The sequence below is a fragment of the Cebidichthys violaceus genome, unplaced genomic scaffold (assembly GCF_023349555.1).
Source record: "Cebidichthys violaceus isolate CVI_PGR_0920_01 unplaced genomic scaffold, fCebVio1.0.p SCAF_202, whole genome shotgun sequence".
NCBI classification, from domain to species: Eukaryota; Metazoa; Chordata; class Actinopteri; order Perciformes; family Stichaeidae; genus Cebidichthys; species Cebidichthys violaceus.
This window is the reverse complement of record NW_027176376.1, coordinates 31,106-103,194: the sequence shown is the minus strand read 5'-3', so window position 1 is coordinate 103,194 and position 72,089 is coordinate 31,106. Positions and strand designations below refer to the sequence as shown.

At 44.8% G+C, this 72,089-nt stretch overlaps 3 protein-coding genes across 5 annotated transcripts in view; 1 reads left to right on the top strand and 2 right to left on the bottom strand.

Annotated features, from left to right (window-relative positions):
• The window catches only part of wu:fa11c10 (protein FAM110A), a 21,580-nt gene extending 8,404 nt beyond the window's left edge, over positions 1 to 13,176 (bottom strand). The window contains exon 1 of one of the 3 annotated variants that reach the window (XM_068716688.1): positions 13,095 to 13,176. The gene's annotated coding sequence lies outside the window, so the exon portion shown is untranslated. Of the gene's footprint in view, positions 1 to 3,863; positions 4,028 to 6,513; positions 6,573 to 13,094 lie in introns of those variants that run through there. The other 2 variants (XM_068716689.1, XM_068716686.1) reach the window with 2 other exon arrangements.
• A 23,634-nt stretch (positions 13,177 to 36,810) lies between these two features.
• Positions 36,811 to 43,888, top strand: cox4i2 (cytochrome c oxidase subunit 4I2). Its single transcript, XM_068716685.1, has 5 exons — positions 36,811 to 37,005; positions 40,309 to 40,408; positions 41,640 to 41,804; positions 42,882 to 43,013; positions 43,488 to 43,888. The coding sequence occupies exons 2-5, from the start codon at positions 40,309 to 40,311 to the stop codon at positions 43,619 to 43,621; spliced, it is 531 nt and encodes a 176-aa protein (XP_068572786.1). The 5' UTR covers positions 36,811 to 37,005; the 3' UTR covers positions 43,622 to 43,888.
• Positions 43,889 to 49,240: 5,352 nt separating this feature from the next.
• bcl2l1 (BCL2 like 1) lies at positions 49,241 to 71,396 on the bottom strand. The gene is made up of 3 exons (XM_068716684.1): positions 71,045 to 71,396; positions 66,908 to 67,671; positions 49,241 to 49,469 (listed from the first exon to the last, which is right to left on the bottom strand). Exons 2-3 carry the CDS (start codon positions 67,460 to 67,462, stop codon positions 49,326 to 49,328), a joined length of 699 nt encoding a protein of 232 aa, XP_068572785.1. The 5' UTR covers positions 67,463 to 67,671; positions 71,045 to 71,396; the 3' UTR covers positions 49,241 to 49,325.
• Between the last annotated feature and the right edge of the window lie 693 nt (positions 71,397 to 72,089).

Below are 72,089 nucleotides of genomic sequence, written 5' to 3'. Positions count from 1 at the left end.
AGAGAGAGAGAGAGAGAGAGAGAGGAGAGAGAGAGAGAGAGAAAGTGATTTCTCAGGTTCATCGGCCGCCGAGGAAGCAGTGACGCATTTCACAACAGGGAAGACAGAAAGACAAACAAACGCATTCAGCTGGAGTGTTTGCTTCTGACTGAGTGACCGGACCGTAGCCCGTCTATTTCTGGGCTTTTAAACTTGCCTCTTTGCCACACCAATGCTGCAGATGAACACACACTGATGGATGCCGTTACACCAACTGTCCGAATGAACCGCCGCCTAACAAAAAAACAAAGCGCTACCAAAAAACAACAAGCAAACAAGTACAGACTTCACTAAAACCTCTCAACTCCAAATAGGGTGTTATTGCTTTTACCTGCTCAATCAAACTCTTTTTAAAAAGGCGGAGCTCCATGGACATGATAGCAACTGTGAACACACACATGGGTCTTTGTAACAGTAAAGATGACAGCAAACAACAGAAAAGATCGTTTTACAAGACGACAACTCAAGGTCCTCTGACTAGCTTTTCCCAGAGTGTATCATGTTCATATACTAACAAAATATATTTATATAGAATCAATAGATGCAGATATATACAGTATATGCAGAGAGAGAGAGAGGTCGCATGTTGGTGTCAGTTACAGAAGAGCATATCTATTGCCGGGGGATTCAGGGTTTGCTCAAGGACAGTTTGGCTGCTTTGAAATAGTTCCAACAACTCTACAGTCATGCTTGCAGCTAAATGCTAATATATGCATGCTAACATTTGGTAATTAGCACTAATCGCAAAGTTCAGCTGAGGGTATAAACAAAACAAAAAAAGTTGGACCTGAAGGCGCTAGAGTAAAAGTTAGGAGATCGCCAAAGTCGTTAGGATTCATCCTCTGGGTACCATGAATGTAGTTTTGGAGATATTTAAAGTTTTTTACAGTTTTGGACCCTCTGACATCACCACCTTACCAAGCTCCGGCTTATCACCCCACTGGGACACCCCAGCTTCAGTTGGTAAGTCAATAAAAAGCTTAAAAAGAAGAGTTCAAAAGGTTATCAGTCCAGGCTCATTTAGGGAGCTCTAAGACAGCTAATGAAGACAGAGAGGGGAGCGTCGGTCCTCACGGGACGCAGCCGTACTGCCCTCAACTCACCACGCTGAGCCGTGCGACCGGCAGCTCACTTCCTGCTGAAAACAGCACTTGGCTGGGTAGAGACATGCATGACTGAAGTGGACAACAGGGGGTTATGCAACCATCATACGCACCAGGGTCTAGACAACCACTGGACCATAAGCAGGCAGTTATTATAGCATCTGGGTTCATCTTTGCATGGCCTCCCCCACCCCACATCCTCTGGTGTCCCCTTAACCCCCCCCTCCTCCACCTCTGCCCATCAACTGTCTGTGCCTGTGGCCCTCAGGAAACACACACATCCATGCACAATTACACCCAGGGGTGGGGTGAGGAGGATTCCAATGAAATCCTGTCTTGTGTGTGTATATTTGAAGCTGCGCATCCACAATTGTCAACATCCTCATCTCTCTGTGTGTGTGTGTGTGTGTGTGTGTGTGTGTGTGTGTGTGTGTGTGTGTGTGTGTGTGTGTGTGTGTGTGTGTGTGTGTGTGTGTGTGAGAGAGAGAGAGGAAGAGAGTTTTGACTGAGTAGGTAATCAGTGGAGAGCAGGTGGCTAAGTCTTCCCTCGGGAAAACTTAACTCGACAGCTAACGCAAACATATTATAAAATCTGCCATTTGCCCACATTAAATGGAAACAAAAACGTGTTATGTGTTGCAACATGAACAAAAACAACATAACATACTACAAAAAAAAACAACAAAAGTTGGCACAACCCAGTCGATTAAGTTATTCGGTATTCAGTTGTCTCTTCAGAATTAACATTTTGAAGATGGCAACTCTGTGACAGAACTCCTTAGGTCTCCTTAGGTCACTTCTGATTCAGATACATCTAATGATAAGATGTTGGGTGGTTATCTTTCTCCCTGTACTGGGTAACGCGCATGCAGGATTACGACTCTTGAGATTTACAATGTCCGTAGGGATTCTGGCATTGCTGAGCCTCTGGAGAGCTAAATAACTCGGATACAGCGAAGAACAAAAATTCTGCTGATTATGGAAACTGCAATGATACCCCTCAAACTGATCCTCTTTTGGGAGATGTGTAATTTCAAGTGTGTGTGTGTGTGTGTGTGTGTGTGTGTGTGTGTGTGTGTGTGTGTGTGTGTGTGTGTGTGTATCACTGGCTTGAGGCTGGAGCAAAACTGTCAGGTAACACACACATACCTGGAGACAAAAATGCACACTAATGAAATGACATGCCAGCTGCATACAAAAAGATACAGAACAACTGCATACCTGTACAGTCACGTGCGCGCACACACACACACACACACACACATACACACACACACACACAGCTCCATGCTGCAATGGTGGTGATGAACGCATTCCAGAGACGCAGGCCTGGACGCAATCACATACTGATGTCCACAGTCAGCTACAGAGCCACCACACACACACGCACACACACACACACACACACACACACACACACACACACACACACACACACACACACACACACACACACACACACACACTGGTGTGGGAGGAACAGTGGTCACCGTGGAGTCGCCTCAATGGCTAGGCCTCACTGTTGGCTTGAATACAGGGAGTGTTTCACTCGCGTGCACACACATGTACAAACACACTGGACAAACTGTACTCTTTCTCCAACATTTAACCCTTTATAATCCCAGATTACCTCTCCACCGACAGAGAGAGAGAGGTGTGGAAAGTCTAAAGAGCGGTCGTGGTACAGTGAGTTTCTGTCTGCTATAGACAACAGCCTGCTGTAGTATGCCCTCCCCCACACACACACACACACACACACACACACACACACACACACACACACACATACACACACACACACAAGTTTAAAAGAAGAGAAGCACGTCTGAGCATCTTAGAAAGAAAAGAGAGACGGACGAGCTCATCAAGCTGCTCTGACCCTCATCAGCTCAGTGTGCTGCAAAGATAACACTGTGAAACGTCGGGCTGGGCGATGTGGAGACATTCTTTTTAAACAAATCTTGTGCTTTCACAAAAAAGCAGCAACCGTCAGTAATGTGGATATAATGACTGAGTGGGTAAAGTCTAATAATACAACGGCAAGAACAGAAAATCACATCACTGTTCTGTAACGCAGCCTTTAAAACCAGGAAAAGGCAACACTCATGCCTTGTTATGATTTAACGATATGGTTATAATAGTAACATCACCCAGCCCTATTTGGAACGCTGAAAAAAAAGCATCCACGTGAAACTTGTTGGAGGTACAACACATCCACTCAGCCCGCCGCGCCGTTTCTCACACCGTTACAGCTGAGCTGCCAAACGTTAGAATCGAAACCAGAATTTTTAGATTTGGGACATTCCATCTCCAGTACAAGTTAACACAGCCTGGGACACAACAAGACACAATAGCTGCCTGTATCAGAGCATTTGTATTGCTCTGTATGGTTTTCCAAACTACCACAACAAAGACATGTGCAGGTCCTCTTGCTATTGCTGATACAAACAACACATCCTATGTTTAAGATACTATTCGCAATGATTGATTGAATGCATTCACACCAACATGCCATAAACTCATTAAAGACGCAGTGACATCTACATCTTTAAGTCACACCACCACTCTCAAGTGTAAAGTTTACTGTCGATACCTAAACCCCCCCCCCCCCCCCCCCCCCCCCCCCCTCCTTTAAGCACACAGACACAACCCCATCCCCATGTCAACACACTGCAGGCACTCTGATCTGCTCAAACAGGACAGGAGGTAAAGTTTACTTACATGAAGTGTACGAGTCACACGGGGAGATCTTAAACCCAGGAAGAGCAGAAAACAGATTCTTCAAAAAGCACGAGGGGTCGAGGATGACACTGACAGAAAGCGGGTGAGAGCGCTGGGTCTGGTGAGAGCGCGGTGTGTGTTCCTGTGCGTCCGCGAGCCAAACCAACACTAACCTGAGCGTCTCTCTGCTCCTCCTGCTCATATGCTTCCCTCCTCCTACTGCCGAGGAAGACCCCGCCCCCTCTGTGGAGAAGCAGGAAGAGAGTCGGGAGAGCAGGAAGCAAGAGCTTGTTCCTCGTAGTCACATGATCTTCCCGACACCTTCTCATTACCCTGTCACTCTTTTTGAAGTGTCATTTCCACCCCCTAATATGGCAGCGGGAGTGGATGGCTGTGGTACAGGAAGACACCAGCGATCACCATGGAGAACACAATCGATGCACAGAAGACACAAATCAGAGATGGGTGACCTCACAGCCACGGTTGCTATTGCTTCTCGAGAGAACGACGGCCTTTTTCCTGCTTATTCCAAACAACCTGCTGTCGTTTCTGCAGCTGCTGCTTGAAAAAAATAAATCTGAAATGCATCCTTCCTGCTCACAAGGAGACTTTTCCTGGTGAAAACCGGGCAGCAGATGTAAACCAGCCTGAAGTGAGTCCATAGTTTGAGTTCTATGTACATGACTGGACTTATTACTGGAGCTGCAGTGATTTGTCTGTTAATCAATAGGTGGACTGACCTAGAAAGGTTGCAGCCATATATTGTACAGAAATGTCACTTAGTGGTGGGGTTTGTTCACACATGAGAAAATGTCAAATTGCCATCCCATTTACGTTATGAAGTGTGTGTTTCATATCATTTAACCCTCTGAACCCCAAGCCGTTTCGGGTCGTTTTTTTTTGCTCCCGTCACATTTTCCTCTCTATGTCCCTGATCTTCACTGCAGTATATAAGCCCTGCACCTCTAATGAAACAACACAATCATGGCTAGAAGCAGAGAGAACTCAAACAACAACTTTTGTGCAATATAACAAAGCCAGGAAACATAAAAAAGTAGAAGACAAAAACGCAGATAAACACCATTAATTGACTGAGTTTAGGTGAATTTACCTTACTACTACATCCCAGCATCCAAACAAAACAGTGACTTCCTCCAAGTTATTCCAGATAACATTTCCTGTCCAATAGATTCTCCTGAGATACTAAACAATGTATTCTAGTAAGTGAGAAAGTCAGGGGAAGGGAAGTGGGATAACATACGGTGTGGCGAATGGAAGAAAAAGATTATGATTATGAAGGAGGCGGGGCCAAGGATATCCTGTCATTAGGGCCTCCAAAACAGTGGTTCAGCAGAAGCTTTAACTACTGGAATACCTCCAGAGTATTCCTGTGTGTTTGCATGTAAAAGGGCCGGTGTCCAATCAATACAAAATAATAAATGAGTAAATGCACCTGTGGCCATTCCCACGAGAAGTTGATTTCACTTCCTGCACAGCGTGGCTGAGCTGCCCTCGCTCCTGACAGTCCAAACAGACACTCAGCGGTGCTTATTTAAAGGAGTCAGCAGGGCGGGGTGCACCAGACCCACACACACACACACACACACACACACACACACACACACACACACACACAAAAATACATGTATACAAACCGACACACAGGTCCAGGCACTCGCAGCCACAGTCTAAAGACAAACACACACACACACACACACACACACACACACACAGGCAGGAGGCAGCAGCGGACTCCCTCGCTAGAAGGAAACAGCAATCGGCGGCTCTGAAGTCAAAAAGCACACAGCGGGAGTCGATGGGAGTGGACCATAAATATTTCAGCTGGGTCAACAAATTCCAACGCCATCTCCACCTTTCTCTTAACGCCATCAGTCGCACTCTCTCCTCCCTTCCTTTTCCCGCCTCCTTCCGAGGATCGGAGCAGATAATCACACATTCATCATCTTCATACATCCTTTCTGCTCTACCTAGGTCGATCCACTTTCTCCTCCCTCTGTTTTTTTTTTGCTTCACCTCCATTCTGTCTTCATACTTCTTCTACTACCTTCTGTCTCATTCCTTCTTCTCATCCCTCTTTTGTCAGTCCGCCATCGCATCCATTGAAAAGCATCACGATCTCCGTGTCGAGGGGAAACATTTTGGGACATAATACCCTGAGAGCATCCCAGCCGGCCCTCTGTTAGTGGTAAAGCACCTCCATGAGAACACACACACCTTCGCTCGGAGACACGGAGGAGGCCGGCGGATTAAGAGTATTAGTGTGAGTGCGTGGTGCCGTCTCATTTGGCCAAACACTCTGTGATCCACGATGCACACACATGCTTCTCTTACCCACGTAACGACGAGACTTCTATCGAGGCCCGCTGGATGTTTATTAACCTCACACACACACACACACAACGTGAGCTCTAATTCCGCAACTTTGATTCATCAGCTGGAAATGTCTTTTTATAGTGACAGCTGGAGAGGGCGAGGGGTGTAAAGTTACTGCAGCTCTAGCTCCTTTCTCTCATACCAAAATCATATGCTCCGTCTCACACACACACACACACACACACACACACACACACACACACACACACACACACACATTCCACGAATGCAGGGACACTGCAGGGCTACATCTCACGTTACGGCTCTCTTCACACACTGGCGTGCCCGAGCAGGCCCGCTCTCTGTCGCCCTGCATCCTCAGTGGGTGAAGATATCAAACTGGAATCAACCCCCCTGAGAAAAAAACAAAACAATCTTGAGACTCCTGTGTAATGGTGACGGGGCAACGGAAGCATCTGCTCACATTTGCAATTCATGTGTTAAATTTGCCCGCGTAAACGTGATCAGTTCACGATAATAGACGGCAGTTGAAATTCAAAATTTCTTATCGGGCCTGGTTGACACCGACATGCAACGGGTGTTGACTCTCTCATGCTCATACGTGCTGCAAACAGACACAAGCAAATATTTTGGGCTTGTTTAAACATTGAGAGTTCTTTAGGGCGACATGTGACTTGTTTCAAAGCCCTTGACCCCGTCTTTAAATCAAATGCAGCAGATAAACACAGCAGACAGCCCGGCAGCAGAGAAAAGGCTGTTTCCTATGTAAATAAGATGCGTCTCTCCATGAACTAGATAACCTCTTCATTCGAGAGACATCTGACCTTGAACTACCTCCTGGCACACTGAAGGGTACTATGTCTTCACAAATGCAGAGCAAAACTGAATTAGTGTCAGGTGATATGATGTGATATACGAGACAAAACAGAAATCTATCAGCTGGTAGAGATTTCAACGTACACCTTCCACTTCCTTTTATATCTCTGCTTACACTCGGCCACTGCAAGCACATTTACATTAACACAGAGATTAGCGTGAAGCTTTTATTCTTAGCGCCCACGTCTACTCTGCATCAGAGGGGTCCTAAGGTGAGGTAGGATTGCACTTCCAGTTGTGGGTCTCACTAGAGACATGAGAGGTTCAAGGTGCAAGGTTATATTTATTCTCCCACTAGGGGAAATCGGTTTTGAAGGCAGAGGTCATGGATGCAACAAAAGAGACAACATCATCGACACAATAAATCACAGAGCTGAAGCGGGGGAAATTAATTTAAACTACACATGTACAAGAGTGCAAATGTTCAAGGGAAGTGCAACGAATCCAGCCAGAGATATGCTGTTAAACATACTATTATTAATGGCACTTGGGATGAAGGAGACGTGGGATCTCTTGGAGTGGATGGTCCTGGCAGGCCAACATAGAGCTGACTGTTATAAATGACCAAGAGCATCGTCTGAAGCAACAACAACAACAACAACAACAACATACCAGTATCAGGTATTGAATTACTCAAGTCCATTCGGAGAGAGCCCCGCTGACATCATCAAGCTTATTTTTTTGAACTTTAGAAAGCTACCTCAAACGCCACTGAAGACGAACTCAACCAACATTGTTTGCCCAGGCTAAGGACAGGTAAACTGAATCTCATGTGTAAAATTTAAAACGTGGTCCATTGAAACTTTCAACAGATAATATTCTACCACTCTATTAGTCTGCTGTGTTGATGGCAGTATGAACAAAAGAAACCAACTGTTTCTTTCATTAGCGTTCGTTAGCTCTGTGAAGTTTCGGTTATTTCAACAAAAAGAAACTTGTTGTAACGCTGAAATGTATAAACCACATCATGACCCTTTCCTTTCTATTCATGTGGACTGTAACGCCTCACGTGCAACTCTGCAGACAGCTTGCAGCTCCATGAAGACTAGTCTAGTAAAGGTGATCCTGATGTGACACAACAACAGAGGCACGTTAAGAGCCGTGTGTTTGAGCTCTCTGGTTAGTAGGTCATTGGGCCCAGTGTGGAGGGGGCAGGGTGAATAATGGTTAACAAGTAGCGTGTTGCTAAATGGCGACCTGCAAACAGCCAGAGGGGCTGACGACAGGCAAAGGGCAGAGTCTCTGTACGTGCGCTGAGGAAGCACAGACTTCTGGGAATGACACCAAGGAAAGGGGAGGGCATGATGAAAGAAAGGTTGGCATGCAGACTGCTGTCGTTTGTCTCATAGGGGGGGGGGGGGGGGGGGGGAATACCTCCAAAAATACACAAGCAAACACATGCACTTTTAAACTCACACGTTCTGGGTGTGTGTAGGGAGTCACGAAGACAAACCGATGAGCGAACACTGTGTGACGCATCACTGGCACACAAAAAGCCATCAAACCTGATATTGTACGTATGCGGTCATCGCTGATTCAGTCCGACCTGCCTCACAACCAGTGATGATTAATGACTCAATCTGTGTGTGGGCTGTTGGCTTAGAAGATGGCAGCAAACAGAAACACCACGTGTGCTCCTACACTTAGAAAACACAGACAACAAAGTGAGCAGATCAGCGTAAGACTGCTGTACTTCAAAGTCAGCCGCTAAAACATTTGCTTTGAGTGGAGAGCTGTTGAGCCGACAACTGCGTTAAAAAGAAGACGACGAAGGGCTTCTGCGGGACACTTACGACACGCGTGGTCTTCCTCTCCATGGTACCGCTCACTGAGCGAAGCGCTGTCAGTTCCACAGTCACAGACCGCCAGGGACAAGGAGTCACACTGACCTCATTCCTCAGGGCGAGACCGGCCCAAACTGAGAGCACCCAGGGGCCAATGACAGGAGGGAACTCCAGCCACATGACTCCTACTGTCTAGGATATTTAGGCCAGACAGAGCTTAACCTGACTGTGAAGCTATAGCAAGAGGGCAACGTGCACCCTTTAAAAGTGAGGCGTCATCAAGCGGAAACACTCAAGTCAAGTTACACACGCATGCAATGATCGGGCCTTCGTGCACATCGGAGGTACTGGAAGACGGTCAGACAGACAGTGTGAGGAAAATAATGTTGTTTTAATTATGTCCCATGTAGGACGATGTTCTGAATGTTTCTAGTACATGCATGCTTCATTTCCTGTGAATCCCTCGTGCGTGTGCACGCCATCTGAGTCCAGTGCTGCGCCACTGACCGTGTAAACTACTATATAGAAGTAATTAATCAGTGTAAAATACATTTGATGGCTATAGCAGAGTAAATGTCAGCCATAAATACAATCCAAAATCAGTTTGACATGATGACATTCTTGAGGATTATATTACTTTAGGTACATTTTGCTAATTAATACTTATGTACTTCTGCTTGACTCAAATTATGAAAGACTTTTACCTGCAATTTAGTGTTTTCATAGTGCGGTACTGCTACTTTTAGATCTGAATGCTTCTTTCGGCACCGTTCATCAGTGTACTTACATGGGATTCTTATTTAGTGCCCACAATATGCGAGTCGACACATGCGGTACCTACATGCATAAACACAAAGAATCTCTTTCAATAAGTACTTTGAACAGCTTTGCCTAATGTCAGATTGTATCTGTGGCGCTGTGTGTGTGTGTGTGTGTGTGTGTGTGTGTGTGTGTGTGTGTGTGTGTGTGTGTGTGTGTGTGTGTGTGTGTAGTTAATGTTGTATACTCTGGTTACGTGGAGCAGATTACTTGGCCCGGTGCTAAAAATGATGGGACCAAAAGATGACCTCATCATCTCACGGCGGCGCAGAAGTCAACGAGCACACAAAGCTACGTCAGTGCAGCATTAACGGACGAACACAGGTCGCCCCACAGGACAGACAGACTTCCTGTCAGGTTCAAGTTGGCACACTCAGCAAAACAACGCAACACTTTGACAGCAGTCAGACAGTAAGTGTGAGAACTGAAGCCACGCACTGAAACAGGGGTTGACTGTGACACCTGCAAAAAAAAAAAAAATAGCGCTCATCGTGTTCTCTTCATGCATATGTGTGTAAAATCTAAGAAGTGCCGGTCTGCGCTCTGCAAAGAAAAACAAACCACATTTTCCTATCTTGGTGTGCAACAATGATGTTGGCTACAATGGTATAGGCCACAGCTAGTGGAGCATAATCTAGCCTAGGCCACACTATCATTTGCTGGCTTTTCATTGTGATGGACGGTATGTAGGTTTGGGAAGGAAAAATATGATATTTTCCAGCTAGTCGCAGGCTTGGTGTCATATAGAGCCTTCTGGATGAGCCCAGAGAAAACAGAGAACATCACCGCCGGCGTTAGTGACAGCGGTTTGTCTGTTATACGCAGGCCATCGCTGCAGGCTGATGCAACAGTCAAAATGAAATGTTCCAGCGTGTCTGTCTGGGTGGCATCTATGTTAAGCACAAAGCGGCTGATATCTGATATCACTGAGTCCTTGACAGCTACATTCACACCGCTAGGACCAAAATACTGGAGTAGTTAACAACAGGATGGACAGACAGAGTGGAAAAAAGAGACAGAAAAGGTCATGAACCAAATGGTGACATAATGGAGAAGAACTTGAAAATCGACATGCACACGTCTTGTAATTTCTAAATATGCGTTTGTCGCAAAATGATTAATCTCTTGACTTTTTAACCCAAACATTTAAGACGTATTGGAGCCTCAGCAGTTAGTAAGAAGTCCAACACCAGAGATATTCCACAAGGTGACGTCAAAAACACAGTGTAGGCCTGCAAATTACTATATCATAGATTCATCTGCATATTACTTTCTTCATCAATTAGTTGTTTTGACTAAAAAAAGTCTGGAGAAATCACTATTTCCAAGAGCCAAAGGTTACGTCTTTAAATGTCTTGATTTATCAGCACAAAACCCAAAGATAGTCAATTCACAAGATATAAAACCGAGAACAGCGGCGTATCTTCACATTGGAGTAGCTTGAGCCAGCAAATGTGTCATTTTTGATTGGAAAAATGACTCAAACGAGATTATCAAAACAGTTGTTGGTTAATTTGAATCATTTTCTGTTTTCAGCTCTAGTTCAGTGTGCAGTAAATTACCTGAAAGAGTCAACATGTCTTAGAGTAGGAGGCCACTTGACAAAATCTTTGATGAACTTATCTTAAAAAACAATCAACCAAATCAATTTCAAGTAATTCAAAATAAAAGGATGACTTTTTTTTATATATTCATCCCATTAAAATTCCAGTTCCACTGTAAAGTTATTCAGAAGTACTGAAGCATGAGTTTTTAAAATCATTTTGCCCACCAGCGTTGCAAAGCTGCTGATCTAAGCTCCTGAATTAGACAAACGGCTGTGTTACCAGTGGAGTTTAATAGGCCAACATCTTCCAAGTGCATTACATAAGCAGAAGCCCATCTCCTGCTTTGATACCACTGATGTTAAAGCACAACCCCCCAGACAGGACACTAGTGAGCTGTGGTGGGCCTCTGTCTTCAGTTAAAACCCACCATAAGCTTCTTTCCAGACATCACCAACCGATACTCATTTGATGACTTCCCTTGTCTAAATGAAGGAAACAAAGTCTCTGTGGATTCTTCAAAAAAAAGGCAGATGTGAAAAACAGTAGGCCGCTCTGCACCACGGCTACATGCACTCTGTCACGCACTGCTCTCAACGTTTCAAAAGCGTTATGCTTTTTCCATTAAGATATAAGAACTCGAGTCAGCCGACTGGTTTTCTTGTTTTCCCCAAGATGAACGCTCGCTCTGGAGGGGCCCATAAAAATAAAAAAAAGGCCCCACGCTGACAAACAAACTGACTTCTCTAGACTGCGGGCTGCACATTCCTGGCCTGGGAATGATCAAGACGGGAAATTACAAGGTGGTGTGTTTGTTACCGTTGCCCAAGGTGAACAGCTTTCGCATGTCTATTGTGAGTATGAGCCAGTTATTAAGCTGCTAACCACAGTCTGCTTTTCTCACTTGTTATATATTTTACATCTGATGTGACAGGATGGCGCAGTAGCTTTTCCAGTCAAAGTAAAGGGAGACCTGGCAAATGGCAATTCAATCAGATTATCAGGTCTGCAGCTGATCTTTGACCTCCCAGCAAAGAGGAGAAGAGAACATAACTTCACTCGTGGTAGTCAGCTGCTTAAAAATCCTGACTTTTTAAAATGACTCCGGACCGTACCTGCTGACTCAAGGAGAACACAACCAGACTAATACAGGGAGGGACCTCTGATTCAACCGCAGCAGGTCCATCAGGCCTCAACTCACCTCTGATGACGAGATCATCACTGCTCTCCTAACACTAGTGTAAATACAACAGCCAAACTGTGTGAAGCCTCTTGTGTAACCTTTACACCAGACTAGACTCATATCCTCCAGACTTCCTCTTTTTATGCAACAGGCATCATGTTACCGCACATATTTTTTCTTTTTTTTTTTTTTACATTCTTCTGGGAATAACAGCCTGATTTCCCAACATCACCTCCCCAGTGGAGCCATCTCTGCAGGAGGAACTGAGGTGGTCTCAGATAGATTAGAGGCCTTCTGCAGGCTAAATGGGGCATTAACATCACAGAGAATGTGTGAGTCACTAAGCTCACCCAACAGAAAACAGTAAGGTAGTCATGTAAATGACCATGTTGATAATCTTGGAACAATGAAGCACAGCTAGTAGGCGACTCTATGCTAATGAGTTGAAAGAATATTGTAGTTAAAAACCACTCTTTTGGCCTCCTCGACTGTAAACTCAGAAAATACTCAACCAACTGTGAGGAGCAGCAAACTTGCTTCAAACGCTTTCTTTCTTTGTTTTGTTCTTCTTATTTAGCGTTAGCTTAAAAAACGTTCATTATGCTAAGGTTACAACAAAAGCCACATATTATATTCCACACGACCACTTTCATTAAAATGACCCACTCACCCGTGTCCACAGCTCTTTTGGGAGGACGGTGTATTTATGAATGTGTGTCGAGACGGTTATTTGTAGACACGTGTAGACCTCGTATTGACTTTATCAACAGTTCACTTTCACAGAAACTTTCAATGTTGGCGCGGCTGATACCATGAATGACCTCCGACCGACCACACTGTCACATATACCTGGGCTGTGTACGCCTGTGAAACAAGCTTCAAAATAATGTGTAGATTATTGAGAAGACATGTTTGACTGACCGTCGATTTTCAATGACTCTGAAAAGCTTTATTCTTTTTGCATTATAGTTTATTTAAAAAGAGACACCCCCCTAAAATGAACCGCACTTTGGTACGGTCGGGTTTTCTTCTCATTGGTCAGTCTGGGCCATTTACAGTTTTTGGAAGACGCTGCGTGTCCGTTACCTTGGTAACCACGTACTCTCGCGAGACTAAACCAACTTGAACGTTGGACGTTGAACAGGCTTTTCTTTTGTCAGACGTTCCTTCACGCCCCAGAGGTGCAGCCCTCAGTATTATCACTGTTACAGGACTCTTTAAGTTCAAATAGGAACTGTGCAGCTTTACCAACTCAGCCGCCTCCAATATTACTTTGTGGAATAATAAAGTTAGTTAGCTGAAAAGAAAATCCATATAGCAGAATGACAGGGAAATGTATATAGTTTTTTGTTCATTTATTAGACAATAACAGAAATAAATTAAAGTAGGAATGACCCCAATCTAAATTATTCATCAACAGAATTTCCCAGAGCACTAAATTAGAGGTGCCCTTATTAGTATAGTAATAGTCATTACAGCACCTGAATAAAGGAGTATTGTTTTTTATTTATAAAAAAATGTAATGATAATCTTCTAAGAAATAATTCAATAAAGTACTGCTCCTAGGCCCAACACGAACAAACCTTAATTTAATGGACTTTACACAATACTGTCTCATTGCAATAAGAATCAAATATCAGGATCAGCTTTTTATTGAATTTGACTCCGGTTTCCACTTCGCTCTCAATGTACATACATTATTTTACAATAAACAAGAAAAAATAAACAAGAAAAAAAGGCAGCAAAAAAGTAGAACAGATGTAGGTATAAATATACAATATAAGTATAAATATATATCCAAAAAAAGTGTATGTATATATATATATATATATATATATATATATATATATATATATATATATATATATATATAAATACACACATGTGAACATAGACCTATAAACAATAATGGCAATGGAATTGAGGCGATAGTGCAAGTGGTAGTAATATTGCAAACAGAGGTAGTGGTGCAGTATGACTTATTTATTGTTCATCAGAGTGACGGCCAGCGAAAAGAAGCTGCTCCTGTGTCTGGTGTCCAGAGGGGAGGAGTTGGAACAGCTTGTGTCCAAGGTGTGACGGGTCTGCAGTGATCTTTCCAGCCCATTTCCTGACTCTGGAGGTGTACAAGTACAGGCTGGAGGGCAGGCTAGAACCAATGATTCTCTCTGCAGACCTGACAATCCGTTGTAGTCTGTTTCTGTCCTGTTTGGTGGCCGATCCAAACCACACAGTGATAAAGGAGCAGAGAACAGACTGGGTGATGGCTGAGTAAAACAGGATCAGCAGCTCCTGAGGCAGGTTGTACTTCCTGAGCTAGTGCAGGAAGTATAACCTCTGCTGGGCCTTTTTCCTGATGGTGTTGATGTTTGGGGCCCACTTCAGGTCCTGGGAGATTGTGGATCCCAGAAACTTGAAGGTCTCCACAGCGGACACAGTGTTGTTGAGTATGGTGAGGGGAGGCAGTGTTGGGGGGCTCCTCCTGAAGTCCACTGTCATCTCCACAGTTTTGAGTTTATTCAGCTCCAGGTTGTTCTGTCAGGGCGACGGGCCTGTAGTCATTTAATCCTGTGATGGAGGATTTCTTGGGAACTGGGATGATCGTGGAGCGTTTGAAGCATGAGGGGCCTTCACGTAGCTCCAGTGATCGGTTGAAGATCTGCGTGAAGATGGGGGCCAGCTGGTCAGCACAGACTTTCAGGCACGAGGGTGACATACCGTCTGGGCCTGGTGCCTTCTTGATCTTCTGTCTGTGGAAGAGCCGACTCACATCCTCTTCGCAGATCCTCAGTGCCGGTGGGGGAGTCGGTTGGGAGAGGTGAGAAGGAGGCAGGGGGTGTAGGTGGTTGTATGATGATAGGGCAGTTGGGGGTTGTGAAAGTGGGCTTATCAAACCTGCAGTAGAACATTCAGGTTGTCGGCCAGTTGGTGATTGTCCTCAGTGGGGGGGTGGTCTCCTGTAGTTCGTGAGTACTTCCAGGCCTCTCCAAACTGACGAGGGGTCATTGGCTGAAAACTTTTGTTCCAGCTTTTCAGTGTAGCTACTCTTAGCTACCTTGATCTCCCTCGTCAGTGTGTTTCTGGCCTGGTTGTACAGGACCCTGTCCCCACCTCTGTAGGCCTCCTCCTTAGCCTGACAAAGCTGCCTGAGTCTTGCAGTATGTATGCCTGAATGCCATTGAATACACATCACAATCTTATTAAATATATTCCTCCAATTATGGACATGTTAGACTCACATTTAACCTAGATTGAAAAAACTGCAAATCTGATCAAAACAGTTAATTAATGAGATACATGTGGAGCATTTTACATTTAAAAATATTCAATATGGGATATTGGTGAGCCACAAAAACACTTGTTAACAATATATTATTTTGGTGAGGTAGTTCATACATGAATGCAAATTTACCAAATCAACCCCAGTGATAAATAGAGTCATGAATGACTTGTTGTCATTTGGTTTATTTTCTTAAAACATGGCATTTTAAGAAGCACCCCACAACAGGGATTTTGTGGGGTACTGTGTGGAATCACACGTGTACTTTATTTAACCGCTGTGTCATCTCATCACAGCACAGACGTATTCTAAAATAGTCAATGAACTGAACTTAGTGAATGTTAAGTCTATGGATTCTCTGTCCTTTGTAATCCTCTACATTACCACGATAATACACACATCCCAACATAATATTCTGTATGGATAACATGCATAATCATACTATGACAATAAGGGACCAAAGGGAGTTAATACAAGATTAATATAGGCCCTCTAATGAGTGAAAACAGACCAGCATAAAACGTAACTTTTTAGAGCTGAACGGGCAGGAAAGTTAGTAAGGTTGCAGCTCCACCGCAGTTAGTCCAAAGTGCATGCGTGATCTGCATCCTTCATGTTCTCCATCTCAGAGCGAGGGGGCCAGCGGAGGGGCTTTGGGTTCAGCTAATGACAAAACAAGCTGGGAGATGATCTAATGTTTTGGCAACAACCTGCTTTAATTAACTAATTTAGGATGACCTCAGCTCTAAGGAGGTTCTTTCTCCACGTGCGTGCAGGGGAGGACACTTACCGCACAGTTCCCATGAGGATAATCATTGTTTTCTTCTCCACGGAAAGACACGAGTGTTGTCCCTCTGCCGAGTCCTCCTTTGAATTAAAGAGGAGAAGCCAAATGTCTGGATGGGTGTCGATAAGAGCGAGAGTGATGCAATGAGTCCTCTTTCCACACATCAAAGAGCAGCCCGAGAGCTGCGTGTGAGGCGATCGCATTCTAACTGCAGGCGTTTGGTGGTGGATGTTGCAGTTTCTACAGATTTAACAGACACTTGTGCAAGAGACAGGATTTTGTTGACTTGATGCAAAAAGAACGACAAAACGCCTGACCTGTCGATCTGTAGCCCTTCGGTTTGTGGTGCTATGCCCACATCTCACCACTTATCTTGAGAAAACAATCACGTATGGGGGCTGGAGAGAGGGAGACCATCACAGCTGATGGGCCGCATCAGCAGTGTGGTGTCACCTTTCCTTTTTCTAGAGCCATGGAAGAATGGAAAGAACATTACATCAAGCTCACATCGTTGTCGGCCATAAGACCTGGACCTGTCTCAATGCAATGCAGCGTCATCCGTTAAAAGATCATCATGCAGTGTTTTGGTGTCTAAAACAGCATTCAAACTATAGCCAATAGATCTACAACTCAAACCGTAACTCAAACTGATGAAAATGATTAGGGTAATATCAGGGTAAACCAATCAAAGGCAGAGTAGGGAGGGTCATGCCTTTGCCATAAGGAAAACATTATGGCATATTGGGTAGTTGGGTTAAACAAACAGGACTTTTCGCACATGAGACTGCAGTTTGTGTCCCGCAGGAAAGAAAAAGTCAACGTTGACTTATTTCCCCTTACGTTTGTGATGCGCCCTCACATGGAGGGTCTGAGGTAGTTGACCTACGCCAGGGGTATTCAATTAAAATTCCAAAAGGTCTAGATTGAGAAAATCTCCACGTGCAAAGGTCTGGAAAATTACAATAATATCTAACATTTCATCTTAAGAGGAAATGGTGCAAAGTTACAACATAATTTCACTTCAGGTTAATAGTAAACCACCTCAAGGTTTCACTCAGAGAGAACCAGGACATTCTGATGTAGCATTTCAAAATTAAAGCCCTTCAAAATCTCATGCATTATCTAACTTCAAATCACATTCATGTTGATCCGCTATCAACCTGAGGTGAAATGTTTTCGTAATTATGCACCATTTCCTCTAAAATCCCATCTGAAATTAGACACATTTTCTCATGAATGTGATTTGAAGTTAGATAATGCACGACATTTTGAAGGGCTTTAATTTTGAAATGCTACATCAGAAAGTCCTGGGTCTCTCTAAGTGACACCTTGAGGTGGTCTGCTATTAATCTGAAGTGAAATGATTTCGTAACTATGCACCATTTCCTCTTAATAATCGTCACAGTCTCGGAACATATGAGACACACTGGTTTTAAACTGTCCGTGGGAAGAATTAACCTACAAGAGTCTGTTCATTGTTGGTTAAAGACTCTGGTCTCTCTGGTCTGTCTGACCACTTTTGTCTCTTTGGAGAACGTCATGTGAAACAACTGACTCACGTATTTATTCACCTTCCCTTCATTCTCTTTCCTCGTCTCAGCCCCGTGTGTGTAAATTACTCACTTGAGTCAGGAAACTTGTCAGAATACCCATATTTGATTGACTGAGCTGCAGGTCGGTTTGTTTCCTGGCCCACTGACCGAGTGCCGTAAAGGCTAGAAAAGCTGCGCCGCTTAAAATATAGGCGCTCCGTCAAAATGTAATAATTCTCAATTATCTATCGGTTTTAGGTCCAGGGTCTGGATACAACGGCATCTGGGTTCCGGATCCGGACCGCGGTCCGCCTATTAGTGACCCCTGACCTACGCCATCGATTTGTGTAGCTCTGTAGTTTAAAAATGTTGGGTTTGTGTCCCTGAAGTAACAATTCTAGGGAGGATTCTCAGACGAGAGACTATAGAAAGTTCCAGGTACACTCTAAAACTTCGGCTAATGGAAAACCAAAAAAAGAACAAGATCACTCATCACTCTCACAAATTACACACACTCGTACACACAGACAACGTGAAGATTGAGACTGCTTTTTTATTTAGTTTCTTGCACAAAGCTGGCTGTTGGTAAAAGAACCGTTTAAAGTTTATTATGAGATGTCTGTAAACACAAAACATGTATTCAATCCAAACATCAGTCAATAAAAAAAAAGGTCTGTGGTGCTAAAACTGAAGCCTCGGAGATGAAATCCTATCTAAAGCAGCAACAGCGGGAGGAGTGTTGAAAGAGAGCTTGAAATCAGACATGACACCTCGTGTTCTGAGCACTTGTCACAAAGCAAAACGCTTTGGTGTCTGACTGTGTCTTTATTTAGTAAGTCTGGAGCAGGGGTGTGCACTTCTTTCTCACTTGAGCACTGCGAGGGCTGGCAGGTCCTAATTTCTCTGGTTACATAACACGTCTTATCTCCTTCATGTGATACAGTACTTGAGGCCTGAGCATCTCAATAAACACCCCTAACTTAAAAAACACAAACTCTCAAAAGTGCAAGCATTCCTGAGCTGAAACCACTCAAAGCACTTTGCTTATCAATTCATTTTCAGCTTCTTGAGTGTTTGCCAGAACGCTCCTAATTGCGTTCATAAACACTGCTGCTTCCCTTCTTATGTAACAGAGCAAATATCCCCCACCCCCACCACCACCACCGCTGTAACATGTTTTCCACGGCCTCACATTCGATAAAGACACAATTAAACAGCAGGCCGACTGTTGTTTACAGCCCCCATCTGCGCTGGCTGATTGCCCTCTCAACAACTTCCAGTTAAGGAGGAGGAAATCACGAGGGCTCAGACTCTGACCCTCGGTCGAACCGCCGGACTACAGAGGGGAGGAAATCATTTAGGGGCCCCTCTAAGACGCGACGTCATCGGTTGCTGTGGTTGTTTTGGGCCTTAACATGCAGTCAGGCAGGGGGTAAATGTGAAGGCTCTTACGGTTAATGCTGCATCATTAATGCACACGAGGTGTGAATTACACTTTACAAGTGGCCTCTAGCATTTCCTTTAAAAGAGGTCTCTCAGTCATGATGTTTTTCGTAGATTAGGATAGTGTAACCAAGCGATAAACGCTGACATATTGTCACTTTCTAAAGTTGTTATGCTGAAGCAGACACGGAGCAACATTAGACTTCATTTAAAGTGGGGTTTTTTCAGTCCACAGGATGAATGCATGTCCAATATTCTCTGCTTTTTGCTCCACTATGTTCACCCGCTATACATACTTTCTTGTCGATCCATCCAGTGGTTGTTTAGATATCGAACGAGTGACACGCCACAGCCAGATGCCACCAGCACGGCTGAAAACGTCTCAGAGCTAACAGGAACCGATTATTCTCTGCAGCACCTTTCACACACAAAAGTAGAATCATGAAGAGGCAGAGAGAGTATTCACATATTTATTCACATTGATTCCTGACTTCTTATCACATCTTCATCCCAGTTTCCAAGTTAAAAAAAATGATCTTGAATGATTCCAAATAAATACAAAAAGACAAAACAATTGAACAAAGGGAAGTCAATAGAGTAAACATGCTTCTCCCCTTGAGCGTTCTTCCTTTTTTCTCAGAACTGTGACGGAGGAGGACACCGTTATACATACAACATACACCTTGTCCTTGGAAGCTCACAGCCAATGAACGCATCCGACAAACAGGAACAGCACGACTTTGTGTGTTAGTCAGGTGAAAGACGATATTTCACTGTGAACTCTTATCTTCCTCCGCAGTCAAAATAAGTCCACTCAGATGCTGCTTTATTTCTTTAAGCTTTAACATTTAAAAAAGGGACTGAGTGTTGTTTAAAAATGAAGATGTCCGTACCCTTAAAGTGATAGAACCAATTGAATCCTTAATTCGATACCAATCATATCAATAGAAGCTGAGTGTGTGTCCCGCTGGCTAGCTAATCACTGCAGCACTGCACAGTAATCATGCAGCGATTAGGTTACCGCCGATAACATCGTCCTCCGGTTCTGCCGAGTGAAGCCGATGCCGAAGTGTCTTAAAACGTATTCTCTCTACTGACCAGCAGGGGGCAACTCCTCCAGTTGCAAAAAGGAGTCAGGTTGTATAGAAGTCTAGTCTAAAATGACTCTACTTCTCTCTTGATTTATTACCTCAGTAAACATTGTAAACATGAGTTTATGGTCTCAATCTCTAGTTTCAAGTCTTCTTCAGTACAGCATGATGTTCATTTAGTAAATTATGGTCCATTTAGAGTCAAATAGATCATAAAGCAGAGTATGCTTTAGGGCGGGCTTACTGTGATTGACAGGTCGCTGCCGCTACCAGAGCCGTAAACGGCGTCTCTACGTCACTCCTCCGCATTCCAAATATGCTAACTGCTATGCTAACCGTGATCGGCTGCAAAAACAACAACATGGCGATGGTCGTATTTAAAGATGACGACAGCGAAATTGCTTCATGACGGCAGTCCACAAACCAATGGTGACGTCACAGTGACCTCGTCCACTTCTTATATACGGCCTAAGGTCAAAACTGTTAGCTCTGTGAGCACTGTTGACGATTTTAGCTTTTTAGCTTGCTTCAAGCGGCTAACTCCGATATCTCCGTGTTCAGAGCCATGTCCCGGCAGGCTATCCCGGCTGTTTGGGATTTTAGCACCTTTAACTTCCCATGTCATGTTTACAGTCGCCACCCACCGCTCCTTGTTTTTTTGATAAACTATTACATGCAATCACAAAAGGTGATCCAGAAAATGGACAGGGACTTTCAGAGGAATAGTGAATTATAATCAGCATGGTGAACGATTGTCCAGTCAGCTTCTCCTCTGACTTTCTCCTCGTGTACTTCTCGCCTTGACCATATATGTTGATTTGTGTGGTTATTTGTAATCAGCCCTCTCCATCAGGCATGACACCATAGAGCTATTTTTACGGCTGGTTTCCTGCTATTCAGGAGGCCGTGAGGCTGCTGTTGGAGAAAGGCCTGGCCTGGATTCAGGTAGTCCATTACATCTGACAGCTCCACTCTCTAAAGTCTTCCACTTGACTAATCCAACGTGATCTCTCACTCCTCATCAACGCAGCGGCGGCTTCCTTCGCACAACTATTCATGGAACTTCTGAGGAAGTTGGAGTTCAAAAATAACACTGCTTTGATTTTGTTGACTTCTTATTGGAAGTCACATAATCCCATTATTTCGACTCCTGGATACCATTTTCCTGGATACTATTCTGTTGTTGTTTATTTGACACATCATAAATCAAACACAGACAAGGGTGATTATCAAGATGTATCTCTATTGTTATAGGAAGGCAACTTCATTTCCAGTAAAGTGTTGGGGAATAACAGCGAGGGAATAAACTACACTCAAAACAGAGATGAAACGGCACAAACAAGAACAGCCAAACAACTGTAAGATCGCTGGTTTGGGCAAAACCCAAACCAGAAAATGGAAAAAATGGCCCCAAAAGAAATGACAGCAAAAGAAACGCGATGGGGGTGAAGTATCGAGCAACAGGAGAAGTCTGGTTTGACTTGGCGCTCCAGCTGAAAACGTGAGTTGCGGACAGAGCAATTTGCCCGACAAGCAGACGAGACTCGCAGCGGAGCCGACCGCAGCGTTCCTCCGGGTTTTATAATGGTAGTGTACAGCTGTGTTACCTCCACTCACTGGAATGTGAGAAAAAACGGAAAAACTGACACGGGCATATAAAGAGGCCGTTGCTAAATAGCTACATTCAGCTCCTCCATGAGCTCATAATAAAGTCAACAAATCTCTACTCACATGTGGCAACAAACCACTAAGACGAGGACATGCTCACGTGGGTTTCTGGGTACAAAACTTATGTTGTTCACAACTTAACACAACTTAATAGACTAACTGCAAACCCTTCACATCTCTGCCCTCTTTCCTTCAATGCGTTTCTTCCAGACAAGCTCTTTACAAGGTCAGTCCACGCACCTGACAACCAACAGATTCTTTTTTTACTCCGTGTCATATCTAACATTGCAGACAGTTTTTATTGGTTTTTATTTTAGTCTGAAATACCACTTCTGAATCATCTGTTTCTACCCCAGCAGCATGGAGGCAAACAGAATGTTGTTTGTGCAAGCTCAAAACATAAAAAAATGACATTCCACTGGTGGTGATGGAGGGGGGGACATGTCTATAAAACCTCTCTAAACTGTGTCCTCTTACAGTCCAGCTGTCAGTTATTACAGTACTGCCTCTGCAATAAGCTTTACCAGCAGCAGCAGTCAATGTTTTGCCATGTTATTAATTCAATAATTGGTGGAAATGTATTCACAGGCCTAGTTTTTCCTTCTGGTAGTACTAAGTAGCTTGTGTGTTGCGTTGTAGCCTACAACTCCGGGTATTCAGACGCCGACATCATCGTCTCCTCCAATCTTCTTCCGCCTCCCTCTATTTCTGCGATGCCCGCCCTCTTCTTTTTGAGTGGCAAAAAGAATTGTAGGCACTACTCAAGGCAGAAATAGCATCAACTTCATGTTCATGTTTTCTGGGTTTGAAAAATACTAATATATTCTCCCAAAAGCACAAGAATGGAACATAAATCTATTATTAAGTAAAGATGGAAATATACAACATTATTAAGTATCAAGTCTCCTTTTCAGGAATCTAAACACGATTGAAATACACAAAATGATCACAACCTTTTAACGGCGTATTACGTGGCGGTGGTGTAAAATGATGTGCCGCCATGGCATATATTTAACGTTAGGTTTAGTCAACTTAACCACTTAGTTAGGTCGAGGAGAAAAAATACCTCATGGTTGGGCTTAAAAGTAATAAACTAAGTAAAATACAAAAACATGTCCCGAGCAGAACTTCACAATAACTCAACACTCTGGGACGATCACCGGTGTCGTGGTTGAAAGTCCTGTGTTTGCTCTCAAACAGGCTTCAAACTGTTCAAACAATTAGTCTTCGTGTGTGTGTGTGTGTGTGTGTGTGTGTGTGTGTGTGTGTAGGGTAACGGGTCAGCAGGCATGTGTGGGGGTGGAGGAGCAAAAGGTCAAGGTCGACAAGTTCAGGTCAGGTGATCACAGAGTTGGGACAGATGGTGATTTACCACCGTTTGGCAGCAGGTTCCCTCTGGGACATAGCAGACATCACTGGGGTCCCACATGCAAGTCAATAGACATAAAGACGAGAGGGGAAAAGGGCAAAATGTTGGAAATGTGGAGGGGATTGGAGATTTTTAGATAATAGGTTGCAAACAAGAGGAGGAGGAGGAAGCCTTTTCTCTTTTTCTCTCTCTGTTAAATGATTCATTTGAGTTGACAGCATTATTGGCAGGCTCTGACCCTATCTCTCATTACTGTTGGCTGCTAGTATCAGTGGTAATAACAGCGTTTTGTTGTGTCACGATTAGGAAAGAATGTGTAAGTTATAGGGTACAGCGCTTATTCGCTTTCCAAAAGTTAGATAATTAGATTGATACCTCTCTCATATCTCAGACAAATATGGAGCTGGCGTCACATATATTTAGGCAACAAAAGCACTTGGTTAGGTTCAGGAAAAGAAGGTTTGGGTTAAAATGGTTTTGTTGCGTAACTTGAGTTAAGTGCCTTAGGTAACTTAACTTTGACTTTGACGCTTAAAAAACACAAGAATATAAAATACTCGCCGGCCAATATTTAGCATCAAAACTATTCATACCGACAGCGATGCAAATTTGCGACAGTTGCAACACATCTTCAAGTAAAAGTTTGAATAGATTCATGCAGGCAGAGGACAAACTGCCAGGATCCTATCAACCCAGAGCAAACTACTGTAGTCTGTTTTATCGAGTTCCTTTTTAGTAAAGCTCTGATAAACTCAGTGTACATGTCTAGAGCTTTTATTGTGAAAGGTAAGAACGGAAGGAGGGGATGTGGTCTTTTTTATCGCTGTGTAATATTCGCCTTGAGTGATAAAGTATTCATGGTAAAAAAAAATGCTCAAAAAAATCATATTTATTGACATGCAAATTAATTGCATGAAAAAACGCCCCTGGTGTGTGCAGGCCTTTAACTGCAAGAAAGCAAACAAACTTATTTCCCATATTGAAATATTCCTATTAGTAAAAGACAACAAATCACTTATGTAATGCGTATTTTTTACTCAGATATCAAAACACACACAGAACGTTCAGATGTGAAGTGCACTGCATTGTAATAAATCTGTAACTAAACTAGCCAAATAGACTGGTGAAGTCAAAGACGCGCAGCAACAGTGCAAATCTGTGCCAAAGGTTACAGAAAACTCATAAATAAGATCAATTTTCCTCTTTTCTACGCTTCCCTCCCTTTTCCCTTCACCCACCTCCACTTCCCTTCTTTGCAGACAACCAGCTGCTGCCCCACACCTCTCCGTCTGAGCGAGGGATGATCCCCAGAGAGGAAAAGAGGGGATGGAGGTAGACAAGAGGTGGAGGAAAGAGGGGCTGGCAGGATGGAGGGAGGGAGCGGAAGGGTGCGACTAGACGCAGGTCAGGCCTGCATGTGACGGGCTCTTTTGTGTTGAAGCCCCCTCTGTCACCACTGCCACACGCACACACACACACACACACACACACACACACACACACACACACACACACACTTCTGCTGCCTTTGGGGGTCCCGGTCCATAAGACCCCCACCCACACACTCATTATGGGGTTTAACCACGAGCGTATGATATAGGGTTTGGGTTTAACAGCAGAGTCGGGGTCAGAGCCCAGGGGAGAGAAAACCTCCACACACACACACACACACACACACACACACACACACACACACACACACACACACGGGCCCATGGGAGGAGATAAGCCATAATCACTCCATTCTGTCATCCTTCCTTTCTCCAACCAGCCTCCACCTGAAACATCCTCTCTTTTCCTCTATGCCTACAGTTTGAGTGTGTTTTTTGTTTTTTTTTAGAAAAATTGCTGCTTCAAACACATTTTATGCAATTAAAAAAAAGCAGGTCACACAACTTCACTTTGCCTCTAAATCGCAGCGAAAGCAGCACTTCTCTCAGATACCGTTTGGTGCATTTAAAAGAAATGGCCTTTTATAACGGAGCTGTTTTGGTACAAGTGAAAGAGGATTTAATAGAAGTGCAGTACAGACAATGCACCCTAACTCAAGGGCACTTTGACAGGAGGACAAATGGCTCTTTGGTGGACTTGGTGAAGGGCTCAAAGTTAAGATTTTCTTAAAGGAATGCTTTGACATTTAGTTAGATGAGACTATTTATAGCACGCTCATGTCTACAGTAAATACGAAGCCAGAGTCAGAGGTTAGCTTAGGTTAGCATGGAGACTGGAACACTACACAGAAATAGCCTCCGTGCGCATCCACATAAGGGCACTAGAGTCCTTCTCAGATCAAGACTTCCTCTGGCTGAGCCCGCTGACTTCCTGTTGACTCTTTTTTTTTTTTAGTAATAACCAAATGACTCTCTAATGTTATTGAACCAAATAGATGCAATAACCGAGAGTCATTTCAGGGGTTTGAGAAAAATGATTTCACCGTTTATAGCCGTGCCTTTAACAATGGTTGTGTCTGGCAACAATGCTTTTTGGGCCAGTGTGTGTGTGTCATGTGACATACGTGAAAGTTGCAATATCCCCATGAAGCCATTAAGCTAAAATCGCTTCGCAGCCCAGCTCCGTTGCTGGGGGCTCGGACTGGACTCCATGACTGAACTCGGCCATATTATCCAAAAATAATGTGTACATCAGCCCTGTGATTGGGATCCACGGCAAAATGTAACGGGTTCTTCTTTGACCCATGCTACACCCTTCCACCAAGTTCCATGACAACCGGGTTTTTCTGAAATCTTGCTGACAAACAAACAAACAAACAAACCAAACTGAAAATATAGACATAAGATGTTCATTAGTGAGCTGTAGAGGGTCTAGTAGGCAGATATTGTTACCTTTTGACACATGGGCCAGGCTGGCTGTTTCCAGTCTCTGTGCTAACCTAAACTAACCATCTTCTGGCTGTCTAACAGACCCCGATCGTCTCATCTAACTCTAAGAACTTTTCCTTTAATCTTGTTTTCTCAGTCTCTTTTTCCGCTATAGCCTCCTCTTTATGCATCCCCCCCAACTGTGCAAAAATCTCCCCCTCCCACCACTAAATCAGCACACTCATCGGCCACTCCACACCAACACCTCCATCGCTCTTCTGGCTCCTCATCCTTGATAATCTGGGGCAGATGATGCAGAGTGTGTGGCACGAGCCCGCAGCATGCCCCCCCCCTTCCCCCATGGAATGGACGACTCTCAGATGTACGCACACAGAGGCACTTCACCAAAACATGAATTATGGATCATGTGAAAATGAATAATGAAAGCAAGATAATATACATAGCTTGTGCTGGAAGTTACAGGGAGAGATGAATCAGTCCAGAGCGATAACGGTGAAGATTTCGACACAATCACTCAGTGATGTCAACGCGTTTGCCAACAAACTCACTTATCACATTCAGTGATCATTTATAACACATTTGATAATCTTATCTTGCTGTGAGGCCCTGTCTACTGGGCCTACGGCTGAGCATGAATCAGATGCTGTTATGCTATCATTGTCAAATCAAAAGCATCTCTTCATTCCTCAATATCAATTTAAAAACTCACGCAAGCTTATGCTTTGCACAGAGGAAAAACTAAAGTGTTGCTTTAGCATAGAAAGAACTGCGCCAATGTTCTGTACTCTGTGAACACATTGGAAAAATGGCAAACAATCCACCATAAGAAACTCTGGGCATGAGTAGATAAAAGAAAGTAGGACACAAAAGGAAAAAGTGACACAACAAAAACTAAATATTTGCAAAATGGACAAAGTTGATAATATGAGAGAAAGACACCAGGGGTCAAAGTGAATGGCCATGAGACATACGAATATTTACCAAGTTAACAGTGAGAAAGTACAACAGATTCTCTTCTAAGTGTTCAATACTAAATAAGTCCAAATACAATCACATGAATAGATTGTTTGACATATATCAATAAACCAAGACGTTGTGAAATAGTGGATTAGGTGAACGCAACTTTATAATAAATGTTATTTCATCACTTTATTTCATAATAGCAACATTTTGTTCTAATTTTGATATGTCCCTTTTCTAAAGTGTGGTTTTATAATGGCATTTTTCATGAAATTAAAAAAAATCATTATTCATTTCAGCATAATTTATTATCTATATATTGCAATTAGATCACAGAAAAATCTGTTTGTTTTGGATTCATAATGCTTTCGTAAACCAGTAGACGGGTGGCTATAGATGCAGTGAATACACCTCTGAATGATGTTATGAACCCAGACACAACAGCGTTTGGTTTCCCGGCGTATCTGGAACTTCCTCAACACGTACGAAGCAGCAATAGTGGTCATTTCGGCCATGGTTGATGAACAGCTGTTGAAGTCTACATGGAGGTAAGCCCCTCCCTCCCCTGATATTGAGCTCCTCCGGACGCCATACTTCCAACCACAGAAATCACCCACACAATCAATTCATCGTCTATTTAAGTGGAATCATTTCTAACAGTTTGACATTTATTTATCTTTCTTAACCTCGTTGGTACTACTCAAACAAACTCAGGCAGCTCCATCCATCACTTTTGGCTGTCTCCGGGTCACCTGATTGGAAACTAGGATATGCAGGCATTCCTTCAGAGTATCCCTGGTTCTCTTCCCAGGCTGGGTTTTTGGTAGAGTCTGTGTGCCGAGTGCCAACACGTGTCTGGCTGTGTTGAGGACCGTGGATTAGGAGCTTTTTTCCTAACTCCGTCTCACGACAGAGCGATGTGAACATGGGGAATCATCAAATGTGAAGTCTTTGCATGCAGAGCTGTTGTAATGTGTAATTGTGCTGGATTTATTGAATACGTTTAAATATGTCAACACAAACCCGGTTTAGTGGGATAATCCAGAAAACACACGCAGACATGCCCCGAGGTTCTGCCCTGCAGCAAGTTCTGCTTCAGAACAGAACAGAACAGGATGTGTCCTCTCTGGTTCCACAGGGCTGTGAAGACTAAAACTAGGAGGAGACATCCAGACAAAATGAGTCCTATATGTTCAAACATAACGCTTTTGAGAGAAATATTCAAACCCATGATTTATTTGGATTTTATTGTTCCCCCTTACGTCAAATGGAAGTATTTACGATGTTTTACAACACCACTGAAAAGGATAAGCCCTATACAATATTGCATATCCAACAGACACAAGCTAACAACCAGGTGTGTTTATTTTAAGACTGATTTTGACATCAATTACCATGGCAACAGCCATAGCTTCGCAGCATTCAGGTCGTCCTTAGTCGTGAGCATGTCTGAAATAGCAAATGACTGACTAACATTCCCCCGTTTGTCTGTTGTCTATAGAATAAAAATCAATCGATTTTGGCCCCTGAACAAATCCGGCAGAGGTGGCAGAGGAGAGCGCAGTCTTGTAGATTAATTGGTATTAAGTTAATTAGGGCGTAGCTGGGAAACCCCATTGGGTCGGGACCCCGGTATTGTGTCCACAGGTGATCCATCCTGAGAACTGAACCCTTGCTGACACGCAGAGGAAGGCTCACGGCTTTCAGGGCATTAACAAAACCTGACCCTTCGCTGCCACGGTAACCAGCCACACACACACACACACACACACACAACGGAGCCAGGAGCTACCGCACAAGAATACTAACAGAGCAAAGACGATCAGTAAACACCAGCTAGTCTGGAGTCTAAGTGAATGTCAGGTTTGGAATGTCATTCCAGCATTAACCTTGTTGTTTTGCGAGGGGTTCAGTGACGGTATCACAGAGAGCACTAAATTAAATTCATAATTTTCTGGTAGTAACTAGATAGTGCTCATTATTTTTCTGGGTAAAGGTTTAAGAAAGACACAGTTTATTGGGTAGAATTTCTGCAACCGACAATCATCAAAACTAATGAATGCAGACGCTTCCATGATGAATTCACTTCATGGTTTGATGAGTCTGAAAATGATGTGACGCTCTCCACCAACTTCATCAAAACACCAAATGAGCGACTCTCCTTTTGAAGAATGCTGTTTATCCTTGTAGTAGAGTTCTACAGACTTGAATGAATTAAAAGCTGTCCTGCAAGCTCATGCGTCTAAAGACTCCACTGCAACGCCTTATTCTTGTAGTTTCAAAGTTCATTCGAAGTAAATTTCCTTTGGAAAGAGTCATTGACGGAACAATCTCACTCAAGGTTCATTTAGTAGCTGTTCTGGAGCTTCCTCCTCTTTCTGCATAGCTAGCTAGATGCATTCATAAAAAAATAGAGAAAAGTGTGGAAGAGATTAACGCCGCCGTATTGGTTGTTGTATGTCAATTTACAGAAATAAAAACTCAGTTCTGTAACAAGTGGATACGTCACGTCTTACAGGAAGGATACCGGTTTAGGGCGAAGCCAAACGAAACCTCCCCCTACCAACGAGAAACTGACAAACGTGAAGACGATACCAGGTTGAATGAATGAAGTGAAACAAAATGGCAGATTATCAAATGAGATTATCAGGCCAACTAAAGGGTTAACTTGAGCACAAAACCGATTTAGGAAAAGTAGCGCTGGCACAGTGTTGACAGACAAAGGAAATATGATCCACGGTAGCAGTAGCATCCAAAAAAAAGTCCATTCAAAGTCGGACTTAAACGGAAATGAATATGTGTAAATAAGCAGCTTGCTGTTGATAAAGTTCACATATATTCTCACAGTTTGGAACACTGCGTACTCTCTCGCTGTCCTCTTGTTGCCCCTAAAATGCTCTTCTGGTTGAAACGTCATGTATCACTAATACACTTATAATATTGCTGAGTTGATGTAAAAGTATAGCAGAGGATAGAGGAGAAATCCAATTACTGAACAGCTGCATTTAAACACGCCATACACTAACCTGGTTATTCAGTGAATGTAAATGTGGGCTCGAATTTCCTCTGATAATCAGATTTCTCCAAATAATCTGATTGTCTTGTGTGCATACACACACACACACACACACACACACACACACACACACAGCGATTAAAGAACAACGTCGTTCTTCTTCATCACAAGGAGACAACGGATATCCCCGTTTTCCTGGACAAGAGTAAAATACTATAACTTCAAACAGAGGGTGAGACACCGTGCCCGGTGGAAGCGTGACAGTGCCAAGCCTACAAAAAGAGACAATGTTATCACGTCTCCCAGACCTCCACTGTAGAAAACTTACCATCAGGGGAGGAACTGAGAGGAGTGAGAGGGAGAGAAGGCAAACAAAAGGGGAGAACTCTCTGTGCCGATTAGGCACTTTATCCAGGTCAGCATCCGACAGACCAACAGTGGAAGTCTTTCATCGGGTGAATGGACATATGGAAGGTGACTTGATAATCATAATGGGTGTCACCGAGCAACCAACCGATTGACAGGATTTCTAATCTCTAGTTCTAATATGGAAAAGTTGCACGGAATCCCAAAGTTTGTCCAAAAACAAAGTGCCAGCGAGGGCCTTTCATTCCCAAAGACTGGGTCGCAGCCGATTTTCACAATTTCTTCCATAGTCTTTTTTTTAACATATATATCTGCAGTGCACCTTTGTGCCACCTGAATATTCGTATTGTTCTGATAATCGTAGCCTACGAACGACATTGAATCTAACATGAAATGCTAGCGTTCATTCTGTTTGTTTAACCGAAAGATGTTGGGGGAGCTTAAGTAGTGAGTGCCGTTACGACGAGACGTTCTGTCTTTGTACAACTGGAGTGAGAATCTAATGTCCTCTCAGTGCGGCCGCTTGTTAAGCGGCAGAGATGAGGGTCAGCACCTCCCATGTCCGAGGCCAGGGTACCGGGTAGGAAAAGGGGTTTGGAGTGAGGGGTTCACAGCTCCTAGTGAAGGAGTCAAAGTATCTTGTTGTTGTTCAAGAGAGAGGCAAGAATGGAGATTTCTGTCCGGACCCACAGGGATGGGGTGAGGAGTTCCGATGCCCACGGGGCGCTTTAAGTAGAACCGCCGCTCACCTGTGTTGAAAGGAGTCAGTCGAGGTCTGAGGTCTGATTAGGAATGCCTCGCAGATTTATCCCGTCTGGATTACATTTCCCGTCTGGCCTGGGAACACCTTCCGGACCCCCCAGGAAGAGCGGGAGGATGTGGGGTAGGGAGAAGGACGTACAGTTATCGGCTGCTTTGCCACCGCAACCCCAACCAAATCAATAGAACAGTGAAAAATGGATAGATGACATACAGAACTGAGCATTAAGAAGTGATGAGCAGAGCGAGCATTCGATCACGGCCACCTCCCAATCCCTTTCATCCTCAGTCATGCATCGGCTTTGAGAGGGTGCCAACGAGGGGGGGGGGGGGGGGGGCGAGGGCAGAGGGTCTGCCGATACGCCACTAAGCAGCAGAGCGGAATACGGCAGCGGCGATCGAGATGAGGAATGATGAGGAAGAGAAGAGACGAGGAGGAGGAGGAGGAGCAACATCGTTAGCATTGGGATAGTTGGGAGTATGACCCAGTTATGCACAATGCCTCGAGGGTGGAGGGGGCAGACAATCACGCAGAACTCTGCGTACCGACACACCGAGGTCCACACGAGCTCTACAGGAGAGGCCAGAGACATGCTGAGGTTAGGCAGCGGCAGGCACGAGTCTGAGCCGTTCACACGCACAGAGCACGAGGCCGAGCAGTGGCAGAAAAGATCTGAGGCCACACACCCTCAGTCTGGGGTTTTTTTTGCGTTCCGTGACCTACATTCACCATGTCAGAGGAATTACGGGTTCGCTGCAAACGCGTTTCTCTCGTGACTGACAAGCAGCAGACACCGAGCAGCGTTTCTCTGCCCTGCGGTTTCCCCCTCAGCTGAGTAAGCCGTAGCAACTGTTATGTATGCCGCATATGAAGAGATGAAAGAGAAACTTGAGAGAGAAAAAAAAACAAAAAAAAAAAAAAACGAACTTGCAAAAAAAAGCACAGCGGAGTCACAAGAAGCGAGTCACCCTCGGAATCACTTTCCTGCAGGGTAAACGGAGTTGAAATCATTAGAACAATGTGACGAGGCGTTGGAGGTGGCGAGGATGACAAAGCGCCCCCCCCCCCCCCCCCCCCTCCCCCTCTTCTCTCCCGTCAATACCAGGAGGCGTCAGTGTCACCGCCAGCGAGCGGTGGGCTGAAATCACACTTTTGTCAGGATGTCAGATGGGAAACATGTTGGGAGTAGGCTGCTGAGGGATCTGCCGTTAGGGCTGTTTTATAAGGAGGCGTATCGCTGTGGTTTGGTTAACGTGCCAGATTGACTCAAAGCTGAAACTCGGAGGGCCGATTCCCTCCCTTCAATCCTCATTACTGCTGCTTTACCGTTATAAAAAGGGGACAATGGGGCGAGCACTGAACAAAGGGGAGAGGAGAGATGACGGATGGCAAACGTTTCCTCAAGAGAGATGGAGAAACATCTCCAATTCTAATGGGACAGGAGCGGGCGGCTGGGGGGTCAAAGTGGGGTGAAGCCCTGCAGGGGATGAAGGACAAAGTGTGTATGGAGGAGGAGGTGGAGGGAAGACTTGGGGTTATTTGCACCGTCACGGTCCTCACCTAATTTCCATAAATGAATCAGGGACGCGTGCCCTACTGTGTGTGTGTGTGTGTGTGTGTGTGTGTGTGTGTGTGTGTGTGTGTGTGTGTGTGTGTGTGTTGCACTGGCAGCTGCTGTCTTGTTTGACAAACGCAACGTCTTCGCTCCATGTCAGCGGGGGAGTAGCTTATAACACATTTATTTTTTGTCCAGGGAAGAAAAATACACGAGGCTGCTTTTGGATGTATTTCTGGAAAATCTGCCGCACACCAATCATGTTTGTGTTTCTCCACTTCAGATGCTTTTCCAGAAATGAAAACTGAAGCGCGACTGGACGGGCAGAATGTGGCTCGTTGCCGTAATGATATTGACAGACAACGGCTATTACAAGAAGTTGGGATGGCTCACTGACGCGTCTGTGTAAACCATTAAATCCATGTAGGGAAACAGGACTTTAAGAAATAGTCCACTGAGTGTTTTTGAGTATCATTTGTCTCAACTATCCAGTAAAAAGTGATTTACTTTGATAGAAAGTTGAAGCAACGACATATATTTCCACTCATTATACTTCCAATATACTGCAGGACCATATGCAACAATCATAATTCAAAAATGTAACTGTGTTATTACTGTGCACGCTTGAAGCTGACAACAAATGTAAACGTTCCAGCCCAGTGAAATACGGCCAGGACCAGTTTCAGCAAGATTAACGCTTGGCTTTGTTTCAGTTTTTCAACTGAATAATACACCAATTAGGTTTTTTTTTAACTGCTTTCATTTTCAACGGCGTTGAGTCAAAGGAGATTTACTGACTACTTCAGCCTCCAATGTTTGTCTGGTGCTGCCATCTAGTGGACATATATGGTACTTAAATGTAACGCACCACACCAGCGGTAAAGGGTCAGTCCATAGTATTTCATTTACGTCTATGTGGCATCTAGCCATGCAGATCATTTCATTCATTTTCTAACTCTGAATAATTCACAGATCAAGCTACCAACAGCTGAAGTGTAAAACCAGGTTGTAAAAAATCCTCCTTTACAGGTAAATGTCCTGCATTCAAAGATTGACTTCAGGCTTGGTTGTATGGCCTGCAGCTTAAATGTTTTGGTTCACCCTTAAGTTTCCAGAGGCAGCAGGCAGCTGTTTTCAGTGAAGAAGAAGAAGAAGAAGAAGAAGAAGAAGAAGAAGAAGAAGAAGAAGAAGAAGAAGAAGAAGAAGAAGAAGAAGAACAAGAAGAACAAGAACAAGAAGAAGAAGAAGAAGAAGAAGACACCAAAGCCAAACTAAAGCCGTCTTTATCTCATCAGGACCTGGAAACAGTTAACTGTGCATAAAGTCGATATTCTTTACTGTTTATTACTATTTATAATACTTGCTGCTCTTGTTTTTTTACCATGTACCTTGTTTGCACTGTCCACTTTGCTGCTGTGATCCTGTAAATTTCCCCACTGCGGGACTAATAAAGGATTATCTTATCTTATAAATTACCTCTCGGCTTGATTACGGTAATTCCCTGTATTCGGGGTTGAACCTACAACCCCGAATACAGGGAAATGTACATGGATTATTCCCAAAATACATAGTTGAGCTGCTAACGGTATAGTATTCAGCTCCATGGCTCTGGAATAGCCTCCTGTCCCACATTAGGTCCAGTTCCACCATTGACGATTTAAAATCAAATTCAATTTATTAGTTAATTTATTTCATTTTTTGCCTTTCGTTTGTTGTTGTACTGTATTACATTATGCATTATTGCCTTTTATGTACCTTTTATTTAGCAGCTGAAGAGACACACATTTCCCTCCAGGACCTGGTCCACAACAGCTCTGTGTCTGCTGGGTGTGTCAACAGGCAACTGGGGAAAATAACAATAATTATATTGTAGGCAGAATGCTGTTATATTACATTTTGCATTACACTGTTGCTTCTTGTGTGCATGTGTAGCTGGTTCTCTGCCCCCCCCCCCCCCTTGTGATATTAACTCAACCTTCAAGGGGTGGGGCGGGGCGCCCCCCTAATATAATGGTAGGGGAAACACTGCACACTGTAGCTTATGTTCAATCAAACTACACACCGTCCTGCTGCTGGTAAGACCGGAGCACCCAACGCATATCCATCCGCGGCTAAAAGTAGGCCCCAACAAATTCACAATTTACTTCTTTAGAAACTGCAGTGTCCAGCTATTTATAGAAATTACTGTTTGTTTGTTTTTTGATGAATAACAAATGGATAAATAAATGAAACGATATATCCATAACCGAAAGATGATGACTTTATTTGGGGGTGGGGGTGACATCCACATAAGTAGTGATTAGGGGGAAGTTGGATAATATTGAGAGATGGACTCACATATTGTTTGTTTTGGCCTTTTTTCATGGGAGTTGTTGACAGAAGCAAAGATAGACAACATGTTTCTCTGTCTGTGTGATTGTGAACGTATGCAGGCTGGCTGTTCTGTAAAGTGGGTTAGACACTGAGGCTGTAATTAAAGACCCGTGGCGGGTGAGGCCATTGACTTGTTTTGACTAGGGAAGCACCTGATCTCTCTCTCTCTCTCTCTCTCTCTCTCTCTCTCTCTCACTCTCACTCTCACTCTCAGATTCAACAGGAAGTAAACAAACCTCCTTGAAGGCCGGGGTTTATTGCAGGGCTGTTAGACCGCATTAGATTGAAATATGTGCACCAATATGCGTTTTGTGTGTAAAATGATAAATTGGCTGGCAGATAAACGCAGTGGAAAGAAAAGTAGAATATGTGTCTCGAGGAGCTGAAGGAGCATGAGCTTGGTAGTCGTACTTCCTCTCCACCAATGCAGTTTAAGAAGCAATCGCAATACAACCATGAATATTTATATGTCGGACAATAATTCACCAGCCCGATCCTGCCAGACGACGCTCTGACTGCACTTCGTCCTGAGTTGGTGAGTATGCAGACAGGGGCAGGGTTGGTGAGCTGAGCATGTGTTACAGGGTTATATAACACAACAATGGTGTTAAACAGAGACACGAGGGCAGCTGACCTTATACTGTACCACACCACAAGTCTGTGGTCCGCTGCACCGCCCTCTGCATAACAATAACATAACACTAGGAACACATTGGAGGTGGAAACAGCTGACCTCACCCCTGTTGACTGTCTGACAGGAGAAAAGTTAAGACTATTATCTTTTCAAGAGTCAAAAAACATGTTTCTAGTTTCTGGAGTCTTTCTAAGAAGCCTGTCCTTATCCGACCTCTGAGACTCTCCTCCCCTCTTGTGCGCCACCCTCCACCCTCCACCCTCCACAGGCCGACGGCCCCTTGGCTCGCCGCCAGCAACTATGGGATAATGGTGGCCCGGTGCCAACCTGCACTCGCGGAGTAGTTAGTTGAGGGTAAAAGGTTGCAACTCATCTCTCGTGGACTTTCTTTGACTCTCTTTCCACAAACCTCGCCGTCTCACTTTCACTCTCGCAGGCTCCCCCCCCTCCTGCCCGCTGTAAAATATAGTCTCCCCCCCCACACCCCCATGTCCTAACGCGACCTTGCATAAAGCGACCTCGTCGTCTCGGCTCCGTCTGCACAAGTAGAGCGCGGAGGGAGGTAGAAGGGAGAATGAGAGGGAAATGAGAGACAGTATCTAAACTCAACCAGCTTTCTCTGTCTCGCTAAGCCAGTCCAATCGCATGCTTTGCTATTGTTTACTTGTACATGTTTGATCTCCTTCCCTCCCTTCCTCCCCCTCTCTCTCTCTCTCTCTCTCTCCCTCCCCATCCAGCCTCTCTCTCCTCCCGCCCACCAGTTGGTTCCTGCTCAGTATTTGGCGTTAGGAGCAGAGACGAAACGGGACAGACGGCCTAAACAGCCCTTTTCTCTCAAGATTCGGCCTTCTTTTTTTGCTGCTGCATCTTCTAATCCTGCAGTTTCCCCCTCTCTCTTGCAACTACAGTGAGTATCTATCTTTGCCGAATTAAATAATCAGACTATAATGGTGTTTTTCCAAGGAGGGTTAGACTCCCACCCCCCCCGACCCCCAAAAAACCTCCCTCCCTTAACCCCACACAGACAGGGAGAGTGGCGGACGTGCAGAGAAGATAGTAACCCAGATCTGGCTGAGGGATTTGTGGAGCTGCGTAAATGTGCAGCAGCTGTGTTACAACAGGAAGTTAAAAATGCTGTAGAGAAAGAATGAAGTGTGTCAAACGTGACGGTGCCTTGTTTGTACCAGAATAAATGGACGATCTGGTGCGTAGAGAGATTGTTCCATGCCATTGTTTAACCTGCAGGGATTAAATATTCCTCCTTAGTAAGTCGGTCACTTATTGTCCTTAGATACGTTAGAAAAACAGGTCAAACGCTTCTGTTTACTTCTGTCCGTTTAAGAAGGTCAGCTCGGATTCTAAAATTGACTAAATGCCAATTTCTGCCTTTTCCGTTTGCTGTGTGAGTGTGTGTGTGTGTGTGTGTGTGTGTGTGTATGATAGGCTACAGGACGACCGGTAAACACAAAAGCAATGGAAGAGAAACTCTTTAAACATAGTTAATACACATTATTCCTGCTATTATTATGACTTACAAACTTAAATCACAGACTGAACGTGCATTTTCTCCAAACAACACTGCAGAATGAATGCACTGTAACATAACATGATCGGTCGCACTGGTACGTCCAACTTCTATGTTAACGTGCGTAACTTGACGGTTATACCAGCGTTATCATAAATAACAGCGGTTTCCGTCCCTGCTTAAAAATCTCTTGGGATTTATCACTGGCATCTAAAGCTGTGAGGGAGTCTGACCGGAGAGGCTTGGAAAGCGGTAGAAGGTAGACACGAAAAAATGGTGTTTATTTACAAGACTGGCCCTGCCACACGTGTAACCACTCATATATACAAACAAAGCTTAGCTTAACTGAACAAAACTCAACATAAAGGTAACTTAGATTACCATAACACCACGTGCACACAGCTACACTACTGGCCAAAAGTTTTGAGAATGACATAAATATAAATTTTCACAAAGTCTGCTGCCTCAGCTTTTATGATGGCAATTTGCATATACTCCAGAATGTTAGGAAGAGTGATCAGATGAATTGCAATTAATTGCAAAGTCCCTCGGATCATCAAGAATTTCAAGGAGAGAGGGTCAATTCTTGTGAAGAAGGCTTCAGGGCGAACAAGAAAGTCCAGCAAGCGCCAGGACCGCCTCCTAAAGTGGATTCAGCTGCGGGATCGGGGCGCCACCAGTGCAGAGCTGGCTCAGGAATGGCAGCAGGTAGGCTGAGGCGAAGACTTTTGGAGGATGGCCTGGTGTCAACAAGGGCAGCAAAGAAGCCACTTCTCTCCAGGAAAACCATCAGGGACAGACTGATGTTCTGCAGAAGGAATGATGGAGCATCTTGCCCAAAGGCAAAAGTGATAACTAAGTGGCTCGGGGAACAAAGCTTCAACATTTTGGGTCCATGGCCAGGGAACTCCCCAGACCTTAATTCCATTGAGAACTTGTGGTCAATCCTCAAGAGGCTGGTGGACAAACAAAAACCCATAAATTCTGACAAACTCCAAGCATTGATTATGCAAGAACGGGCTGCCATCAGTCAGGATGTGGCCCAGAAGTTCACTGACAGCATGCCAGGGCGAATTGCAGAGGTCTTGAGAAAGAAGGGTCAACACTGCAAATATTGACTCTCTGCATAAACTTAATGTAATTGTCAATAAAAGCCTTTGACACATATGAAATGCTTGTAATTGTACTTCAGCATACCATAGTAACATCGGACAAAAAGATCTAAAAACACTGAAGCAGCAAACTTTGTGAAAACCAATACTTGTGTCATTCTCAAAACTTTTTGGCCCAGGCTGTACACACTGATGTTCACCCACCCCTAACAGGCAAAGGCCTCTCCTTATATAGAGCCTTCCATCAGCAGGCTCTAGTTCGTACCATGAGTGTAGGCGACACCAAAGTCTTCCTCAAACCGGTAAGTGACTAAAGCGGTAGCTTACTGCAAACCTTCAGGTAGCAAACACGTTGAGATAGATTACCATATGCTTTACACTTACAACCATGCATAACAGAGCACAACTAACCTAAATACACACCTGTACATAATCTAGTTCCCCTCATACTTGGTCTGAGCCCATGACATCACCGCTGACGTCATCCAGTGTATAAATGAGGGAAATGGTTAGGCACCGCCTCCTTAAAAATCTGGAACACATGGTGTTTATGGTAAGAAACAAATAAAGATAATGATTGATGAAACGCAGACCTGAATCAATAAACAATAACTAAACTTAACAATACTTGTTCGTGGTTTACTTTAACCACCGATATTATATGATCTGTAATTAAATAAAATACACAATGCAAACAAACCCAAATAGTTGGTGTCTTCAGTTACAGATCATGATGGCTAAACAAAATTAAAAAGTAAGGTTTGATTTGTGCAAATATATCAGTGAAAGGACAAATGGTGAGTTCTCACCTACTTTGTCACAAAAACCACGTCCCTTTTCACTGGAGCATCAATAATGGAGGTGCACTGACTAATAATGGTGTAATATAAATCAAACTGTCTGAACTATATAAAAAGTCACATTCAGTTTGAACAGGTGTAAATGTTGTTCCTGCTTGGCTTTAGGCACCTCCATCTGTGCCTGTAACAACTTTGATTCTACTTTAGTGTGCGGCTCTATCATTGTATGTTACACCGGAGTGTAAACGCTAATGAGGGAGGCAGACTGGCTAATAACAGATTTGTCAATCATCCAGGCCACCTTTGTAAAGCACTTAATGAGATCTTCTGATTCACTGTTGTGAACAACAGGCGGACAGATACGCGTGTCCACCGTTTGCTTTTTCAAAGACAATCAATGGCCAATTAAATGTGAACAGGAATCGATGCATGTAAATGGAGACTTTGCATTTTTGTGTGTACAATAGATCAAAAATAATGTTCTTGGCTTAATGAACTGTTGGTTGTGGCTACTGCCCTTCAGAGAGTCTTAAAATACTAAATGTTTTGCATTTCGGTACTTTTGTCCTGCTTACAATCCAATTAACTTTGTGACAGAGTACTGTGGGTCTGGCATTTACTGCACACGTGAACCAACTTGTTAATTAAAGACTCATTTGGGTGTATGCAGCCCTAGCCTGTATAGCCGGTATCAATTTCCAAAAGCAATGCGCGTGGTGCCAGAACAAGCAGCCTCGTGACCGCGTGCTTTCCTTTTACCCACCTGTTTTCAGATGCTCCACCTCATCTCAAGACGCATGGGAAGCCTGGTGGCCAGGCGCGCGACAGTGGCGCTGACTACCAGCAGCGCGAGGATGTCGAGCCACGGCCACGGTAACGTGACCCACTAGCGTCTGAAGTAGAACGGTTAATGCTGCTGGTGTAGGAGAGATATTCGTATCTGGATAAACTGACAGAATGAGAGGCGGGGATGTCTTTTCAAACGTTTCTCCATAAGGTACCGGGTCAAAGTTCACCATCTAATCGGTGGTGTCGTACACGGGTGTTGCACTAAATTCGGTGACCCATCAGATTCAGGGACCAAATTAGTAATTTCGGCCATATTTGTGCGAACGTTTTCATCTTACCATTTACTCCGGTACTGTATTTAAGTACATATGTGAAGAACTTTGAGTCTTTTCTTTTCATGCTAGTTTATACTTCAACTCCACTACATTTCAGAGGGAAATATTGGACCAAACACTACAAATATTTGACAGCTTTAGCTACTAGCTAGGCTACTTTGTGAGTTAAGATTTTTGCATACAAAACAAAGAGCTTAAATGTGTTGTTTTGTTATAGAGTAAACTAACAGTACACAGACTGCGAGAGCTGCAATTATTAGTCAATTAATCAAATTTATTGGCAACTGTTATGACGGAGAACATATTCAGCAGACGAATCAATGAAAATAATTACTTGCGGTCCTATCCAGTAATAGTTAAAGATGATTTACTACCCACTGAGCCACAGCTTTCCTTATTACTGTAAACGGGGTGTTTTTAGTGTGATATTAGTACTTTTACTCAAGGACCTGAATACTTCCTCTACCTCTGAAAACTTTATATTTTGATAGCAGCCGTTACCAAGAAGGTGCCTCCATAGTTTTTAGATGTAATGGAAAAACATCTACTCTAGATCCAGATGTGTTGTGCACCGGTCTTCAACTGCAGAGCACTAAACCTCCGTAAATATCTGAATGCCTTTGTCTCGTTGATCGAGAGTCCCTGAATCCGATAGGTCACAGTATTTAGTGTTACACCAGTACATATATTTTTTTAAAAGCTTACCTGGAGATTGTTGCTGGAATTGGTACACTGGTAACTTTTCCATTATTCAGATGGCCGACGTACCAGAACCGGAGGCCTCGGTCGAAAGTGACCTCAAACCGGCAGATGTCGCTGCATATGATGCGGCATCCATGTAGACAGATGGTCCTCAGGGCCATTGTGTTTCACATGTTACCATTTTATAAACCAGGGTTGTTTTTTTAACTGTTCTCTTGAATGTTCATTGTTGCAGCAGTTGGTTCCAAAAGTGACCCTTCCTGTCTCTGTCCATCTAGAGGTGTCAGAGACGGTGGACATGTCTCGGCCGATGTACTGGGACCGTCTGGACACCCCTCTGCCTGACAAAGTCTACAAAGAGGAGCTGACTGCCGCCGACAAGAGCCTGAAACAGAAGGAGAAGGGGCCCTGGAGCCAGCTGACCAACGAGGAGAAGATTGCCTGTAGGTTCTTCTCTGCTCACAGGCTGAGGCTGCTGAGGTGGCACATGTGGTGGAGAATAATCTGTTTAACCTCCCTGTGAGAAATAACCGAGATGAGAAAACTCTTAAATATACAAAACATATTTATTGATACGTTTTGTCGCCGATGTCTTCCTCTGCCTGCCGATGCATCCACCAAGGCCAGGTTTCCAGCCTTGGGATTGTTTTCGTGGGAAGAGGGTTAAGTGGTGAGATCAGGATGACACTACAGCAAGCCAGAAATGCTAAAATACCTTCGATATGAGATTATTAGCTTTTAAATGAGTCTTGATGGCCTCGTCTGCATATGTTCAGGTTTAAGCGATACAAGTTATAACTAAAAGAATGATGTGATAAATTTCCACAACAACACACAACGCACATCACAACAGGTTTGAAAAGTCATCAAAAATAAAAAAAACTCACTCGATATTCATAGACCACGATTCATTTTAAAAACACGGGGTAGTGGAAAGTACTATTGTTATAGTAAGTATTATTCTGAGGTAGACTTCTGAGGAGTGTTCTAAATGTTATGCTACATCATATTTCTACTCTACGTTTATATGATGGCTATAGTTAATGTAACTATAGTTTAATATACAGTCAATTAATAGCATAACTATTGCCTCCACGTGGCTCTCAACATGGCGACCGCTGAGCCGGCGGCTCGCAGCTAACAGCGCAGACGGAGCTAACGGTGTTTAACATGAGGGGAAACCCGCAGGGTGGGAGCTACGCTTCCACGACGACGCTGCATTAGCTAGCTAGTGGGGCCGCCAGCGTTCTCTGCTCGGGTAGACATTACACGTATATCTTCACATAGCAAAGTTTGCTGCTATATCAATGCTCTGAATATCGTATAGCGAACCTTTAAAGATGGAAATGTGGAGAAAAAGAGGGGGCATGAAATGCAACAAGGTCGGACCAGAGACATTGCAGCTGAGTCATTGTTCAAACTTTATCACCATGTCGAGTTTTATTAATGGTACGCGTCCCCATTTTCTCTTCTTGACCTATCTCACCCATCTCTCTCTCTCTCCCTCCCCCCCCCTGCAGTGTACCGGCTCATGTTCAATCAGACCTACCCAGAGATGAAGCAGCCGCGATCAGAATGGAAGACCGTCATTGGGGGCATCTTCATCTTCATGGGCTTCACAGGCCTGGTGGTCTGGTGGCAGAGAGTCTACGGTAAACCTGCCTCTTACACTTAAAAGGACAAACCCCGTATCTTTTTAAATCTGTTTTTCCACACACACACGCGTCCCACACCTGGGGTCACTGCCTCTCACTTGGCACAGATCCGTCTTCTCACAGCAGACATTCTCACTTATCGTCGCAGAAAAAAAGCACAGCTGTGGCTAACGACGTTAACGCCGGCCCTGTTCCTTTGAAGTGTCCCAGTAAGCCAGCACGTATGAAACCAGAGCCCTGTAAATGCACTTCAGGCTTTTTGAGACGCACCAGTGTTCGACGGGTCAAAATGGCCGCTGTGAGAAAAAGAATAAAACATAAATCACATGCATAGTTAAAAAAAAAAAGTTTGCAGCATCTTGCAAGCACGTTTTTTAAAAATATATGGAGTACACTGTAGTCACAGTATTGTGTGTGTGTGTGTGTGTGTGTGTGTGTGTGTGTGTGTGTATCTCTACTCGGTCGCTGCAGTCTACCCTGCCCGTCCCAGGACCTTTGACGACGAGTGGCAGGCCAAACAGCTCCAGAGGGTGCTGGACATGAGGATGAACCCCATCGAGGGCTTCGCCTCCAAGTGGGACTACGAGAAGCGCCAGTGGAAGTAGAGAGTCGTGACCCGTCTCTCCCCTCAGAGTATTGATGTGGAAGCCGCCGTTGAAGTCAGTCTCAATTTGAATGTTGCTTTGTAACTGATCAAACCACTAGAGGGATGGTGCTCATTCACTGTCAATATCCCGAGGGGTCGTTTTACTCTGTGCCACCTCTGGCTCTCAGCCAGGGGCCTCCTCTCCAACCACAGCAGCATTCTGTCACGGTCCGTCCTGTGGAGAGCTTATGAAAATGATGATAATAAAAAAAAATGTTTGCTTATGCTTCCGTCCAACTCTTTTATTATCCGCTGCTCAACTGCTTGCTTCAAATCCAAAGCAGTACAGAATTATTATTATTATTATTTTTTTTTTTTCAGGAGTTGGATATTAATCTTCAATTCCTCAAGGATTTACTCTGACTTACTTGTCAGAGGACCACCTTCTCAAATAAATGACAAATGAACTGGGCTGTAAATGTGTTTTGCCTCTCGGATGTAATTAATATAAAATAAAATGTTCTGCTTACACTCACCCATCACCACCTGCCATTATGAATCCAAAAGTAATTCAGGGTCATATTTCCTCCCCACACCCTGGGAGCTTTTTAAAAGTGCACATCACTTCATTTCCAAAAAAACGATCCATTTTGTGTCTCTGCATCCCAGGGAACGTTGGTTTACTTATTCTAGTGTAAATTTAGATTTCTATAACAAATGTTATAAATTACCAAAAAAATGTTTTTAATTTAGTCTAACTTTTTGGCAGTCCCACTAGATGGCACTCTGAGGCCCACCGGTGGTCGAGAAGTGCTGGGATGAATAAGAAGTTGTTTTTTGTTTTTTTTCCTAAATGAGCTTTATTTTATTGTAGTGTTCTCAGTGGTGAAACAGAAAATGTAGCCAGAAGATGACCCCTGGGTGTTCTTTGTCCTCTATATAGACCTTACCAATGCTGTGGACCACAGGACTTCACACTTGATAGCTGTCACAAATTGTAGTTTTAGCACTCTAGTTTTTGGATTTGGGAGAGAGTTAATGTTCGCTGACTCTTAGACTCTCAGGAATGACATGAATTTTTAATATGGGTGTAGTTCCCCTTTAAAGTTTAAAGGAGGAATATTTCAATGCAACATGCATGTTAGAAGTATTTTATAAAATCAGATTCTACTTTCACAAATGTACATTTTGTATGGCTTCTCTTACTTCAGTCAAGGATCTGAGTACTTCACCGCCACTTACATGTTACCAACTATTGGGAGGTGTTTTACAAAAAGAACTAGTTTGATTGCTATGACATTTTTACAGATGGGCATGTTCCCCAGAGGATATATTCTAACTTAGGTGACAAGAGATTGACATTTGTGGATTAGTGGTGGAAGGTAACTAAATACATTTACTCAAGTACTGTTATTTTGAGGTACTCCACCAGATGGGGATTACTTGCCCCTCTAAACTTGTCACCTGGTTTCATTTGAATAAAAATAAAAGATGAATATATATATATATATATATATATATATATAGTTGTACAAGTACTAGTACTTTAACTCCAATCTTTTTTTTTTTTGCTGTATACTTATGTCATTTTACTTAAAGTTAGTCAGGATTTTTTAAGTGGTTCTGAAACAGTCAATGTAATACTGATGCCTCTATATGACCTACATAAGTAATCGAGACCGTCCGCGAGAAGATTGCCTATTTCTATATAGTTATTCTTAATGCTCGTCATCGATGCCACCGGTTCAGATTGCGGTTCACCAGAAACTATTTCAGCTCAGACTGCAGCAGGGCCTCCGGCTGCGAACAACCCGCTGACCCAGATCCAGATCAGGCTTCGCCGCCGCCTTCGACCTGCAGTCGGAAGCTCCCGGCGTGAGGAGGAGCGCTCAGCGTCCGGCACAAGTGTCTCCTCTCATTCGGCCGGCCGCCGGTCCCCGCTGGGAGCCGACACCACACTGCTGGAGGCCCCATGGAGGGGGGAGAGGCACGGGGGAACCGGAACCAGGAACTGTGCGTAGCAGACCACGGAAACACTACCTCTTTCATCCACAGTTAAGCGCTAATTAGCAAATGTTAACATCTGCAGCAAACAGCAGCACACTAAAACTAAGACGCCCGCTTAGCAATTCCCATTTCCTCACAGCAGCCGAGCAGACAGTCATTTTGGGCGTAAAATGTACTTTTCTTCCGGCTGACTTGAGCCTCTCTTCATGCGTTCATGCATCATGGAAAAGACACGGCAGACATGGTACATCTTCCCACATTGGCTTTATTAGGTTCAATGTAATTTAACATTTTACAACGGCATTCTAAAACATAGGAACAGACCATTGGACATGGTTGCGATCTCTGATTGTGTAACTCTTTATGGCCAACAGGAATGCACCAGAGACCGAACCTTTTTAAAAATATCCTCACTTTGTTTGCATTTTTCTTGTCTAATGGCAGTCCAATAAGCCTAAAAAAAAACCTAAGAAAACACACAATGAATGCACATCAATGCAAAGATGGAGTTTAAGGCCATTTGAAGGGTCACAAGTATGCTTTTTTTTACACCAAATATAAATGTTTAAAAGCCATCATCAGTTCGGATTTTATTAAATATGTCACTAAGCTAACGCACTATTCTAATCGGTTTAAATATATATATAGGGTCGTGCCAATGCTGTCACACTTCATTTGTGTGCCTCCAAGAACATTTTCTCACACACACACACACACACACACACACACACACACACACACACACACACACACACACACACACACACACACACACACACACACACACACACACACACACACACACACACACACACACAGACAGAGGAGGGGACTTGTTTCAGTGAGGGCCCGGGACGGCAGAGGAAAGCCTGCGAGCAGCTTCTTGTTGGGGCTTTTCCTAACGCTAGAAAAATATATTCATATACTGTACTGGAATGTATGAGAGCAGAACCTTGGCTAATAAGATGCTCAAACACGAGCCGTTAGACGATTGGTACTCATCAATAGTCAATGGGTTTATTTGTTATTTTATTGGGTGAAAGATTTGTTCCAGGGTTAACGGTTTAGAAAGAGATTAAATCAAATGTTTGTAGGAATACATGATTCTGTGAGCAAAGTCCCTTCCTCTCTGTGGGGGGATTCTGGGAAAAGAGATCCAAGTACTAACCCCCCCCCCCACCCCACCCCTTGAGTCGAGCTGCCAATTGTTTACGCGTGAAACTCCGGGCGACAAACACACCTCCTTTGACTGTCAGCTTTAAAATTGGAAAAACAAAACAAAGACGAGGTACCCGTCTCTCACGGACTACGTGCGACTGGCAGAGCGTGTACAGTTGCAAGCGCGCGCGCGTGCGAGCAGCAGGTGGGCCAGCTGTGACTGACACACGTGGCTAAGTGCGCTGACAGCCGAGGGATCGCAGAGGAAGAAAGAGGTGGAGCCGGATGGAAAGGCGAAGAGGAGGGGAGACGGATGGAGATTTGACAGATTCGAGGTGTCTGGGGGGGGGGGGGAGATGCACGGACGGGGTAACGTGGAGTGAGTGTTTGCGACATGAGATGTGAAGGTGTGGGTGTTGTTAAACAGACGCGCTTTGACGCATTTCTAATAAAACTCAAAACGACATCCGAAGCGGAACCACGTGGTCTCCTCTCCTACTCTGACCCGCCTCCATCAGTTTGCTACATCGGTCTTTACAAGAAGGCTCCGGCGCTCACTCTGCAGGAGCACGACTGTCATTGATACATGTGAGATTGGACTAATGGTTTGTTAAATACAAAGGGGATGATTATTGAATCATAGCACAACACAAGAGGAAAACCTGTTGGAGCTGTGCAGCACATGATAAAGATGTTATTGCAAAATTAGCACGGAAATGACTCCAACACTTTATTTTAAACCCACAGATCTTTAATTTGCAATTATATAACATGACATTAGAGAAAAGCAGCAAATCCTCACATTTAAGGATCCAGTGTATCTTTTGCCATTTCGGTTTGATAATTATGACCAATTATCAAAACTGTTGCTTTATCAATCAATTGACTAATAGTTTGCAGCTAAAAAAGAAGAAGACATTAAAGCACTATAATGTAGTTGTAAACCGTTATCAGGATATTTCAAGTGTTTATTTTATTTTTTTAACAATTATAACTTGGCATCTATAAGCTGACTATGAACAGATAATGAATGAATAAACAATGTTTTTGTGCCCCAGAGAGCACGGACAGCTGGTTTTTAAAAATGTAGAATGTCCCACAGAGTATGTATCTTGTTCGCACAAAAAAAAAAGTGTATTATCAGCTTATGTTATATCTTTCGGCCTATTTAATTATCTGATTTAATCTGAACCCTCAAATATCCGTGTTGGCCGGGCTGTAGTTGTTACATTTTGAATCAACGTGAATCGTGGTGTTTTTTCTTTACTCTACTTCTTAATTAAAACCCTGGAGTACATGGCCCGAGAGCATTTACCATCTCTAAACCTGAATGAGCCGCTTGTGTGTATAAACAGTTAATAAACGTCTAATGTCACACTTGTTCACGTGTGTACTCACATATCACTCATTCATTAACTGTTTATACACCAGTCATAATTAAGTTAGTAATGAATGAATTAGTGTTTTATAAAGCATTTATTAAATGTTTATGTACGGCTTCTGAATACTCAATAGTGGGGCTAAAACAAGGCGTTGCCAAATTACACCCAAATATGCGACCCCGAGGAGTCTCTGACGCTGCGCCTCTCTCTCTGTTCTATGTGTTGCTACAGTATTTGCTGCATTCCTCAGCTACCGCGTGGTGAACGCGCCCTGCCTGTATGAACTGCAGTCGCACTGAATCGGAGAACTCGCCACACGCAAACACACAGCGGTCCGGCACCGGGCGGGCGGGCCGACCGAACGCAAAACAGGAACAAATCAAGGCCAGGTATGACCAAGAGGCACAGGTGAGCGGGGGGGTGGGGGGGGTGGGGGGGGGGGGGGGTTAATGGTTCACAAATCCAAAACCTAAAACGCACCAACAACCACAAACAAGCAGGAGGAGCCGAGTTTAGTTTAAGACTCCCGTGTTTTGTTGAATCAGTTCAACCAATAAGCGTGACGGACGAAGCAAACCAGCGCAAGGAGTCGTGGGTTATGACGTCATACTGTATGCGATGGTGGGACATCAGGAGCCGTTTCGAGGGGCAGGTGCTACATCCTCCATATGGCACACACGAGCAGCAAAAACAAGCTTAAGACGGGACATGTAGAGCAGCCCGGGCCCCAACAACACACCGAGTCTTTCCCTCTGTGAAGACCCGGGTCAGTTTTAGCCTCTTCTGAGGACAAACGTGGGGAACCAAAATAAATTTGTTAAAACTAATGCATACAAACATAAAGAGAGACTTGGTGGAGAAAGGAGGAGAAGGAACAGTGTCTGTCTCTGTATAACCGCACACTTGTCATCGAGGTGGAATAAGGTGAACACGCGAATACTAGTAGCTCTTCCTCCTCTGTCTTCTTCTCAAAAGTTCCAACAACATGTGAGGATTCTTAGTCCACTGAGGGGGGTGTGAAGGGGGAAGGAGGGGGGGGGGGGACAAAACAATAACAAAAAGTAAACATCATCAGCAGTTCTGACGAGACCTTCATTTTAACTTCTGTGGTAAGCGTAGGTTGAGGGCGGCGAGGGAAGGCGGGTGGAGAGGGGTTGCGTCGAGCACCTCCCCCTCTCACAGGCGTTTCTGGGCGATGATCGAGCCCACCACGACGCCGGTCACCAGCGTCACCCCCGCCAGCAGCCACTTCTTGAAGCTCTCCTGAGACCTCCTGCTCTCCGCCGCCGCGTCCTGCCCGAAGATCTCGGCGAAGCGCTCCTGGCAGACGAGAAACAAACAAAAAAAGGGGGTTAAGGACAGGGTTAACACCAGAGTATTCAAATCTGTAAACGCACGCACGCACACACACACACACACACACACACACACACACACACACACACACACACACACACACACACACACACACACACACACACACACACACACACTTCCCAAAAGTCCCCATTCAAAAACAAAATAAAATGAACAAAAAGGTCTCAGGTTTAGAGGGTCGGGTAGAGTCCCTTCTGTAAAGGTCGCCGGGCCTAAAACGAGCAGCCACCCACAGCCGGGTCTCCGTATGACTGTCACAAGCCAAGCGCTCACATGGGGAACTTTCCTCCACCGCAGCAAAAACACCGGTGAGGAGAGGAGAAAGCCCCAAAAGCCACCTGCATCGACACCGAGCACCAGTAACAACAAGAGCTCGTCATTCAAGCGTCTGGACCCGTTCAACACAGCAGCTTCTGCTCCCCTCCCCATCACATTGTTGCTGCTGACATTCTTTCCCACCGTCGTCCTCCTTCGGATTCGCAGAGGCCCCACATTGCCGCCCACTGAAATCATTTCCTGGAAATCAGCCGCAGAGCATGCGCAGTTTTGATGCCTGGCCACGGGGAGGCGCCAGTCAGGCTCCAAAAACCTAATGTAGAAAGTGGATCAGCTGAGCTGGACATGACCCACTGAGTCACTGCTCACGCTGTCCTCACCTCGACATTGTTGTTTGGGAGGCTAACGCTCTTTCTTAAGAGCAAATCATCTTAATAAATGTGGAAATGACTAATTTGGATGTAGTCAGAGGCGCAGTTGGGACAGGATGTCATATGGGGGGGAGGGGGGGGGGGGCTGTTACTGGAAGAAAGCAGACAGAAGTAGAGAGTGAAATGACGGAGTAATCAGTGAATCACAGAAAGAATGCGGGAGGGGGAGGGGTGGGACTCCAATTCGACTAATCCAGAGATTGGAAACTCCTCACCCTGACTGAACCACATGGTGACTGGAAGAAAAAAAAAAAGCCATCATCAAACCAGCCCTGAATTCACTACAGCATCAGGTTTATACGGGGCCCAGCCTCCATCTTAATCCAGCCCAGCTAGAAATTTAAATGCTTGCGTATGCATAATACATGTATCTTTAAAAACATAGAGGCAGCAGCCAAAAATAAAATAAAAGAGGAGAAACATCGAGCAAAAATGCCAAACAGTCTCTGGTTACAGGTTACAGCTAAGAGGCTCTTTGCCACACAAAGAGCAAACTGAATATCTTCTGGCTTCACCTGATGGTTGAATTTAAAGATGCCCCCCTGGGCTCTAGAAATTATAAGATCAATTTTCACTTTATTTTTTTCTTCCATTGACAAACAGTGATTCATCTGGAAAACAATCTGCTTTGTTGCAGCCACAAAGAGAATGCTAGTAAAGCTGTTATAAATACATCGAGATATATATATATAGATATATATATATATATCTATATAGATATATCTCTCCAAGAGAGAGAGAGAGAGAGAGAGAGAGAGAGAGAGAGAGAGAGAGAGAGAGAGAGAGAGAGAGAGAGAGAGAGAGAGAGAGAGAGAGAGATATATATATATATATATATATATATATATATATATATCGGCTCAGGGAATAATCGCATCATCTCCGATATGATGTGACAGCAATGTTACCATGACTGCGACCAATGACGCCATGATGTGGCGATGAGTACGAAGCTTCACACTGAGGATCACTACGGCGTCAACATTTCAGTGCAGACTGCTGTGATGGCCTGTAGGTCACCTTAACTAGTCAGAGGTATAAAGAAAAACGTCAACTCGCAAAAGGGAAACACATGCAGAAATGATATTCTGAGCCGAGGAGTAATGCACGATGTGCACATTTTGATCACACACACACACACACACACACACACACACACACACACACACACACACACACACACACACACACACACACACACACACACACACACACACACACAGAGAGACAGAGACAGAGAATCATTCCAAGAGTTTTAAGTCACTCGGACTTCTGTTTAATAACACAAACTGTGGAGTCTGGTTTCTCTGGTGACATCATCAACACCACCAGGACCAAGCCTGAACAATGAAGTGACTGCTCCCTCAGTCCTCAGGAAGCTCACCAACAATGAGACTACATAGTTAGCGGGTTACTAAGGGGGCCGGGCGTATCTATTTAGTTTATTCTTTGTACACGTTGCAATATGATGCAGAGGAGCGCTTCTGAGGAAAGGAATCTTTGGCTTTTGCGGCTAATATTTCTAAGAATATGCAGGGTGTGAATGTGCTGGTGGTAGATAAGGGGGGGGGGGGGGGACGACTCGCTACAGCCTTGACCAGAAACTGTTTTTCAGCTCAATGTGTGTGTCATCACCACAGTAACGTATGTCAGTGTATAATGGTGGAGATGTTGCTGAACAAAATGTCTAAGTATGACAAACTTGTGCTTGCCACAGAGTTTATTTCCTGCAGTAATCCAAAATTCCCTTTGGCTTTTTGTTGATGCCAACTTCCGGGATTGGCCTCCGAAAATACGTCATCCGCGCAGCGCTCTTATTTGTTCTTATTTGGGGGGGGGGGGGGGGGGGGGGGGAAGAGACGAGCTGCTCTCACAGTAGCTCTGTTCATTCATGGCTCAGCTCTAGATAAACACATCTACAGTAAACTGCATCCTGTAGAGACTCTTTGAGCAAACAATCTGCAGGAGCGTTTACCTTTGTTACCTGAGTCACATTGCCCAGTCCATGAGTAGGATCTGAGGAATGTGTCAATATGCGACAGAGTTCCAACTGCAGGAGCACGTTTGGAGGTTTCACTCAAGGAGAGGATTCCACCTTCAACCCACCTCATTCCTCTCACCTACTGAACAGAAAGGCCTCGTTATTAACTGAGGAATCTCTCTCTGCTCTCTGCTCGGGAGTCAGCTGCCAAAGGAGGAGTGAACATTTGTCTTCGGACAGCACACAGAAAGTATAAACTGGCCCTTCCTGCTAGCTGTAAAACCAGAATGAACTATCGAAGTTACTCATGACGCACATGACAACAGTGTTGACACTGAATGTTATGTTCCGTCATTATGATGAACACCCACACTGAAGTTTATTTTGAGTCGAGCACAGATACGCCGTCCCGCAGCTGGAAATACTCACCGGAGCACCGGATGTGTATCAGTCCGCAGCTGAAAATAGTGCCCAACAAAATCCCCTTTTCGTTTGACTCCTGTTTGCTAATAACTACGGAGCCCATCTGCTCTGGGAAATTACATTATATTACTTGTGGCTTTTAAGAGTCTTTAGTAGGAACCAACTAAACTATCAATGTAACACAGACAGCAACATGGACGGATACCCAGGAGTCTAAGTGGGCCAAGACAGACCACAGAGTGCGCAACAAGAGGCTGGGTGGATATATGCACAGGAGCAAAGTTGCTCTTAAGCACCATGATGACTCAGCAGCATCAAAGTTAAAGGTGGAATCCGCCACAGGGGATTGATAAATAGCATTACAGTAAGTAATGACATAATGCGATTACACGGTACATCGTGAAATATGAGCTAATGTTTTACTGCGGCTTCGATCTCAAATAAAAAAAGGTCAGTCTGACGACTGGCCGTCCCCTTCTGTGAGATTTTCCATGACAAGGCTGGAGGAATGTGGGTGTAGAGAACAGAGCAGAGCACCTTGTGATGGTGACCGCCACCTTTAAGACAGACATGTCAAGACATGTTGTCCTTCAAGCGGGCTGGAAATATATAATGAAACATTATATGTTTCATTATATGTGTACTGAAGTAATAATGCCAAGAGATGCAAAAGGAAAAAGCTCCCTCAATGGCTGTAGAAAGTTGACCTACAAGCCCAGACGCACACATCACACACACTAATCAGCAGCTTTCCTCACACAGGTCTTATTGGTTATGAACAGGTCTTATTGGTTATGAACAGGTTTTATTGGTTATGAACAGGTCTTATTGGTTATGAACAGGTTTTATTGGTTATGAACAGGTCTTATTGGTTATGAAAGCTTAAAGCAGACAAAGATCCGATACTGTTCATAGCTCTCTTTTCTGATGTTATTATTCTAATTATTTAATACTAATTGGAAAAGCAGCTTTAACGATCAATAACCAACTGTAGCTTTAAGGTTGTTTGAGGACTATTTTCAGCTGTGGATGAACACACATTTGGCACTCTAGTGAGAGGCCCTCTGTTTGATTCCTTCCCCAGCATTACCAGTCAGCTCACTGTGCACATGTCAGGTTTGATGTGCTCCATCTCCCCTCGTCTCACCCGGCAGGTAAACCCGGTCTTTATCTACTCTCTCCCGCTTCCCTTTCACACGGTCACACCTTTATTTCTGTATGTGCGCTCCGCTCCCAGAGGACATCAGGTGCTAAGCAGCAGCCTGCAGAGCGCTTTCAGGCCTCGTCTCTGGGTTTTTTTTTTAGTTGTTTTTTTTTTTACTTGGTCTAACTTTCTTTCTTCGTTAGCCGCAGAGGAAAAAAAATAAGGATGAGGGAAGGATTAGCTCATGAAAGCAAAAGGTTTGGATATAAAGAGAGAGAAAGAGCGAGAAGGGGGGGGGGGGGGGTACAGGGAAGAAGATTCCGCAGACGGTTGCCACGGCTACTGGAAAGCTGCTGATTAGTGTGTGTGATGTGTGCGTCTGGGCTTGTAGGTCCATCTCCGTGGCTGATATATGGCCCAGTGCTACATGTGGAGAAAGCAGCATTTTAACGATCATTAGCAGCAGCTTCCTATTCATCAGCTCAGACTTGTCGGTTGCTCCGGTGTTGCACCATAACAAGCTGCAACACTCAAATCCCCCGATGGTGAAAGCCTCTGACCACGACACACACACACACACACACACACACACACACACACACACACACACACACACACACACACACACACACACACACACACACACACACACACACACACACACACACACACGATTATACATCACATCCTGTTCCTTTTCAGGTAAAAATTGGGTTGGAGATGAATTGATATTCAATAACTTGGGGACACTTTGAGAAAGCACATTGCGTTCATATTAGCAATCGTATTTGCAGTCGTGACATCAGACGCTCAGTCTGTATCAGCATGTTTGAGCAGAGACAGAGAAATCTGTTCATCTCCTTCTGCGTCTCTGTAATGTGCAGCCTAATAGACACAATAACCGTCTGTGTGCTTCTAAGATCTTTACCGTGTAAACGATTAGGTTAGAGCTCATTGTGAAGAATTATGTCAATCTTCGTTATGGTGCAATAAAAATATACTTGGAAGCAAAACCAGTTGCTTGACTGTCAGGCGTGACAGAGAACTGACGATTGGCTTTTCACACAGCGATCTACAACTGCTATTTATTGCAAAGAAGAACACGCATTAGTGTGTGATAATAATGTTCAGCTGTGTTATCAAGTTTCTTTTTAAACTGTGAGAGTCTCTGTGTGCGAACATCTGACCTAGACAGCTCGCTTTCAACAGACAAGGGAGACTTCCTAGTGACCCGGAGCACAGGACGTCCAGGCTGGACTCAGAGATGGTGTCTGTGACCAAACGGTACCGACGCTGCAAAGGAAGCTGAAGCTCCCATTCACAGGCAGATAAGATTCCAGAGGGTTCTCAGTGTTGCAAACCTGAAACGTCTCTGCGGTGATAGAAAGCTGACAAACGTATTTTCCCTTGCACTCTCACATATAAGGGCCGCTTTCAGTGCGCCTTCCCTTTGAATAGCTAAGAGTTGACAATAGCAATCTAGATCTAGAGAGAATTCTCTATACTTCCTTTACAACGGGGCGTTTTCCGTATCTCTGCATGCGCAATTGCATGAATGTCCAGAATGTGATGAGTCACCATAAAGGCCACATCTGCACAGTCAGTCAATGAACGACTGAGGAATGAAAGAAAAAGGGAGGGTTTATTGGTTGTCTCTTTATCACTGAATCTAAGTCACACTAGCAGTGACTGTAAATATTTTATAGAATACTGTAGAACAACTTATTTCTAAGCCTAAGGTTGTCTAACTGAAGACGGTATTACAGAAAAGCTGGTTTAAAGAATCCCAAAAGTGATCTGGCAAATGTCTGAGCACATGGGGTTAGGCAGGAAAATCGAAAGCAGGACCACAGTTCGAGAGTTCACAAGAAGCCAGGGACCCAAAGCCTGAAGATCCCTGAGGAGTCACATGAAGAAGCTGCTCTTAATATTACAAATATCAGCTGTAGTTGAGCAACATTTCCAGCGAGTTGCAACACTCGGGATGTGTACACGTAAACACCACATGGCCTGTTTCTGTTTATTGAGTAAAGTCACTGTTGCATCCGTGCGACTGATGGAGTGCAATTTACAGCAAACACGGAGAGGGTGACTTCATATGACGCGGGAGCGCGTGTAAAGTTCCAAGTGTGTGGATGAGATGTGCGTGCTGTGACTTCTGCCTCACATCCAGACAAACAGTCCACGAGCGGATCACGAGATCACAGTGACTCGGCGAGATCAAAGGGAACGGCAGATAAGCTTCCTGAGGACACACAGACACGGCGCTGTAACAAAACCTAAACTGTCAAGCTGAAGGACAGACAGTATTTGAGACGATATATTCAACACTTACAAACGCGTCAATGGTCTTTCTGGAGGATAAATAATGTTAATATATAGATAATGTATTCAGACGCTGTGCTCTGGCACTTTATAATCAGCTCAGCTGCTTCCTGTCTGCTGTGGTTATCTTTGAGATGCCTCTAGAACTTGATTGGGGTCCACCTGCGTCCAAATAATTGGAAGTGATATAGAAAGGCACATATTTGTGTGTATAAAGTTCCAAAAATTGCCTAAAAACCAGAGCATATTGACCTAAGCAACGGTAGAAAACCATTTCTAAAGCATGGAATGTCCCCAAAAGCAAAGTCCAATATTGTGAAAAGGGTGATGTTTGGAACCACCAGGCCTCCTCATAGAGCTGGACTTGTCCTTAGATAGGCTAGGAGTTAGGAAACATGTGTCTGTCATACCTAAAATCCTATACATCATCCTAAACTGAGACAAGATAGGATTTCAGACTTTGGAAGTCTCTGAAATGAGGCTTGTAGAGACTGTGCACCACGGTGGAATTCCCGCCAAAAGTGCTTCTACAAAAGGTACTGAATAAATATTTTTTTGCTGGAGCCCCAAACGTTGGCTACCTGGGGTCATCCCTATGTCCACGAGGTCCAATGTTAAACTATATAAACTAACATTGTGAGAGATTGGTAAGGGCCATCTTCGCAGTTCAAATGCAGTTTGAAAAAGTAAAAAATCCTTCAGCCACTGTGGCGATATCAATGTCCAAAGATAAAAACCTACGCCTGCAAATGTGAGGGCCTAGGTTTGAAGGTGTATAACATCAGTGGACTATAAGCCGGAGGTGAGTCAGTTGACCTAGATAAAGCATACATGGTTGAGAACATAAAGAGGTCCCGATCATGTGTCATATCAAGAGGACACTGAGCTGGAGAACTTTGGACCCTGGGAACATAGTTAGACTTGTGTCGGTCTCAACACATCCTCAGTTCGGTTGCAGCACAACTTCATAACCCTCACGCTTATCAAGAGTGTCATCCCATCACATGATTGGAATTACTGTATTCACTATCATCAATAGTGCGTCTATCAGTCTATTTCGTGGCCTGGCGGTTTCAATCTTTACGGAACAGAATCTGAGGTCAATTGAGAAAAAAGGTCCACAATGCGAGTGATTGTTCCTCCCTCCTTATCAATGTCCTCATCTCCACGAGTTCCATCACTTCCTGCTCCTCCTCAAGGCCTTCTGACCCTTCATCACCCGTTACACAATCACAGAGGTGTTTTCAGCAACAAGGGAAGTCGGGCCAACTGCCAAAGACCCTGTGTGACCAGGAAAGGTAGGAATTTGCGGTAGAGCTAAGCGGAGAAAACCCACGGCACAGTGGCAGCTTACAGCTCAGGCATTTAACTGATGCCCTTTAATGAGCAAGTAGGGGAAGTCCTGGTTCAAGGTTTCCACTTCAGCAAGTGACAAGAGCAGACGCCGGGTGATACTTAGGGGAGTCGAGCTCAATCAAAACAAGACAGACTGCTCAGGCTAACAGCCAAAAAGATGACAAATGAGAGGAAAATATGTACATTATACATACACTTGCTGATGCCTGAAGAGGAGTGCATCCATTCAAATTGTGTCGCTTGAAATGTGCATGTTTCATATGGCGTAAGCTCTTCTTCCATTGCTTGTGTGGCTATTTCATATGTCAGCTTTAGTCTGTATAAACAGGGCTCTTTATGCACTGGACGTGGTTTCCCTCTACTTATTTTTACGACGCACTGCTAGGAACAAGAAAAGATGACATTTTAAAACAAAAAGCCAACAGGCAGCAACACCAAGTAAAAAATGAAAAGAAGGAACTTAAGTGTCAGCTTTGAAACAAGTTCAGGGAAAGTTGTGTGGTTATAACTCGTCAACCTTTCCTCGTTCTTCCTCTGCGCTCATGGAGACCTAGAGTAACTTTCTATTGCAGGTTGTCGTCCATCAGTCATTCACACTCTTGTTGACTTCACATTCTTGGCTAGACCGCCACCACCTCAAGCATGAGAGCAATGCTGGTTGAGGGGTAGGTGAGAGGGCGACTGAACTGGTCTGAATCTTGATGAATCATTTCAAAACGGAGAGGAAGCGAGTGAAAAATGAGGAAATTGAATCATTAAACCTCCCCTCGTTTGTGCCAGCATCGGTGCGTCTCGATGGTTCCTCTTGGACCGCGGAGCCGTCTCTGTGCGTGTGCACGTGTGTCGAGCCGGCGGTGACACCATGAATTAAAGAGGAGATTAATGAGTCAGGACACGGAGGCTCAGACTCCAATCTGTTCCCTGCCCCGCTCTGGGGGCCGTCTCTCTCTCTCTCCACAAAACCCCATTCTGTCAGCACACACACACACACACACACACACACACACACACACACACACACACACACACACACACACACACACACACACACACACACACACACACACACACACACACACACACACACACACACACACACACACACACACACACCGGGAAGGCCATGGACTCAGGACTGTGTGTTCTTACCTCTGGCGGAGAGAGAGCACATGTTTGGGGGAGCGTAAACACAGAGAGGGGGAACAGAGAGAGGTCGCTGAAGCTATGAGGACCGGGGGGGGGGGTTCTCTCTTCCACGGTAAAACCGTCCACCCTGTAGGCCATCACCCCACCCAGACACCTCACCATGACCTCGAGACCTGCCATCTGTCCGGGTGATGGAGACACAGACGTTAAGAGGAGGAAACTAAAAGACTGAAAGACATGAAAAGAGGCAGGGAGGGAGAAAGAAGTGAGACAGAACTAGAACAAAAGTAGGAGGGTGAAGCAGAGGCTGACGAAAACGACAGGAAACTGAAAAAAGGGGGAAACCCATGAGGAGTAAAGTGAGGTGAGGCTCAGTGACAGATTTCCTTGAAACTACACTTCCCTTCATTTTCATAAAGTTTGACAACATGAAAGAAGCCGATTCCCCAGAATCACTTCAGTGCAGATGAGTATCTGTGGGCCCGTTTTTGTTCTCTCTTCCTATTATCTCTTCTCTCTTATTGCAGAGCCACGGAGGATATCTCTTGACTTTATTGCTTTACCCCCTCGGCCATTCAAAAAAAAAAAAAAAAGAAAGAAAGAAAGAAAAAAAAAAAAGAGTGATGAATATAACGATGATGGCAACGACGCTCTTTATCATCATTTAGCCCTCGCGCTCTACGAGGCCGGGCGCCGCATTACCATGAAATACTCATCAACCCTCTCCATCCATTCCTCAGCTCGCGCACTTTAATACATGCCATGAGACTCGCTAATCCCATGATATGCTCCATAATCTGATCACAGATATGAGCATGGAGAGAGAAAACGGAGAGGCGAGAGCAGCCGGGATGAAATGCAATCAGAGAGGAGAAGGATGCAGGCGGATGCTCTGGCTTTGCTGCGAGAAGCCAGAAGACGGGGGAGAAAAAAATGAAAACGAATGTGTCGCAGGAGGGATGTGGGCTGGAACAGAGAGGTAAAAAAAAAAAAATTGAGGGGGCACGCAGACAGGAGAGGGGAGAGGAAGATGGAAGGAGGGGGGGGGGGGGGGGGGGGTGTATACTCGTGACCTGATTTCAACACTAAGCCTCGGAGAAGTGGAGCAGCACGTAGGCAACCGAACACGGCGTCGTCGCTCGCCCAGCTGTTCGGCTCGTACGCACGTAGAAATGTGCAGCACACGCTCACTTCCAGCGTGAGCCGTTCACCCACAAACCCTCGTCCTCATCGAGCTGAGTCACTTGCCCTCGTCTTCCTCGCCGTCTAACGGGGAACTGCGGTGGTAGTCTGGTGTCTACCAGTCTGGCAAAAGCTCCGCGCTCTGCAGTGCGCCGGCACTACAGACGAGCATCTATTACACAGCTGGATGTCTGTCCCATATACATAAACAGCGTCTGGGTGTGGAGCATACGGGCTCCTCGCTGCTGTGACACCAGTGTGTGTTTCTAAAAGAGGGATGGGAGAGACAGAGAGAGGATCTATTGCAGTCTAAATGCAGCAAATAGTCGACGTTAGAGGCTGCATTGAAGTCTCACTGCTGTGTGTGTGTGTGTGTGTGTGTGTGTGTGTGTGTGTGTGTGTGTGTGTGTGTGAGATGCTCCGGGACTGCAGGTCTTGTCTATTACATGACCAACTGATGTTCTGACAGAAGCTGTAACTAACACACACACACACACACACACACACACACAATATACAGTTCAAATGTCCCATCTAAAATGGAGCAAAAGTAAGATGGAATGATCCTGCAGGAATGGTACAGCCCATTTCCTACCAAACGTGAGCACGTAACCGCCTCCTGCAACCACGCAGGAATGGTTTGGCCAAGTCCCTCTCCTTAAAATGGCAAACGAGAGTCTCTACATCTTCTCGTACACACACAAACACACACAAACACACACAAACACACACAAACACACGAGGCGTCCCTGATGTTCTTGTCGTGGAGCTGGAGGCGACTAAATCATGCAATCTGTTTGCTGTCGTTGTCAAGCTGGGACTCTGACACACAACGTTGAGTCCGAACACGCGCATGCAGCCCCCCACCCACACCCACACCCACACCCACACACACACACACACACACACACACACACACACACACACATCATGAAATACTAATGTCTAAGCTTGAGCACACGCATACAAAAACAATGAGACCCGTCCACGGCTGAGCCGCTGCATTCACATGAAACCATCCAGAGAGCGGTCTGCATGGAACCGCCCACCACACAGAGGCGTTTATTGACGCCGCTCGAACAAAAGTGGCCGCCATTGATCCCATGCAAAAAAGGTTTTTAGGAGCATTGTCTACATTTGTGTGTGGATTCTATGTGTGTCACAAAAAAATCGAGACAATGGCAATGACGCTTCAAGCGATGGCTTTCTCTACAAAGCAAGACACACCTGTCGGGTAAAACTAAAAAGCCAGTAAGGCAAATTCCTGTATGTGTGTGTGGCCACAGGTCCTTTGTTTGAGGTAGTCACATGACCAGTCTGACTTGGAGCTGTCCCCTCCCCTTTGCTGCGCGCCACCATACAATAGAATGCTCGAATGTATGAGACAACAACAACAACCAGTCTGCGCCGTGTGATGACAAACAAACATGCGATCGGCTCACGGAAACTTTGTCCGATGAGCTAAAAAACACCGTCCTTAAAACGAAAACCCAGAAAGACGCAAAAAACACACATCCCTCCTAATTAGCCACATGTGAGCCGTTAATATGAGCCGATAAAGGGAGGAGGAGGAGGAGGAGGAGGAGGAGGAGGATGGGACAGAGAGAGTCAAAGTGGGATGATGAAGGGAAAGATGAAGGGAAAGATGAAGGGACGGCGGAGGCAGCTGCACAGGTGGGGGTGGAGGTCTAGGGAGCAGAGGGATCAAGTCAGAGGGATCGATAGCGCCAACAATGTTTCTGATAAACAAACTGACATGGGGAGGAAAAAAAAACCACACACTGGAACAAGGGCACGCGAGGTTAACGGCGAGATTGACGAGGCGTGCGGCCGCACGTCTGCTCTGTAATATGTTTGGCCACTGCAGTCTGTTAAGGTGGATGTAGAGAGGGAGGAGGGAGAGGGGAGGAAGGGCAGACAAGGGTGGAAATAAAGGAGCTCAGAAAATGATGAATAGAGGAGGAGGAAGGGAGGTACAGATCGAAAAATAAGGGACAAAAATCGATCGGTGGCAGTGGGAGGGGTGCACGTATGGAGGATGAAGGGTGTGTGTGTGTGTGGGGTGGGGGGGGTGAGGGGAGAGAGAGAGAGAGAGAGAGAGAGAGAGAGAGAGAGAGAGAGAGAGAGAGAGAGAGAGGCGGGCCGGATAGGTCCCATGGGTGAGATTTCCTGCTCCTCTCCGGTAGGGTAGTCTGACAGACGACTCAGTGGATCTATGTGCCTATCCTATGTGCATGTTAATTACACAGAGAGAGAAAGAAAGAGAGAGAGGGAGGGAGAGAGATAATAAGTCTGTCAAGGAGAAAGCACAAAGGAAGCTCAGGTGCTTCCCTAGTCAAAACAAGTCAATGGCCTCACCCGCCACGGGTCTTTAATTACAGCCTCAGTGTCTAACCCACTTTACAGAACAGCCAGCCTGCATACGTTCACAATCACACAGACAGAGAAACATGTTGTCTATCTTTGCTTCTGTCAACAACTCCCATGAAAAAAGGCCAAAACAAACAATATGCGAGTCCATCTCTCAATATTATCCAACTTCCCCCTAATCACTACTTATGTGGATGTCACCCCCACCCCCAAATAAAGTCATCATCTTTCGGTTATGGATATATCATTTCATTTATTTATCCATTTGTTATTCATCAAAAAACAAACAAACAGTAATTTCTATAAATAGCTGGACACTGCAGTTTCTAAAGAAGTAAATTGTGAATTTGTTGGGGCCTACTTTTAGCCGCGGATGGATATGCGTTGGGTGCTCCGGTCTTACCAGCAGCAGGACGGTGTGTAGTTTGATTGAACATAAGCTACAGTGTGTGTTCAGGGTAAAGAAGGAACATGTCAGACACAACAACAGAGAGAATCACTGATGCATTTTGGTTTGTTTCTTTCTTTATCGTTTTTGGACAACAACAGAGCTCTAAGGCACAGGTCGTTGTGATTGGTCGTTTCTTGAGATTTGTTGACAATGAGACTATAGAGGATGTCGCCAGACCTCATCCAATAGGTGCTGGAGCTGAACATGGTGCATGTGTACTGTATACAGCCATTGGTGGCAGAGGCGATAGAAAAATAGACAGACTTTCACTGCTTGAGGACATTTTTCTTGTAGTTAACTTTTGCTTGACCTTACAGAGACCGTCAACAGCACAACTGGGATAATGGGCTCTTTTTTTCTCCCTTGTTTCTGTACTGAAACCCCCCCCCCCCCCCCCGCCCCAGCTCCAGCCAAGCTTCCCCAGACCGTGGCAGTGTGCTTCCTCTAAATGAGTTTAGCCTTTATTAGTCTGTCAGAGAGGGAAAAAAAAAACATCGTTTCCCCCAGTAGCAGGTGGAGATATTATTCATCTATAATTGGTAATAACCCCGTACCCCCGCCCTGAGGCGGCTCAATCTCCACTGAGTAATCACTGCCATCGCTCGCTCCGCTGGAAACGGCATTATTAGGTCGGTGGCACTGTCTCTACCTCTGCTGCCTGCCAAGGTTTATTATCTGACAATATACGGCTTTGCTCGTGCGCTTCTTTTAACACCACATGCGGTGGCGGGAGAGTCGGGGCCGTTGAGCATATTCATCTCACATCCCCAACTATTGTCAAATATCCTCCGGAATGAGCTCCGGCGGGATCATTTAGGCTGAGGCTTTATCCCGTTTTTTTTATTATCCGACAGCGAGGTCTGCTCTGTTGTGCAAAACACCTTTCACTTTTAACCGTCGCCTCGACTATTCAGTTCAAAAGGACTGCTTCTTTTTATATGAACTAGGGCTGGGTGTTGGTGCTCGACCGAAATAACCCAGAAACAAGTGGTATCAGAACTTCTCCAGTCACAGATCTAGACAGAAGTTACCATTTGTATGGTGTTGCGGCGCAAAACATAATTTACTGCGATGCAGCAGCTACAACCCATACAGTCTGGGGTTGGCAGCTCGAGAGTATGGCTACACCACACGGCAGAAACTGTAGCTTCCCTCCATACGCTGTTGGTTTGTGAACGCAGTGCTGTCCTGGAGTCTCTTCTCAAGTGTCGGATTACGGAGCTCAGACAACCACAAATACACTTCTCTTCTCAACATTTGGGAAATACCTCTGAGCTCAAATCAACTAATTATGCAAACACCTGTAAACCTCACCTCGATTGATTTTCATCATCCATTCATGCCATATTTTCTACCAACACACAAACAGTCCTGTCGTTCCCCCTCTATTTTCTCCTTCCTAACAGAAGACATTAAGATATTTGTGAAGCAACAATGAGACTGCCATACAGAGGGATCTAGTGAAGTGAAAGTGACCTTGCTGCTGCTCAGAGCAGACTAATATTTCATCAGCTAGCACTCACAGCTTTACTCAGGTTCCCACATCTGCCGTGCTTCATCCCTCTGAGGAAGCGTCGGGGGAGGGAGGGAAGGAAGGAAGAAAGAAAGGGGGAAATAAAAGACAGAGGGAAGGAAAAACAACAAAGTCTCATGTGGGCTTTTCTCAAGAGCGGAGCTTGACTTTGAACAGAGAAAGCACATAAAAAGAGAGAGAACGTAATGATATTGTGACAAAGAGGGAAGGGAGGGGGAGCAATACGGCGATGGGAAGAAATGATAGGACTGTAACAGCAAAACCACCTACTGAATTCTCTATTTTAGTTTGCCACTGCAGCTCGGGACTACCCCCTGAGGCGAGAGTCAACTTATGAATCACCAACACGGGACACACATCCTCTCTCTCTCTCTCTCTCTCTCTCTCTCTCTCTCTCTCTCTCTCTCTCTCTCTCTCTCTCTCTCTCTCTCTCTCTCTCTCTCTCTCTCTCTCTCTCTCTCTCTCTCTCTCTCTCTTCTTCCCCCCCAGCGCCAGGCGCTCAAAAAAACGGAATAAAAGTGAATTATACAAAGCTTAGCAGGGAAGGAAGTGGCATCATGTGCTCAGGATGATGTTAGCTGACCGCAGGAGAAGTGAAACCGTACCAGTGGATACTCTCAACACGCTGATCCATTCAGCATTTCAGACAAAGTCGCTTACTTCTCCAAGTCAAGGTTGCACAGACATCAGAGACACTAACCACAAGCAACTGGTGTCGTTAGTCTGACTTGTTGCTGAGCAAACGGTCTATGAAAGATATGTGTGTGTGTGTGTGTGTGTGTGTGTGTGTGTGTGTGTCTGGTTGATTTTAACTCCATGAGATCATAGTGATCAACCCACTGCAGTCCAACGACAGTGTTAAAAATATTTATGAGTGGTCGGGATGAGAGACTAGATGAACCATTAGACCAGCCTCTTCATGGTTGATTGATCCTCACCCTGGATGGGCCTCTACTTTCTGTACGCTCACTCGACACACTGCTGTTTAGGCTACGGGACAAATCATACCAACAAATTCTCACATTATCTGAAGCTGTACTTTGTGGTTGCTCGTAAACCAAAGCGAAGAAGGGACCCGTTCGAATTGTTGACGTCATGGTGGCACTACATGTGACAAGTCAACAAAGTCATTGGGGTTCACCCTCTGGGGAACGTGAGCGTCGGCACCAACTTTAATAGCGATCCATCCGGGACGTGTTGAAACATTCTATGCTGAACCAAAGTGACAGACGGACAGCGCAACGCTGCCTAAGAAACGGTGTTAGCGTTGTTAAAAACATGGCCACCAGGAGAGTATTTATGAGACCAGACCTCCAGGAGCCGCTGGGAAAGATGCTGCAGCATCCCTTCAACAAAAACAACAACCGACATCAATATGTTCCATGGATTTGGCCTTTACTATCCTGTCACCGGTTCCCAAAACTGCATCGCCCTCTCCTGTGTGTTATCTCCAGTCCACCGCTGAAATAAATAAACAGATTCTAGGTCTGCCACTGTGTCTGCCCAATGAGATTTTTCATTTCGTCAGTTTCCATAGGATCGAACTTCGACCTGGCGTTGTGCAGCGCTGCAGCAAATACAACCAGCCCCTCCCCTCACCCCCCTTTCCTTCATGCCATCAAATGGTCGGCACAAAGGAAAAGAGCTGACCTCAACTGTACAGGAGGTGTTTGCGAGGGCGCGTACACAAACACACACTGGGATTGTCGGTACCAGGACAGCCCACTCTCCAGCTAAGCCCAGAGAAAAAAAAAAGGAGCTTTCATCTGCAGGCAGCTGCCTTGGTGAAGAACGTAAGAGAGGAGAGGGGGGAAAATAATGTACAGATAGTGGAAGAAGAGGGGGAAAGCAACAAAGCACAGAGCCAATCAACTGACCAGAGTGAAACAAAGGGCGATCTGTAAAAGCCCCGGACCTCATCCCACCCTGCGATGAGAGAACTTCGATCCCCAGGCAGGCCGGCTGCAAACAGCCACAAAGCCCTGATGCAGCCCGTTAAGCTCCCACTTCGATCCAGCTCATTGAGCTCCGTGCTGCTGATCAATTAGAGAACAGCTGAACCAGCTGCTGACCACACAAACATTTTGTTTTTAAGCACAGATGGGGTTTTTTTAATAGCACGAGTGTGCTGCCTTTATCTAGGTCTGTTATATCTAATCTTTAGTCTTTTCTCCTCCGCTGGTCAAAGGGTCAACCCCAATTCTGTGTCGTGTCACAATCTCACGGAGGCCGATGCAATCGAAATGTTAACCTGCTGGCTTATCTGGCCCATTTGCGTAAAATAAGTCTCAACATGTAGGATGGAATAAAAACGACGCTCTGGATGTTCTTTTGTCCATTAGACGACTGTATCACCAACGAGGCATTGTCACTGGAGGTCGGGCCAGGCAGAGCTGACCAACAGGCCCGTGATCGGGGCTCGACCATAAGGATTGCCCGATTGCCCGGGGCAAGTTAAGACGTGTCCCACGTCGGGACTAGTATATCTAGCAACTCACTGGCCCAGTAAAATAATTAAACGCTGTTTTTTCCATAGCTAAACACTGAGCCATCTTGCTTCCTTTTCCATTAATAAACATGAAGATCAAACATGGCAATTAACTTGAGTCATTTTGATATTTGCTAGCCGCTAATAAATAAAACAATTTGTATAGGGGCAAGTCAAAATTGACTTCTGACCCACTTTCCCGATCAAGCACCCAACATCATACCACAAGCACCGAAAAACAAAACACACTTTTCTCTGTGCGTGAGAGACTCACCCATCCTCCCTGGTTCTGGATCCAGGGCTGAATGTGGTTGTCCAGGTAGACCGTCATCCACTCGATGATCCTGCCCACCAGTGGACTCATCTCCTTCTCCACGCACTCCACGCACAGCGCCCCACCGAAGGCGAAGAGCCCCACGATGCGGCCCCAGTTGACCCCGTCCCGGAACACCTCGTCCATCACGTTCTCGAAGCTTTGGTAGGCCGTGGCTGGCGTGATGTGCAGCTGGTTGTGCAGATCGCTGAAGGCCCGGGCGTATCGCAGCTCGAACTCGTTGGCCGAGTCCCGGAGGGCCTCCTTCACCGCGTCCAGGCTCGCCGTCGACGGCAACCGTTGCTGCCGCAGCGGGGACGCCGGCGGGGTCCCGGGACTCGTGCCATTGAAAGTCCCGTTGGCGTGCGACGCTACCCGCTGTTCCTCACCCGACCCTGCCTCCCCCCCGTCAGTCCTGTTCGGATCCTCTGAGAGTCCCATGTGGTTGAGAGGATAGTTCCTCTGGGAGAGTTTATAGTTTATGTAGAAGACCACCAGTTCTCTGTTCTGAGACATGTTGCCTTTAAAGATGCGTTTTGCTTTTGGTCCTTCGTCGCTCCGGTCCGCCTCTGCTCCTCTCTTGGTCGAGCCTCGCTGTGGTAAGTGTGAACACACGCTGTGCCAGACTTCTCACCTGCTCAGACCACCATGGTCAGCTGATATCCAGAGGACACTTGGGGGGTGAAAACCAAAACCTACACAAGGCTGACAAATCAGCTCAGGCCCTGTAGAGAGACAACAATGAAAGGTCAAAGTCTGGATAGCCTATAAGCACACTGTCATTACATATGTGTGTGTGTGTGTGTGTGTGTGTGTGTGTGTGTGTGTGTGTGTCTGTGTGTGTGTGAGAGAGAGAAAAGAGGAGTGTGTGGGGATGGCTGTAGACTTTCAAATTAAATTTGGACAGGTAGGGTCAAAGTGCATCTTTCTAATTGGGCTGTTACATATGGAACAGATGGCAATGATATTAATGAGACAATCGTAGAGCGGATGTGTGTGTCTGAGAGAGAGAGAGGGAGACAAAGGGAGAGGTGGGGTTTAGGTGAGCAGAGATCAGAGGGACGGTCTGCCTTGAGGGGTCCACGCAGACAGTCGCCATCTCCCAATCAGTGACCTCTGACCTTCAGACGGAGCGCCGGACTCTCTGGTACCGACACGCTGACCGGCATCCTGTCACACTCACGCACGCCCTTGAATTTCGATACAAAACCGATTTTTGCGCCGCTATAACCAGCATCCAACAGGTTATCATCTCATTAGCAGCGCTGGATGTTGGTCAGAATGTTTCCATGCTGGCCTGCATCTCTGCTAACATTCTGGGTTAAATACCGGTCTGTTTTAGTATGAACTCACAGGTTATATTATATATATATATATATATATCATCATAAGATTACTATCACCTTACGTGATGTATGAAAGGGTTAAAGGCAGGTTGTTTGGTACATTTGTCAAACACAGAATGTACTATAAATAATGGGGAATATATGAACTCCCATATTGATCATCTACATGAAATCATAGTCAAACTGCTATTGTTCAAATGTAAGAGCCATGATGCTGAAATAAAGCATTATATTTGTATGCAGATACATTCATAGTACAACTGCAAAGTCAATTAACTGCAGAGTCGAAGGACAGAAAATGTAATCGGCAACTCGCTATGTTTTGAAAAAAAGAGAGATTATTTTATATTAATTGAATAAGAAAATAATTGTTAGTTGCAGCCTTGATTCACGATTCACATGTTGAAAACAAAAAAGACAATTAAAAAAAATTATTTTCATACCAACTAGTTATTAGATGCAGCTTGTGTCTTTCAACAATATTCTCCCGTCCGCCTTCCAACACGGCTAAAATATTCTGGTGTCGGGCCCGGTGATAGAGAGGATGCACTAATGTTACCTTTGGTTAACGATCATGATGAAGGAAACAAACAACCTAACATTAGTGCTGCAATGTGTTGTAAACATTTACTTCCATCTAGATTTATGTCGCTGTCCTGCAGCCAGTAAACAGAGTGAAGAGAGCCGCCATCCCTGAAACAAAAGACAACCTGACAGAGCAACTGTCTGACAAAGCCCTTCCCTCATCTCCTGCTGTCACTGGTCCATTAAGAGGAGCATACCTGCCCTCAAACACACACGTGGGAGGACCATGACCTGCTGGTGATCCAGAACATGTAAAGGAACCCGACCTTTCCTACAACAATAAGTGGCTGTACCTAGTCATTAGTGTATGAGGCGGACGGAAGGGGAGCTCCATGCAAATAGTGCTGGTGGCATTTCATAATGCATGTATACACTCTCTTCCTACACAATGGACGCACGCTACAGTCTCTGCTGGGCAAACTAATAAAGTGCTGGAGTTTCATCGAGCCCCCAAAAACAACTTGTTACAGACTCACGTTCAGCGGAGTATTTTGGACATATTCCGTAATAAAAAAATAAATAAGAAGTAAGCAGCCTGTTCCAGGAGATAAAGAGCCACAGGGCAGCAGTGTTTACAATGGCCACATGGTCCCCAGCTACCAGCACGTGGCTCGGGTTTTAATAGCCCAGCGCTGATGTAAACACCACACGGCTCCTACGGGAACACTCGACGAGTCGCGACGATGTGTTTGCACCTGAATGCAACATTCGGGACGACAAAACGCTCAAATATTAACTCGTACAGAGCCGTGTTTATGTTTATGACGGTGGAATCTGGACTCTCCACTGACGGATACACGGACAGTGCGCTGACTCTGTCCTGGTTTGTGTGAGTCCATATGTGTTTCCATGTAATCAATCCGCAGATTAAACACAAATTCACATCCTGATCGCTAATATGAAGACTTTATGAAATAAATAAATAAATAAAGACGAAGACTAACATGCGCGTCTTACCAGCAGTACTGAATAAAATGGGGCTACCCTCCTCGGATGGCTCCCCCCAGTCTCCCTCTGTGAAAACGTCCCGAATCGGTCCGTGCAAAAGCTGTCAAAATCCAAGAATGTAACGTAGCCACTTTGTGTGCATGTTTGCACGTATCCTCCTACGTCTTCACTCCCTCTCCGCTCTCTGCATGCCCAGCCCACTATTACGTAAGACGACACCTTCAGAGTTGACTGAGGTTCACAATCATATGGCGATGAATCGTTCACGCTGGCCTTTAAACCCTTACGACTACACTTCCGAGAAACCTCCATCTAGTCATACAACCCGAGACCAGTCCCTGTTCCACACGGCAACCTGACAAACAGTGTGGGAACAATGATAGAAACCGATGTAAATAACTATTTTAATTTCTGTGTACATTACTGGTGCGGGATATATGTGTGTATGTCACTCTTTGTTCACTCTTTATCTGTGACAAAGCTTTTTTATTAAACTAACTAAAATACGTAAATGCGTTCTCTTTTCTAGCGTTCTGGTCGCTGCAGTTCACTCACGTTGTCCTTTTACTGCTTTTATTCAACAAACATTTTATTTCCAATGCGAGGTATACTTTGGCAATTGTATTTCCGACCGAGAGGACGGGTTTAGTACGAGCCCCTGAAGGCAGCACAGGCCGTTCCCTTCTCCTGTCATAAACACTGGGCTGAGACCTTTCATCACAACGCGTAAAAATGACACTTTGTGAATTCACCCTCTGTTCCGGCTGCAAATAGACTTCACCACAGCAGACATCATTACACAACTAATTCTGGAGCAAAGCGTCACACACACACACATACACACAGCTCCGTCTATACAGCGATGCTGTAGCTACTGAAGAACATGTAGGCTTCTGAAGATGGCTGTCACTGTCATAGACTGAGAGCAGTCGCTAATTCGTAGACCGTAAACACGGAAAGGGGATTTACAGAGGAGAAATCACACCCTGCAGTTTGCGAGTATAGCTTGCGTTAAAACAGAGTTAGATTTGAGGGGGGAAGCGAGAAGGAAACACAATGATGGATCCGCATTCTTTCAAATCTGTCGACCTCCTTCCTCTACGTAGCAGGATTCAGAGAGGAAAACCCACCCTCTCCCGCAGTCTCTCTCTCACAATTTCGCCAACACACCGACCACAATCATGAGAATTACATTCACATACGGACTAGAATATCTTACTTGTAGGGTGGTCTCCATAAAATCATTTCTGGTGGCTCACAATCCTGACCCCGGCAGGAGAAATCCGATCCGTCATCGCTAGCCCGTCTGGCTAAAACGCCGACGGAGACCTCCTAGTCCGCTACTGGCTGCCTCAGATCCGCCCACCGTCACGCTCCCTGCGTAACGTCACCGCTCCAGCTCGACTCTGTTCAGTCTGGTCCAGTCAGGTAAATGCCAGCTTTATCCAGCATGGAGAGAATGATGAATAAAAGTACGTTTAGGAAGAAAAATGTGTTCCTCTCACCGGAGAGTGGTTCTCACGCGTCACTTCCAGACTGCACGTGAGAGCTAGCAGGTCCGGCTGGCAGCAAGGAAGTCCCAGCTAGCTAGCGTTAGCGCTAACTGGTTCAAAGCGCTAGAGCTAGTCTGCGTGTCTTCTGACCCCTGCTACGTGAATTACGTTGATAGTTAAGTGCCACTGTCACATTCCTTATTGTTTGCCTATCGAGTTGCTGTGTTAAGGATTAGTAACAAGGCGTTTTCCTTAACAGGGCTCCATGTAGCAGCTGTTGGGCAGCTTTCCGCTTTAGTTGCTAAAACAAAGGATGTGAGAGGTCTCCATGGTAACCTTTGTTACCCCCAAAATGTAGCGCGCTTCAGGCCCACGACCAGTTTGAGCACAGCGCCCCCCTGTGGACATGTTTATACAGAAACGCTGGAAATCCCTGGAAAGAACCAGCAACGCAAAATTTATTAAAAACGACTTCTAAAAAAAGAATGAAGTGCTGTGTTCTCACCGACTTTACTTTGACGCCACTAAATAAGATCTGGTGACACGTTGATTGCACGCAGGTGTACTTCATTTAACAAATTATGTAACTTCTGAAGATAATTGGTTGCACTAGATTGTATTTAGAGGCTTCATAAAGGGGGAATTACATATGCCCTTTTCTTTTTTTTTTAATTTTCAGGATTTTTTTTAGTTCCATTACATACATTACTTACATAACTCATAAAAAAGTAAGTTATAAATTATATATTATATAATGCAATCAGCTAGGAA

Bases quoted from the DNA above. Each gene is read 5' to 3' on its own strand.
- bcl2l1 (XM_068716684.1), bottom strand. From the start codon at position 67,462: ATGTCTCAGAACAGAGAACTGGTGGTCTTCTACATAAACTATAAACTC. The intron at 49,470-66,907 runs GTGAGTCTCTCA...CTCGTCTGCCAG, and splicing joins TCCAGAACCAGGGAGGATGG to GAGCGCTTCGCCGAGATCTT.
- cox4i2 (XM_068716685.1), top strand. From the start codon at position 40,309: ATGCTCCACCTCATCTCAAGACGCATGGGAAGCCTGGTGGCCAGGCGC. The intron at 41,805-42,881 runs GTAGGTTCTTCT...CCCCCCCTGCAG, and splicing joins CAACGAGGAGAAGATTGCCT to TGTACCGGCTCATGTTCAAT. The intron at 43,014-43,487 runs GTAAACCTGCCT...CGGTCGCTGCAG, and splicing joins CTGGTGGCAGAGAGTCTACG to TCTACCCTGCCCGTCCCAGG.